We start from the raw sequence: 72,089 nt of genomic DNA, 5'->3' as shown, positions 1-72,089 counted from the left end.
ATACGGCCTTGACACATTCCCGTGTGCCTTACTTGTGTGGCTCCAAATCAATGAACAGTGAGTTACACGGCCACCCACATGGCTTGGCACACGGTCATGTGGCTCATATGGCCTGCGCACACGCCCATGTAGCTAGCCATGTGGCATTGACTGCCACATTTTTTGGCGTCCGAAAATCACAGAATTTAAGGTTTTCGATACGCACCTGAAGAGATTTTGAAGTAATACGAATATAGAGAGTCCCTGATGCCTAAAACAACCATCCAATCGTTTAATCAACCGAAATTAACGCCAATCAAGCACAATTAAACACAAAAACTTATGTCGACACAAAACCTTCAACAAAATTGTCACCTACCGAAAGATTACTTGCGACTACTCGATTTATCCTGCCGAGATTCACTATTTCCAACACCTATTCCTAAAATAAGGAACCAATATCGTTTAACAATGCGAAATCATTCTTTAACGCAAACAACCAACAATATGACACTGGCGTTCTTAGAACTCTTAACGAATTACTACAATTGATATCACAAAAGATGTACTTACCTAACTCGTACAACAGATCAGAATGAGAGTCTAACTATCATCAACAGAGCTCTAATGATATATAAAAAAACAAAAGCAAAAGAAGAGGAAAAAGAAAATAAAAGGGAAGGAAGAAAAACGTAAGAGGAAAAGAAAAAGAAAAAGAACGTTTGAAACATATTGTCTTAACCACCAGTAAGTTTTTCGACAACAAGCAAAATATTTCCTAATGCATACGATGGGATTCGAACTCGGGACCATATAGAATACAGATGCTTAACTAGTGAACCAACAGGCTCATTCCTGACATAGATTCACACAGAATTGCACTTAACTTGTAACGCATGGATAGGGGTTGTTTTCAAAATAATAAAACTTTTAACGATGCGACTCGAACTCCAGACCTTAAACACGATAGCAGAACACATAGCCACAGATATAGAAATTAATTACTGCAGATTCTCACAATTAAATTCTCAAAATTTTAGGGCATTACAGAATGAATAGTGAAAGGTTTTGTTGGAGATAGTAAATAGTGAAGAAGAATTCACTATGTTTCTAAAAAGAGGGAAAAACAATCAATATTATAAAAAGGTATCCCCTTGGAAGAGGATTATATGATTTGGCCAAAAAGGAAAGCTAAGCCCAAGATTTGTGGGACCTTATGAAATTCTGGAAAGATGTGATCCGGTGGCATATAAATTGTTTTTGCCTCCTAAACTATCTAAGATTCATAACGCCTTCCACGTATCAGTGTTGCAAAGGTATAGATCCAACCCTGAGGACGTGGTACAAATTGAATAGCTTGAGATTGAACCAAACCTATCTTATGAGGAAGAGCCAATCCGTATTTTATCCAAGGAAATAAAAATGCTGAGGAATAAGAGAATTCCCTTAGTAAAGGTACTATGGAGGAATCATAACACTAAGGAATTCACTTGGGAAAGGGAGAGCATAATGAAAGAACAATATCTATAATTCTTTTCAGGTATGAATTTCGAGTACGAAATTTCCTAAGCGGGGGAGAGTTGTAACATCTCGCCCGACGAAGTGTAGTACCTGAGTAATGTTAATTGAACTTATGCTTATAATGTGGCCCCCGAGTAAGAAAATGATTACAAATTTATTAGGTACTTAAGGTCTACGAATAGGCCCTTGGACGAAGCCTTGATTAAGGAGAGCGTTGAGGTTTGCTAGACTCTTCGATAAAGTATACATTGCCCCAGCGAATAGATGAAAATAGTCAGTCCTATTGTTAAATCCCTAATCTAGTAGGAACGATAAATATATTGTTATTTTATTATTTGCTTAAACTATTTAGGTGGCCTAATGAGTACTAGTCAGGATTGGACAAAGTTTCTAAAAATGAAAGGACATGCATTTAAGATGAGAGAGAAAACTATTAGTCACGGGTACCAAAAGAAAGTTAGCGGAGGCAAATAAGCTTGTCCACTAAGTTTTCCTTTCTTGTGCACCTATATAAGCCAACCTTAGCTTCCTAAGCAATTTCTATACTTTCTCTGGCAATTCATACTTCCTTTCAAAATTTTCTCTGCATTTTTTGGGAAAGCGTTAGAGCCAAGGCCTGTTTGAAGGATTAGAACTCATTGTAATCAACTAACTTAAACATCATAAAACCTGGTAAATAATGATGAAAATATAGCTATTTTTGTTATTATTTATAAGATCCTAGGGTTTCGTACATTACAGACAGACTAAAGACTAAAGGAAGGAAACTTCTAGATTCGGGTTTCTTAATTAAGTGTTCTTGAAAGTTTGTTTAGTTCTTCAGAAAACATGGTCTAATAAGTTAACTATTTATGTTATAGCTCAAGAAACTCCCGAAGGCTCTCAAGAAAAGGGCAAGGGACCTATTGTTTAGTCTCTACTACACCTTCTGGCGAGTTCCTTCATACCCAATGTGTGTGTTGTACATGCCTCGTTCAAGGTAAGTTTACATGTCTGGTGAAAAGTCTGGATTTGCATGTCTATGTAAAAAATGAAAGGGCCTTACTTCGTTCTGAGTCATTACCCACCTTACTCTGAAAAAAGAACCATATGGCCAAAACAAAAGAAGTGAATTCATGGTATTACCTTCATTGCAAAGAGCATTGAACCGACAGATCGAAATACATGAATGATGTTATGTAGCCTCTGGTAGGGAGAGTGTAATGCAAACCAAATTGGCAAAGCATAACAGAGGAAAAAGCAAGGAACAAACGATACGATCTCTAAACATAGACTAAGGTTTTTGGCTAGCACGATGGAGGTTCTCTGCATGAATACATGGACGCAATGTATGCACCAAAATGAGTCCTATTCTATTAAAGTCTGTGTAAGTTCAGTATTCACCAATAGGCGAGCTACATGAAGTCAATTTGTGTGGTGAATTCGCCAATGGGTGAACTGTATGATCCACTGAGTTGGAAAGAGTCCTTCTGTCTCTGTGACATATAGATATCCTAATGGTCACTCTAGAACTCACTAAGTTCTATGAACTTAATTCGTTTATCTTCCCTTCTCATGACCACCGAAGAAATAAAAGGAACCTTCAAGGACTACACCAGAGGATACATTTTGCATATGACAAATGAGGGTGGTGTCAATGCTTAAAATTTGAAGAATAATATTTTGTAACTAAAATTTGTATTCGCCAAACTGTTCTCTTTCTTTAAATATTTACAATGAAGTTTTATGTTTTAAAAGTGTTTGGGTCCTTAAGCTTAAATGTTTTATATATTACTGCCATAGCATATACCTAACTATTTTTGTAAAACCTAAGGTTCCGCCAAATACATTTCTGTAAGGAAAAGACTTTAAGGCTATAACACACTATTCCTAGATCCTCCTTAAGGGTTAGGAATAGGGCGCTACAGAAAATAAAGTAAAAAAATTGTATATATAATTTATAAATTTCTTAATTATTCTATAAAAACACAAAAATTAAAATTAATCTAGTAGTTTTGCCTCCCTGACAACGACGCCAACAACTTGACCGCCTCTGGATGTACTAACGTCTAGAGTGTGAATATTGCAACTATAGATATAATATTGAGGTGGGGTCCGTAAGTATACGGGTCAGGTTGTAATAGATTTTTTACAACAAAGTAGGTGAGTACTCTAAGGATCGTACCCAAGGGAGACGAGTACTAAATTAAAGTTAACCTAAACACAAATAGAATTAATTAGTACTTTACATAAATTATATTGCAAGAGAACATAAAGAAGAGATTTTAAGGTTTTTAAAAATAAATAAATAAAAATGGCATAAATAAAGTGAACTTCGAATAACTGAAACCTAAACTTAATCAAATCTATGCATGGGTAATTAGCTCATTTCAGTGATCTTAACTAATTCCTATTTTAGGTTTCTATCCAATCAACTAGTCATTACCCTAACAGGATCTCTCGATCTTCCACTAAACAAACGAGTTGGCAAAGACTACTTATCTCTCGACCTCACAGTCTAGACCGATTCGGGGCTAAGGTGTTCACAGATAGGTCATACCAATTTTGAGTTAATTCCCACCTAATTGACTTCTTAGAGTCGTCAAGCCTAGGGTTTAATTTCTTCCTCTCCTAAAAAACTAATCCGCTAAAAGAACCCTACATAGTAATTAGTTAATCACACCTCCACTCACTAACGTCCCATAAGAGGATTAGTTCCTCATGGAATCCATAAACACAATAAACTTGATAAATAAGATATGTATAAAGAATAAACCAAGAATAAAGGTTAAGAGAATCCTGATTGTATTTGACTGATGAAAGCACAAAAATCCACAATAGTTTGATTGGGTCTACAAATCAAGTTATCTGAAGAACACGAACGTAAATAAATAAAAAGAAATCTAAAGCCGAAAGAAAAGAAAACTAAAACTAAAATTACAAAGATAATTCTAAACTGTAAAAATTGTCCCTAAACAAGTGTTAACTGAGCCTATTTATAGAGTTAGGATCTGTCATCGTCATTAATCCTAGGTTGGCTGACGTTTTTGTGTTAATTTTCATTGTGCGGACTAAAATGCCCCTCGCTCTTAATTCTTCTCATGCAAAGTCGGTGTTATGACACTCAGTGCCTGTGCCGTGACATTGAAGGCAGTGTACTCTAGTTCAAGTTTGGATTCAGGGGCGTGTCGTGACATCCTATGGCTGTGTTGTGACACCAAAGGCAGTCTTGTAATTCTTGTATTCTGCTCCCTATGTTGCAACATTGAATTTCCCATGTTGCAACACAGTGACCAACCTTAAGTTCCTATTCCTTTTAATGGTGTCCTACACACTCACTAAGTACGTTAGCTCACCTTTAGGTCTCATTCAACCCCAAAGGTCATAAAAAGACTCATTTTACACTTTTTATTAAATTCAAACTACAATAAGAAAACTAACTAAAACATAATGAAAATTTTCATATTTAAGCTCCTTAAGTATTAAAACTAGTTTAATCTACTACACCAAATTACAACAGATCAATCCTACACACTCAATTTAACATATTACCCTACCTAAGGCCCGTGTCAGCCTAATAGGTCACAACACTCACAAAATGTGTCTAAAACACTTATTTTACTAATATTTAATCCTAAGTGCTCAATACCGAAAACATATGAAATACTAAATTGCCTAAGAAACAAGCTCCTTAAGTGCAAAAATAACCGAATTAACTACTACATTTGGCTACAGGTCACTCATCAACTGTATACCCACACTCACACTACATATTTTATCTCATTTTGAAAAAATCTTTGGGTCTCCACCCAACTACACTAAACTTTGGGTGTTCGGTTGCTTATGTTATCTGTGGCTTCATCCTTATTCTCAACATAAACTTAACTCTCGTTCCATACCTTGTGTTTTTCTTGGTTACTCTTCCACACAAAGTGTCTATATCTGTCTTAACCTGCCCACTTCTAAAACATATATTTCTCATCATGTCAAATTTCTTGAAAACTCCTTTCCCTTTACTACTCACCAGTCCCATCTATCTTGTAACACTCCAGAGATTATTTCCAAATGGCTTCCCTTAATCCAAATTCTCCCCATTTCACGTAGCTCACTCAATACATCTCCACAAAAGGATTCCTCATGTCAACTTCATCACTACATGCCCAAACGGTTTCCCAACCCCCTTACCAATCGATTGCTCACCCCAGTCCTCAAATCTCTCTTACTTGGACATAGTTTAATTAAAAGTTTATAGCTTGAACCACACAATTCTAAAACTAACTCTACTTCAACCACAACTCAACTCACCCATCAAAAATACTTATCACGTGACCATTAGAGCAAAAAACAACATCCACAAGCCCCTAACTAATATGACTCTCACTGCTATCCTTCCTCAATGATCAAACGTTGAGCCTCATACTGTTAACCAAGCCTTAAAAGATCTCAAACACAAGCTATGATTGATGACTTTAATGCTCTTGTTCAGAATGGAACCAGAAAACTTGCTTCATCCTTTTCTCTATAGAATCTTAAAAAGATCAACTTGTTGATGCTCTTACCAAACCTCTTGCACAAAAACGCTTCCAAGAATTAAAGGTCAAGATTGGTGTCTCCTCCGGAGCTATGTCATGAGGGGGCATATTAGAGAATTAATTCCCAAAGATTTTCTCTATATTGTAATTAGTTGCAATCCCCTAAATTTAGAATAGTTCCTATATATGTTGCCCAATTTGTGTATATATATTCCTTCTTAATCAATGGAAAATCAAGCCATTTTTTTAATATTCTACTCTATAGTCTCGACAGGAAGATATCAGAGTAATCCAGGTATTGGCCACTAGAGAGATACAAAAAATTTTTAAGATGTTTTAAAGGGACAAAGGACTACATACTTACGTACAAACAATAAGACAATTTGGAGGTGATTGTCTACTCCAATTTAGAGTTTTCTAGTTGTGTTGATTCATGTAAATAAACATCAGGTTATATATTTATGTTTGCTGGCGGAGCTATGTAAGAAAATTTCATATCATATGTAGTATTAATATGTCAATAACAATGATAATGCAATACAATGCAGTTGCAGTAACACAACAAAATACCTGTAATCGGACAAAGTTAAAAATTAGAAGAAGAAATTTGTCGAGGCCTGTATAAATAGTTTTCTTAAGACAAATTCATCCTCTCCTCAGTGCTTTGAGTAACGTTGGATGTATGTCTCCCAGGATGCAACAACAAACGATCACAATAGTAGCCCAATAATAGTGATTAATTGAACACAATATTGCCTTTCCCTATTACCAGGAGAAATGAATTTAGAAGGAAATTTTAATATTGATAGTTTTGATGATATGTTTTTGAAATCTCCTAACTTGGCTTTATATAGAGGAGAGGAAATGAATGAAGAGATTTGTTGAAAAATTAATATACATGAGTGAATAGAGACAATGAATGAAAAAATTCAATATTAAACCAAGAGATACATTTTTTCAAATGATACAACTATATGGAAAAATGCAATAAGAAACCAAGAGATGCAATTATCATTATCACTCAATAATTTTCATTCATCACTCAATAATTATTTTCCAACAATCCCCCACATAAATGAAGTTGATGGATCAACAAGACTCAAAGAGGTAATAGATTCTACGTTCGATATTTGCATAGGATAGGTAAGCATCAACCTTTGAACCTTCCCTTGTAAAAGTATATTTACTTTACCAGCTAACCAGTAGACGCGATGTCCTTGAACTGTTTTGCCGTTTGTGTAAACGATAATGTTCTTCACACAAATACCTCCCTGGCAAGATTTTTGGTTCTCATGGGTATGTTCATATAGCCGTGAACATCCTCCTGGTTCTACAAGAGCTTAGAGAATTATGCCCCAATAGTCTCCTTAAAGCGAATTCACTTCACTCTCACATAGGTGACTTATGTTGTATGTTTCACTGAAACAAACAATGGTCATTAAAAGCATTGGTTAACCTTTTCCATATTTTAATCATTATTTTCATCATAGGAATGAACTCAAGATAAGAACCCCCACAGTGACCTCACAAGGTCTATGCAAGTAGGTTGTCCTATTGAACCTAGATCTTGGGATCTCCAGTCAACTAGGTTAGGTTTTCCTTCACATAGCGCCTTAAATATTCATAGGCTTTAGTCTCATTCCTTTCGATGTTTTATCAACTTGATCTCAGTTTACCCCTTTGGTTAACAAATCAGCAGTGTTATCTTTTGATCTTACAAAATCAATAGAGATAACTCTAGTTGAGATTAATTGTCTAATGGTATTGTGTCGACGACGCATGTGTCTCGACTTACCATTATACATTACATTCTGTGCTCTACCAATTGTTGCTTGGTTATCACAATATATGCATATTGTGGGCACAAGCCTTGGCCATTTAGAAATATCCTCTAAAAATTTTCGTAGTCATTTTGCCTCTTCTCTAGATTTGTCTAGAGCTACAAACTCAAATTCCATTATGGATCTTGTTATAATCGTTTGCCTTGAGGATTTCCATGACACAGCTCCTCCTTCTAATGTGAAAATATAACCACTTGTGCCTTTGGCATCTTGAATATTAGATATCCAACTGGCACTGGAGAATCCTTCTAACACAGCAGGATCTCTGGAATAATGTAATCTGTAGTTCTAAGTATATCTAAGATATATCAATACCTTCACAATCGCTTTCCAGTGGTTCTCTCCTAGATTGCTTGTGAATCTACTTAAGTTGCTTACAGTGAAAGCAATATCAAGTCTAGTGCAACTTATAAGGTACATTAGACTGTCTTTGACTCTTGCATATTCTACTTGGTCAATAATTTCACCTTTGTTTTGGGATAGATGTTGATTTATATCTATCGGAGTCTGGCAACACCAAAATCATCCTTGCCAAATTTATCAAGAATCTTGTCTATGTAGTGTGATTGAGTCAATACGAGATCTTCAGATGACCTTTTGACTTGGGTACCCAATATCACGTCAGCAAGTCCTATATCTTTTATATCAAATCTTGAATTTAACAAGTTTTTGGTACGTTTTACCATTTTATTGTTACTTCCAACAATGAGTATGTCATCAACATATAAACATAGAATTACATATCCATCAACAGTGGTTTTGACATACACATTTGTTACACTCATTAATTTTAAATCCATTTGATATCATGACACTGTCAAACTTTTCATGCCACTGCTTTGGTGCTTGCTTAAGTCCATACAAAGATTTTACCAATCTACAGACTTTTCTTTCTTCTCCTAGAGCTACAAGACTCTTAGGTTGTTTCATGTAAATCTCCTCATCGAGATCTCCATTTAGAAAAGTTGTCTTAACATCCATTTGATGAACTTCTAGATTCCGCAAAGTGGCAATATCAAATATCACCCTTATAGAAGTTATTCTTGATACAGGAGAAAATGTATCAAAGTAATCAATGCCTTCCTTTTGTCTATAACCTTTTATAACCAATTTGGCCTTGTACTTATCAATTGTTCCATATGCTTTCATTTTTCATTTGAAAACCCATTTAGAATTTAGTGGTTTAATTCCCTAAAGTAGATCCACTAATTCCCACGTATGATTTTTCATGACGGAATCAATTTCACTATTGATAGCATCTTCCCAAAAAATGTTTTTAGATGAGCATATAGCTTCACTATAAGTTTGAGGTTCAGTTTCTAGCATATAGGTTAGAAAATCTGATCCCAATGACTTTTCCACCCTTTCCTTTTTACTTATTCTTGGTTCTACCTTGACTTCAACTTCTTGTTGAAAGTCTTAACTATCAATAGTTTCTGAAGTTCGTTTTGTTGAACTTGACCCATCTTCCCTAGTTTTTACAAGGGAATATATTGTCAAAGAATGAGGTATTTTTAGATTCTAATATCTTTTTCTTGTAAATTTTAGGATTCTTCGATTCATGTACAAGAAACTGATATGCATTGTGGTGGTGTGTATAACCAATGAAAATATAATCTACCATTTTAGGACCTATTTTCATTTACTTCGGCAAATGAACCATTACCTTTGCAAGACACCCCTACACTTTCAAGTAGTTGTAGGAAGGTTTCTTGCCCTTCCATAATTCATATGGTGTTTTCTTCTTTTTCTTACAAGGCACATTATTTAAAAGGTAGTTCGCTTATAAAAAGCTTTCCCCCACATGTTTTGTGACAGCCCAGAACTTCCTAGCATTACGTTCATCATTTCCTTTAGGGTTCATTTTTACGATCTGCTACTCCATTGGATCAGAGAGAGTATGGTGGTGTCACTTCATGAATAATACCATGTTCTGCACAAAATTTACCAAATGGTTCAACATATTCACCACTACGGTCACTTCTCACCCTCTTAATTCTTTTATTAAGTTGGGTTTTAACTTCTTGCTTATAGAGAACAAATTTCTCTATAGCTTCATCTTTTCTTTTAAGCAAATATACATTTCCCTCCTCTAGTTTGAATAAACTTCTAAGTCACAAATATCACTATGTATTAGATCAAGTGATTCAGTATGTCTTTCAACAGATTGAAATGAAGACCTTGTTAGTTTTGCCTCAACACACTTTTCACATTTATGATTATAATTAATGTGAAATGAAGGAAAATGCTCTAAGTTAATTAATCTACATAAAGTATTATAATTAAGATGTCCAAGCTGACCATGCCATAAATCAAATAACTCAAGCATATAAATAGAAGAAGAAGCATTATTCTTATTCATAGTATTAGCTTTTACAGAGGTAGCATTGAGTTTCCACATATCATTTAATACATATCCCCTTCCCACAAATGTTCCCCCTTTTGACAAAACTAACTTCTAGGATTCAAATATCATCCTAAAGCCATGTATACTTAGAAGGGTCCCAGAGATAAGATTCTTGCGTATGTCAGGCACATACAACACATTTTGAAGTTTCAACTTTTTGCCAGAAGTCAACTTCAAAATCACAATACCTTTACCTTTAATCTTGGAAGTTGCAGCATTGCCCATATAGAGCTTCTCCCCTTTCTCACAAGGAACCAACTCAACAAAGGAGTCATTGTTACAGCAAATATGACATGTGGCACCAATATCAAGCCACCATTCTCTTGGACTTGAATCAACCAAGTTGACTTTAGAAATTGCAGCGCAGAGGTCAAGATCAAATACTTCCTTAGAAATATTTTCCACAGCGTTGGCCTCGTTTATTCTGACCCTCTTTGGAAGCCTACAATCGGATGACTTGTGTCTCATCTTATTGCAATTAAAGCATTTTCCTTGTAATTTTGGCTCTTGAAAACACTGCATTTTGGTCCTAGTTTAGACCTAGTCTGAGAATGTTTTCTTTTCTTGGAGTCCTTCTTGACTTCTACTACGTTTGCCTTGGCAAGGTTAGGATTGGTTGCTTTGTTTAGCCTTTTAGTCGCACCTCGATTATCATTTTAGATTAGAAGTCTGACAATCAAATCTTCCACCATCATTTCCTTTCTCTTATACTTAAGATAGTTCTTAAAGCCATTCCATACAAGGGGAAGTTTTTCAATAACGACTGCCACTTGAAAGGTTCACTTATCTCCATCCCTTCTGCCAGAATACCATGAATGATTAGTTGGAATTCCTGCACCTAATTTACAACAACTGTAGAATCAACCATTACAAAGTTTAAAAACTTGAAAACTAAGAATTTCTAAGCATTAGCATCTTCAATTTTGTATATATGGTCCAGCGATTCCCATAATTCCTTAGACGTTTTCTTAATACTGTATACTTCATAAAGTTCATCAGATAAATTCTTTAAAATGTAGTTACGACATAGGAAATCAAAGTTGTTCCATGCTTCGAAAATGTTGAAGACGGTAATAGCATATTCCTCATCCTCTCTAAAAATAAGAGTGTCATCCTTCAAAATTTTTTCCATATTCAACATGGTCAAATAGAACAACATTTTCTGTTGCCATGTTTTAAAATTCTCTCCAGTTAATTTTGCAGTCTTTTCATTGTGACTCATAGTCACAGGTAACGTTTGGCTTGTAGCCTGAGCCTGAGTAGTGACAATCGCCTCAGCCTTTGAATTGGATGAGTTGTTTGATGTATGAGACATTTCCGTAATCGGAATAAAAAACCAGAATCTTTAAATAAATTAAAATTTGAAACAGAAGTATAAACCAATCTTAAATAAGTTATGATGGCAATCTGTACGCCTTAGATTAAAACTACAACAATTAATATGTCTTAAGAATGTAAAAATTTTGATATCATATGTAGTATTAATATGTCAATAACAATGATAATGCAATACAATGCAGTAGTAGTAACACAACAGAATACTTGTAATCGGACAAAGTTAAAATTTAGAAGAAGAATTTTGTCAAGTCCTGTATAAACAATTTCCTTAAGACAAATTCGTCCTCTCCTCAGTGCTTTGAGTAATGTTGGACGTCTGTAACCCAGGATACAACAACAAACGATCACAGTAGTAGCACAACAACAGTGATTAATTGAACACAATCTTGCATTTCTCTATTACCAGGAGAAATGAATTTAGAAGAACTTTTTGATATTGATAGTTTTGATTATATGTTTTTGAAATCTCCTAACTTGGCTTTATATAGAGGAGAGAAAATGAATGAAAAGATTTGTTGAAAAATCAATAGACATGAGTGAATAGAGACAATGAATGAAAAAATTCAATATTAAACCAAGAGATACATTTTTTTCAAAAGATACAACTGTATGGAAAAATGCAATATTAAACCAAGAGATACAATTATCATTCATCACTCAATAATTATTTTCCAACAGAAGATATCTTGGAAGAGCGTCAAGTAGGCATTAACTGCTACTTCCACTATAGAGGCTGAGTTCATTTCATGTTTTGAGGCTACCTCACATAGAGTATAGTTGAAGAGTTTCATTTTTGGGCTTAGACTTGTGAATTCGATTTCTAGGCCATTTATGGTATATTGTGACAATTCAACTGCTGTCTTTATGGCTAAGAACGACAAAAGTGAAAGTCAAAGTAAACATATCGACATTAAGTATCTAGGAATAGGGGAACATGTTAAAGAAAAGAAAGTTGTAATTAAGCACATTAACACTGAGCAGATGTTAGCTGGTCCTTTGACTAAAGGCATGCCACCACCCAAAATTTAAGGATCATTTTGTCATTGTGGGACTTGTTCCCACCTTGTAAAATTTTATTATAAGAACGATTATAAAAAAAACTCTGTTAAATTAACTCTAAGTCATTATAAATTTGTTAACTAAAAAATAGGTAAAATTAATAGAAAATAAAAATAAAACAAAAACGTTGATAATAAGTTAAAAATTAATAATCATTATAAATTTTTATTTAAAAAATAAACTACAAAAAAAAAAATAAAACACGTGGCGCTATTTTGTTTTGGGGGCATGAATGGGGCATTGTTTAGGGGCAGGGGATTTTTATTCACTGCTCCAATGCCTATATAAACCTCAATACCATGCTTTGTTTTCCTCACTAACAACTATTCAGATAAAGAACTTTGTTTCATTTGCTTCATTTGTTTCGAAATCTCTGAACAAAAATGGCCTTTTTCAATTGCTTTGCTTTAGCATTATTGATGGCTTTGTCATTTGCAAGCATTGATGTTGGGGTAGCAACTCGTCACCTTCTACAGCAGCCTCAAACGCAAAGTTTGTCATCTTTCCCTAATCTCCCAACGCCATCCCGACCATCATTCCCATGGCCTGGGGCGCTTCCTCCACTTCCTACCACATTGCCAACAGGACTGTCCCTTCTGCCAAACTTTCCCTCAGTCCCCATAATCCCAACTACAATTCCCCCTATTCCTTTCTCTTCTCCACCATTGCCATCTTTCCCTAATCTCCCAAACCCTGGGGCGCTTCCTCCACTTCCTACCACATTGCCAAGAGGACTGCCCCCTCTACCAAGCATTCCTTAAGTCCCTACAATCCCAACTGCAATTCCCCCTATTCCTTTCTTTTCTCCACCATGTTCTCGTTCTACTCCTCGAAATACCCCCTTTTTTTATCTGCTGCATACTGGATCTGGTTTAATAAGGTTTTTAGTCATCTTTGTGTCTTTATTATGAGTATTGATTTTGCCTACTTATATTTGTTTGTATAAATGGGAGTTCTCCAATTCCCATTATTTGGTGTACTTTGATACGTTGTTGCTTATTATATATGAGGTATTTATATATTGATGTTCTGTCCATGAAATAATTAATTACTGTTATACCATTTTTAACATGAGTTTGGCTAATTAAGAAAAGAATCAATTGATAAATGCAGTCAAGACAGTGAGCAGCCATACATCGAGAAGATGACACTGCTGATATAATGATTCCTGCTTCATTATCTGTTCCAAGTTATCCATTTACATACGATTACTTTCCCTCTTTCAATATATTTCCAAGATAATATTTTATATGAATGTCAAATTATGTACTAAATTAGGGTGGTCGGTTTCGATTATACTAATTTGTGTGCACTGTTTTAATTTTATACCAAAATATTAATATTTTTTAAAATTAAATTAATAATCAAATCAATCAAATCATTAATTCTCGATCTAATAGATTCAACCACAAATACAATTAATTTACTATTCAACAATATAAAATAATATTAATTATTAAAAACCCTAAACCTTAAAACCCACCTTGATAGAATGTTATAAGTCCATCTTAGGTTTTTTACCAGAAAAAAAAAACTTATTTTAGTAGAAAAAGTAAGAAAAGAAATGGTAGTTATTTTTTTATGTTGTGTTATATTCCATTGAATGCTAAGATAAAGTGTAACAAAAGCTCAAGGGATTTGAAGTGAAATTTCTATTTTTCCAGTCTAGAAATGTAAAAATACAACTTAATTGGCTAACGATTTGCAACCAGTTTACTCTAGTTCTCGGGTTCATTGGTTCTCGGTCTGTTTGGTCTGATTTCAATAACATTGCAAAACACTCAACACCCTTTTTCTACACTGGTGAAAATTTCGGTCCGTACCAGTTGCACCAACTCATTCCGGTCAATTCCAGTCACACCTACCAGAACATAGTGCACTGTCCTATGCATGAATAATATTAAAAATATAAAACTTTTAATTATTTACTATTATGCTAAGAACTTAATTGAAACGTGACTAATTAAAAATGCTACATCGGAATGTAAAGTTTTTTAAAAAATGGAATATACTTTCACATTCAAAATATAATTAAGAAAAAATCATTCACCCAATTATCAAAAAAAAATTGTTCACCTTCCGGCTTCTTTTATTAAGTAAATGAGCTAAATCCTTAATTTTTCATATTCAAGGATGGATTTTTGTTATTAATTTTGAATTTATTTGAATGATAAATTTTTATTTGTTAAGTTTATTAATGAATATTTTATATTTGAAATGTATTTAGTTTCATTCATTTTATATTTGTAATATATTTATATACATATCTTAAATAATTTTAAAAAATATTGATAAATCTGAAAAGATATCTATCAATTTCAAGGAAAATAAAATCAAATAAAAAATCAAACGTCCACAAATACAAAGAAAAGAAATCTCTATTCTTAAAATTTCAATCCCTTTATATTTAAAGTTGAAGACAGTAGAAGAAAAATAGAAATAGGTATTAACAATGAAATTAGATTTGAATAATGTTGTCGCTAGGCATAATTTATTGACAATTTTTATAGGACGTTACATATATTTAATATGACATAAAAGAATTATGTAAAATTTTGGGATGGAACGGCTTAAGGGTATATTTTATTTTTTGGGTTGAGATTAAAAAATTAACATACTTATCTCTCAAATCAACTCTGTGGTATTATTGTTTTTAAAATAAAATTGTCTTAACATATTTATTTCAGAGGTAGCTATTTAAATTTCTGACTTAAGCACAAAAGCACACTAAATAAATTTCAATCCAAATTTCATTCAACTTAATTTATTATAAAAAAATTAACTACGTAATTAAATCAAATTCGAATTGACCCTAATTTATCTAAACTTGAAATGATTTGATCACAAAATAACTCGAACTTAAAATGATCAAAATTTAAAATGATTCAGATCAATAATGATTAGACATGAAAAACTTAGCCTCAAATTCGAATGATTTAAACCTAAAATAAGACAAATCCGAAAATGACCTAAACCATATTGGAAGTTTTCATATATTTTAAAGAATTACACATTACACATATTTTAGATATACCTATTAAATGATGTTTATATAGATTTGGTTTACTATAAACTTGTAAGACTCAAAATAAGAGAATATGTATGCGCACATGAGGCTTGAGCTTAATAGCTCAATTCCATTTAAATGGGTAAATTTTGCCATTTATTTCTTTGCACATGATACCAACTAAATTCTGAGAGGTAGTAAATCCGCGAATATCCTTAGGAATAGGTATATTCACGCCTCAAGCAACAATTTTAATTTTCTAAACTTTTGACTTTTTAACAAACCTAAAATGATGTTAAAATTTTAAGACATAAATTGAGACCATGAAATCTTGAAGACCAAAGTTTAAGTCAGATTGTGGATAAATTATATGTAAGCCATGCTTTAGATTTATTCTAATTATTTAGTTCGCTTCTAATTTACATAAACTTTGCCAACATGGAGGATTGTTCAAGTATTCTATTTGACATATTACTTTAATTAAGGGAATAAATCTCAAAATTTTAAGCATGAATATTGCCTCAATTTATAATGTCAAACATAAATTTTAATTTTATATGCACTATGACACTTAAATTATGTTAATTTTGTGCAATTGTATATAATAAATTATGATTTTGATTTAATTTAATTTGGGTTTGAGGCTCGAGTTTTTTGGCTGAGTCATTATGGGTTTTGATTATTTCATATCTTAATTACTTCAAATTTAGGTCATTTTGAGTTATTTATTTGTCATTTCAAAGTACTTGATTGAATCATTTCAACTTCAAGTCAAAATTAATAAATCTATATGAAGGTATGTTAAAGCCCACTCAACTCAGCATTGGAAATACTAGTATCATACCTGACATGTTAAGTAAACAAATCCTAATTCTGTTAGATATCTGGCCAACTAGCAATAACTTTGCTAACCTGGAGGATTGTTTAAGTATACTGTTTAATTAAGTGGCTGGATGAAGCTTCTATGCCAACCACAACAGCATTTCACCTGTTTTAAACTCCAATACCCATGGGAAGTTGACCTACCAAATCCTTTAATATCGACTATGTTTTCTCCATTCCAACCATACATGATCAAACATTACCAACTCCACTGATCCATGACCTATATAAACCCCAACACCATGCTTTCTCTCCCTCACTCCACAACTATCAAAACCAGAGCTTTCTTTCGTCTGCTTAATTGGACTCACATCTCTAGAAAAATGGCATCTTTCAATTGCTTTGCTTTAGCATTCGTGATGGCTTTGTCATTTGCAAGCACTGATGTTGGGTTAGCAGCTCGTCACCTTCTGCAGCTGCCTCAATTGCCTCCAATGCCAACTTTGCCTACAACCACACTCCCCCCACTTCCATCTATCCCTAATCTCCCACAGCCATCCAAACCAGCATTGCCAAGGCCTGGGGCGCTTCCTCCACTTCCTACAATGCCAGGGTTGCCCACATTGCCAAGTGTACCAAGGGCCATACTGCCTCCTCTGCCAAGCATGCCCTCAATCCCAACTGCAATCCCCTCTATTCCTTTCCTTTCTCCACCACCTTCTCCTTCTACTCCTTGAAATACCCTTTGGTTTATCTGCCGCATACTGGATTTGTTTGAATGTGTTTTTAGTCGTCTTTGTCTCTTGATTTTGAGTATTGTATGTTCTTTTTTTTCACCACATATATTTGTCTGTATGAATGGGAGTTTCCCAAATCCCATTATTTCTTGTACTTTCTTTTTGTTTGTAATTTGTTGTACTTTGATACGCTATCACTTATATGGGATATATATTCGGGTAATTTAGATAGATAGTCACTCAAATATTAAAAAAGTTTCATTTTAAACACTAAAAATAAAAATGTTTGCAATTTAAACATTCACATTAAATAATTTATTCATTTTGATCAATCTCGTTAACAACTCTAACAAAAATCTTACATGACATTTTCTTTTGACACGCGGATCAATCATTAGATGTCTACATGGCACAATTTACCATTGCATACCACTTTAAACTTGAATGGACTAAAATATAATTTACTCAATACTAATTTATTCATTTGGTTAATAATTAGTATTGGGGAAATTATATTTTAGTCCTTTCAAGTTTAAAGTGGTATGCAATGGTAAATTGTACCATGTGGCATCCAATGATTGATCCACTTGTCAAAAAAAATGCCATGTTAGATTTTTGTTAGAACTTTTAATGAGAGTGACCAAAATGAATGAAGCATGTAACGTGGGTGCTTAAATTGTAATATTTTGGATGCCTAAAATGAGGATTTTTTTTATAATCTATGTAGTTTACCCTATACATTTATGTTGTTTTGACAAAGTAAGAATTATTGTATGTGATAAATTTCAACATTACACAAATTTTGGTTTAATGTGCAATATTATATAAGAGCTTTGACTTTGAGCAAATTTATGCATAAAATTTTGATTTGATTCAATTCTTGTAAACTATTAATACAATTATCCATATAACATCATCTTATATTTATATTTTGCATGCACAATTAATTATAGGACAAACTACACTAGTAGCCACTTAACTAATAGTACATTTCTTTTTAGATCATCTAACTATGAAAAGTTACAAAATGATCACCCAATTATTCAATTATTTCTTTTGGTCACCAGCTGGCTAATGTAAGAATAGAAACACCCAAAAATCTAAGATAATTAGGTGATAAAATAATCTTACATATCTTTCTGGTGCTCTCCAGTGCCATTAATATGTCATTTGAATATTTCTTTTTGAGATCCTTTGAACTTATTAATGCTAACCATTTTCTTTCTTTATACTAATAATTTTTCTTAAATGCTACTAATAAATGTTATTTATAGATTTAAACTTAGATTTTAAATTGTATAAAACTCTTACACTAATTAAGTGGTAATAAAAGGAAAAAAACAATATTGATGATGTTTAATAATATATATTGAAAATGATATCGGTCAAGATGGCTTCTTCTCTGGAAACTGCTCCGGTCACTGAATCCCGGTCGACTGATGACCGAATGCACTGAAGATTTTGAATTCCTAGAAGGCGATGTTAAAAAAACTATTTTCAATAGTATTCCGGCTATAGAATTTTCAGATTGTATCCAACAGATCTTGTTCAAGGATATGGAAACTATGGTGGTTCTGAAGTTGTTGGGCCGTAATATTGGTTATGACGCCTTGTACAATTGGACCAACAGTTTATGGCGCCCATCAAAACCGTTCCATCTGATGGATAATGTGAACGGATACTTTCTGGCTAAACTTCAGTGTGTCGAGGATTACAACACAGCCCTTACGCAAGAACCATGGACCATTTATGGCCAATACCTTACTGTTCGCCCATGGAAAAAATCTTTTAATCCCTAGAAACCTTACCCGAGTATGGTGTTGGCGTGAATCAGGCTATCGGGGCTCCCAGGATTCATGTATAAAAGAAGAATTTTAGAAGTAATTGGAGAGTTGGTGGGAAAAGTGGTCAAACTCGACTTCAATACGGATAGCAAAACCAGGGGTCGGTTTGCGAGAATGGCTGTGTTTGTTGATCTTGACAAACCCTTGGTTTCTCAAGTGCTGGTAAATGGAGAACTACAACGGGTCGAATACGAGGCTCTACCTACCATTTGCTTTTCCTGTGATAAATATGGCCATCTGAAGAAGTTGTGTGCTTCACCGGCGACTGGTAAAGGAAATGAGACCGGGAAAATAAGTGGTTTTTCGGAGGTAACGGAATCGACGACTGGTGGTGAGGGACTGGCATTCGGACCTTGGATGGTGGTGGAGCAAAAATTCAAGCGAGGACTGAGGAATCTGCAAAATCAGAGGGAGGGTGACACAGAAAAGGAAATTTTGGGATCAATATTTTCGGCATTGAAGGGATTGGAAAATCAGGAATTGAGGACAGATGATAGGGTTGAGATGATTTCGGTGGTTAAAGGTGGAAATTCAAAAGGAAAGGAAAATCTGTCTGCGCAAATTTCGTGGAAAATAATGAAAGTCTAGAGAATGGTATAGCTGATAATATGGGGCATTGGAATTTTAGATGTGGGCTCCAGGTATGCAGTGGTCATTGAAAAAAGTAAGGAACACTCGTGCAAAAACAAGGTTGGTGAAGGCCCTTGTCCACTCACAAATGGTGCAAGCCGTAAGCCCAAGTTGGGGGAGGTTCGGTCTACAGGGTTAACGGACATGTGCTGGATTCAAATGATGGAACAGATTTGGGCTTGAGGTCTGTTGGGCAGGTAGCTAAGGCGTTGGCCCAGAGGCAGAACAAAAGTAGTGGGCCATTTAAAATTATGGCTGGACCTTTCTTTTCCTCTGCTGGGTTGCAATCGATAAAAAACCCAAAGGAAAATTCTGTAGGTAATTTACTTGGGCCAAAATTGCAGCTTGATGCAACGGAACTGGCAGTAGCTGATTTGGGTGATAACAAACATTTGTAAAATTCCCTTACAACACGTTAGAGGGATGGAATACGATTGTAATGGAATAGAGCTGTACTTAGTAATTCAGTTGTTTGGTTGAATAGAATGAAATAGAGCTGTAATAATATTATTATGTTTAGATGAATGGAATAAATGTTTTAATAGTATAAAGGAAAATATTTAAATGATCAAAGTACCATTAACAGAATTTTTTTTAAGTAGATGATTGTTGTTATTATTATTAAATTTTAATAAGAATATCATTAAATATAATTTAATAATAATAAATAATTTAATCATATTTTAACATAATTTTATTAAATACAATTTAATAAAATAATATATAATTTAATAACATTCTTAATATAATTATTATTAAAATATGAATTAATAAATAACTTACTTTATAATTTTTAAATTACAATGCATATTTAATGTATTAAAATATCATTAGCGAAATAAATAATTTAATTATCTTCTAAACTAAAAAGAAAAAATATTAGAATTAATAAATAGCTCGAGAATTATATTTTACATCCAAACATAATATTCATATATTAGCAAAAAGTTACATGATGTCATTAGCTTATATATTATAATCTGTATGTTAAATTTTACAACACCAAAAAGTTACAACAGTTTGTAGCATTCTACTAATTGCTTCTTGCCATCCAAATATTACATATACAAAAAGTTACCAAAACATCACCAACACAATCATGATTTTTAATGGTCAGAAAGAAATTTTCTCACCCATTCCAATTGCACTAAAGGTAGACTGAAAAAAATGGGCATTTGCGTTGGATGGTCAGGAATTTTGCTCAACGCACGATAACGCTCATCCTCAGTTAATCCTTCTACTTCGCATAAGGCGAGATATAATTTTTGAGCACTTTCTTGAATCACTTTCTCGGAGGCAATGCTCCTACTTAATTCAAGGCCAACAGTCCATATGTTTTCCCCCAATAACATGGCATCATCAGTAATTGAAGTAGAAATTTATTCACTTCCATCAAAAATCTTTTTTTGCTTTTTTGAATATGTAGAACCATCTTGGTTTGGCTTCGACGGTTGCGATTGTGTAGCCAAGACATCCATCTCATCCAAGAAAACATCATCTTCGCATCCACGATAATTGTTTCATTCTTCAAGATTATTTGCAGTAGCTACATCCTCAGCATCTATTTGTTCAACAATATCAACAACTGTTTGAGCATCTTTCTCAATGGCTCGATCTTTTGCATATATGGAAATAAGTTGGTCATAATAAAAGGAACCCACATTAGATATAAGCTTGGTCAAAATAAGATAATAAAGACTGTAATAGCCCATTTTGCCTGGCCCACTCAAAATAAGACCAACCCAAAAACCACTAACTTAACCCAAATACTGATTACACCAATCCAAAATTAACCCAAATAACTAAGGCCCAATATCCAATTTTACCCAAACCCATATCAGCCTAGAACCAAAAAAAAAAACAAAAAGAAACCCTAGCTTCCCTTCCTCAGCGCAGCAGCAAACTGGCGCCGCAGCAGCTCCCGCACGTCGCGCACGTCGCTCCGCGCTCCAGCGCGTTCTCCCTGCAGCGAACCACGAACTGCGAACAGTGAGAATAATCGAAAACATAGCAAAATTGTAAAAGAAAATATTATTATTATTTTTTCTTTCTTTCTCTGTAAGGATTCGGCTATATAAAGCCAAATGAAATTTGTAAAAGGGGACGGATATGATACCAAAAACTATTAAAAAGAATCAGAGAACAGTTTGAAGGGGGTTTGTTCTTTTCTTTTCACTTCGATTTTTTCTTCTATTGTTTTTTTTTTCATCTTTGTTTCATACCTTTTTAAAATAATAATAATAATAATAAAAGAAAAGGCGCTTTACCTGGTGTCGAGCGCCGCTCGTGGTGGCTTCACGATGGGCATGACGGCGGCGGCATGGAGGTGCTAGGGTCAAAACCTTAGCAGAGAATTTTCCCCCTCCCCTCTGTTTTTTAAAGAAAACTAAATAGAAATGTTTTTTAAAGGAAAATTTTGATTTTAGTATTAAATGAGGATGGCGCTGTTTTGGGTTAGTGCCCTCGGTGGCAAAACGACGCCGTATAGGGCCACCCGCATGCAACCCGACTCGCTTTCTCAGGATCCGCGTGTTTTCATTTGGGGGGATATTTGCACGAATGGTCCCCCGTGTTTTCTCTGTTGTGCAATGTGGTTCCCCTGTGATTTTTTCAATAAGGCCACATAATTTCTTGCATGTCGCACTTCGATCCTTATCGGAACGCAGCGTTTTAGGGGGCAGGGATTAATTTCCCTTTTGATCCTTCTCTGTTCTGTGCATGTTCAATGGGGTTCGCATATTTGTGTTTATTCCAAATTGGCTCTTAAATTTCTACCTGGATTTCAAACTAGTCCTTCTGTCATTTATGTACTCTTATTATTATTATTATTATTATTATTAATATTGCCACGTATTTATGTTTTTTAAATTCCAGATTTCATAATATATATATACATACATGTTTATCTTTTGCATGTTATATTTTTAAAATACAAATATACATACGTTCTCTATATTATATACACATACATTTTTTAAATTATTATGAATATACTTTTTTTTGCATATTTTGCATTTTTTATATACATATATGTACTTATATATATACACGTATTTTAATACATACATATACATACTTTCATAATTTACTTATATATGTCATACTTATACATTTTTTATTTTTATTTTATAAATATATATACATATATCTTAACATATATACGTGCATACATTTTCCGGTTTTTCATCTTTATATGTTTTTTTTACATATTTTATAATTTCAAAATATAAATACATGCATACATTTTTTATAATATATGTATATACAAATATTTTCTTTGATTGTCATAAATATTTATACATATACACACGCTTTTATCTATTCTTTTATACTTCATGATTCTTATATACATATATACACATAGGTACATATTTTAATTTACATACATATATATATGTATATATACATTCTTACATATATTTTTATATTTCATAATATATATATGCACATATTCTTCTTATTTTTATAATTTTGTGTATATACATATGGATATATTTTATTGTTCCATTGTTTCGTGTAATGTCTGCCTTTATGCCCATTTAATTTCAAAAGCATTTTAATTCAACTCGTTTGTTTACCGTTTCTCTTTAATTTGTTTTTTTACTCGCACTTTGTTGTTCATGTTGGTCATCGTATATTGTTGCTTGTCTTGCATGCCAACTATATAATCCATTTTCGCATTTTTTTTGACACTGTATTTCATTTTACTCTATATATCAAAATTTGTTTTAAATGAATAGTATTTTGTAATTTGAGATTCGGAAAAGTCGTACCCTAACTTACGGGGTTTCGATTTTCTCGATAAATCCAAATACACGAATCTTTTCAAACATTTTTAAAATAATTTCGGGAATTAATAAAAGATTGTGTTCTAACTTACGGAACATGGTCTTTTCTAAAACTCGAGATAATTGAATATCTTTTTTTTAAATAAATTTTTTTGGCATTCATTCTTGTATCGAGAATTTTGGGCATTGCATCCTAACTTACGGGACGTAATTCTCTTTCTCGATTAATGAGAAAAATATGTATTTGTCTAAAAAAATTTCGATCTTGGGCGTTACGAGGGTGCTAATCCTTCCTCGTACGTAACTGACTCCCGAACCCGTTTTTTGATTTTCGTAGACCAAAACTGTTGTTTTGATAAAATCAAATTGTTTATTAAAAACGACCATTTTTCAAGGTGGTCCGATCACACCTCATCAAAGAAAGATTGGTGGCGACTCCCATACTCGTTTTATTTTTCAAAATCCAAGTCGATCCCGTTTTCAAAAAAATTATTTCGACAAAGATAAGAAATAATTCTTACACTTATATATGAGTTCCACATAACATCTTCAATAACAACCATTTGTCTATCCTCGTCCCAACCAAAGACGCTATTGTCTTTTCCACTAAGCATGTCGTAAACGATTACTCAATTCCTTTTCAATGTCCTAATCCTCAATTCAAAATTAGGCTTAGCCTTCAACATAGCATGAGGTAAAACTTTTTCTAGCATTCTTTCCAAATCATTTAAATAGCCAACCTTGAATCTCGTATATGTGTTATAGGTTCCAACATTGTACAAGTCGACCAAACAAGAAACCAACGTAACATCTTCTTCTGGAACCAATTTCCTTTTGATTCCTCGAGAATTTTGAGAAGAAACACTTGATTATGAAAAACCTGACATAATAATCTTAAGAAAAAATGCAAATTAATATTACGCTCGATATTATGAATCAAAAGGTTAACACTTTATAAAATTATAATACATGACGAATCAAAAGAAAATAAATTAAAGTTGTAATTCAACAAGTTTAGTACAATACATAAAGAAAATTCAAACAACACCAAAGTTTCGTAAACTAGATACATGAAATAACATAAACAGATTAGCCTTCTACTATGTTTTAATAAACCTAACTAATTTTTATATACTTTTCATTCATAGAACATTTGATTGGCTAGTTCCATCCTCGAAGTAGCCCATGTATCTGATGGATGAATATTTACGATATTCGATTCAACGTCATCTATCACATTACTAGCCAATCCTTCTCCCAACTCCGCTTCAATAAGATCAAGACTCATAAGTTCGAATAAAATTATGGAGCAAACAACATGCAATAATGATTCTATTATGCACCCTCACAAGATAGAGTAATGGACTTCTAAGTATTCCCCATCTAAGTTTTAATAACCCAAAGCATTTTTCAATAACATTGCACACTGAAGCATGTTTCATATTGAAAAATTCTTCTGGAGTACTTGGTTGGTAACCCTGACGCCATTCATTTAAATGATATCTTTTTCCTCTAATAGGCGTGAGAAATCCTTCATAGTTTGTGCAACCAACATCAACTAGATAATAGCAACCTATAAAAAAGAAAACTATTTATCATGGTTAACTTTCCCAAAAAAGTTTGATCCTAAAAAATTAATTCAAATTCCTCCAATTTTGCACTTTACCATGAGGAACTTTTAGTCTGTGTCTCCTACTAATGCCATCTTGAAGAACCCGTACATCAACAACAAAACCTTCCCAACCAGGAAAAACATAAACAAAATGCATATCATGTTTACAAACACCTAACATATTTGCTGATATATCACATTTTCGCATTCGATATCTAGGTTTATCAACTGTTGAAACCCTAATCTTGATGTGGGTTCCATCTAAAGCACCTAAGCAATTCTATATCACACACATAAAAACTCGAGTTAGGTTACTATATTTAAATCTAAATCAACTAAATTATGTATGAGCTATGTAGAGGCCCAATTTAGCCCGGACCCGATTTACAAACAACAAATTATTATTTACAAACCCAAATACAAAATAGGCCCATTGGCCTAAAAACATAAACAAACTAAAAGAAAACCCTAAACCCTAGCACCTAGTTGTGCCGCCGCTCCTCGAGCGCAACGCCCGCGCTTCGTCCCGAGGCCTGCCTGACACCCTAGCTACCTCCATTTGCACCAAAATAGCAAGCCTCTCCTCCGCCTTCGCCAAAGACCTGCAAACAAACATGAAAAAAGAAACAAAAGCAGCGCAAAAAGAATAGCAATAAACAGTAGCATGTTTTTTATTTTCGGCTATAAAAGCCAGATCAAACAAATGTATTAAAGGAGGAGGAACAAAAAAAAAGAAACAAAAAAAATCAATCAAAAATAGAAAAAATTTTCAAAAGGTTTACTGTTATTCTCGTTTTAATTTTTGTTTTATTTTTATTCTACCTTTTTTTTTCATTTTTAGATACGAAAATAAAAAGAAAGGGAAAAGAGTTCAAAAAAAAAAACTTACCGAAAGCCCTTTCGGCCCTTTTTTTAAGTTTTTTGAAAGATTCTCGGGAAATATTCCCTTAGATTCGGACTCCAGAGGTCAAAACGTTCGAAGCAACGTCTTTTAGGTTTTTCGGCCACCGTAGACGGTGGCGTCGTCGCCGGTGACCGATGGCCGGCACGGTGGCGAACTGCCAGAGCCAAGGCCGGACTTGAGGGCTTTGAGAGAGGGGGGAGAGTTTTTTAGATTTTTTTTTTGTTTTGAGGGAGAAATGAGTTTTTTTAATAAAAAAATTTAGTTTAAATAGCCTAAATGAAACGATGCTGTTCTGGTCGGCATCCTTAAGCCCCAAAACGACGCCGTTTTGACTTGAATTGGACCGACCCGACCCGACCCACTCTAGGATCCGCGTGTTTCCGCAGCTAATGGGATATTTGCGCTCCTAGCCCTTCCGCCTTTTTGGGTTGTTTCAATTCAATCCTAATTTCACTATTTTTATTTTTAAAGATTTTACCCTTTAATTTCATCCTGCATTCATTTTAGTCCTCGGTTCACTGACTTCCGGGAGAAGGGATGCGTGTCTGAAAATCAAAATAATTGCTTATTTGGTCCTCGTTTGTTGTCACACTTTTCATTTAAATTTTTTTATTTGTTTACTTTATTTTAATTTATCCTTTAAATTTGGTTCGAATTATGATTAAGTCCCTAAATCAATTTAGCTTATTTATTTATTCAATTTTCTTATTTGGCTTGTTTTATTTTTTATTTTGCCCCTATTATTGTTATTATTTATTTATTATTATTTTATATACTTTCAAAACTTAGATGATGATTATTATTATTATTATATTTCTATTTACTTATCTAAATTTTAAACATATGTCTTATTATATATTATTATGTAATTACTTATATCTTTTGTATTTTTTAAACTTTAGATTATTTGCTATTCTATTATTAATATTATTATTATTCTATTATTAATATTATTATTTACTTATTTATATCTTTTTTTAGTTTCAAGCTTTGTTATATATATACATAGATATTTTTTTATTTTTGTTATTGTTATTTTTGTTTTACTTGATATTTATTTATTTATTTATGTGTCCATTATCATTTTAAAAAACATTTTAGTTCTATTTGTTTATTTACTTATTATTTTATATATAATTAATTTGTCCTTATTTATTTATTTATTTTATTTTTGTTGTTGTCGCTTGTATTATTTATGCTTACATCATCACATTCATCGTTGTTTTATTACGTATATTAACACCGTATTTTATTTCTGCCATTTTGTGTTAAATTAATTTTATTTGATGCATAAAACATGACTTTAAAACAAGTAAAACTACATATTTTGAGATTCGAAAAAGTCGTGCCCCAACTTACGATGTTTCAATTTTCTCAATAAATCTAAATATATGAATCTTTTCAAACATAAGTTTTAAGTGATCTCAAGACTTAATAAAAGATCGTGTTCTAACTTACGGGACATGATTTCTTTTCCAAATGCGGGATAATCAAATCGAATATCTTTCAAATAAATAAATCTTTCGACATTTATTCTCAAAAATGGAATTTAAAAATATTGTGTCCTAACTTACGGGATATAATTTTTTCTCGATTAACGTGAAATATGTCATTTTCTTAAAATTTTTTAGCATTTTAACAAAAGATCGTATTTTGAATCTCTTCAAAGTTTCCCATTCTTGACACTAAGACACTAATTAATCAACTAGGTACCAATTTCTGGGCGCTACGAGGGTGCTAACCCTTCCTCGTACGTAACCGACTCCCGAACCTATCTTTCTGAATTTCGTAGATCAAAAAGCGTTGTTTTAATAAATCAAACCGTTTATTAAAAATAATCATTTTCTGAGGTGACCCGATCTCCTCTTCAAAAAAGGATTGGTGGTGACTTCTATGTTCATTTTCGTTTTCAAAATCCAAGTCGATCCCTTTTATCAAGAAAATGGTTTCGACAAGCTATATATGGAAGTCATTCCAATACCTTGAACTATTTCCACCTTGGGTCTGTAAAATTAGCTGTAATTGGCTCTGCCTTTTGAAATAGCACATCTTGCAAGTGTATGACAACATTTAAAACATTATGAAATAATCTGCTAACGGTTTCCTTAGACCTATTAAAGTGATGCTTGATAACTCGATTTTTAAGGTGATAAGAAATGATATGTAAAAACATGGTCACTTGCTCATCAACAAGCATGTCCCTTAACGACTTCAATCCTCCTAAAGTTTGTAACATCTCACATAGTTTAAAAAAAATAATTCTATTCATCCTAACTTGTTCAATATAGGTCTTGTCACTAGCATATACAAGTTTTTTCACATAATCTGTTTTGCATAAAAATCTAAAATATATGATCTAATCCTTGGTCTATAAGTACATAGGCTATGGACGGCATTCAATGTAACTAAGAACTAACTCGCAACTGTACACATTTGCAACCATACTGTCAATGCAAGATCAATTCTTTTACGTCTCTCACTTTGTACTATTAAAGGCAGACGAGTCATTACAGCAATACTAATATCAATAACAGAAAAACAAAATCAAAGAATTTAATTGCAAAAGAACTTACAGTGATTCAGTGAATACAAGAAGCTCAGCTATTGGTGGAGTAAGCAATCAATCAAGCCAAAAAAGAAGAGGAAACAATAACACACTACCAAAGAAAAATGAACAATACATATTAAAAATCTTTGTAGGACACAAGATAGAAATTACAAATATCTTTACAAGAGTAAAACCTAAAATTAATTTCTTTATTAAATTTCATTCAACAAAACCGACTCTTTGTTTAGCAAATAACAATATCTTGAACAAAATTTTACATGTTGTATTTACGTGTTGCAATTTAAAATTTAACAGACTGTAGGCTCTTTAATTGTTAACTTCCATTTATTTGTTGTAGTTACATGTATGGATTCTTTTCAGTTCGGTATTTGTATTATTAGATCAAAGTGACTCTATCGTCAAATTTGAGGTAGTATATGGACTGAAATTATAATTTGTTAATAATACACACCTATATTTATATATGTAAATTATTTTTTTATTCAGATAAACTAGTTAGGAAAGGTCGAGCATATTTTCAGATACTACAAATCCAAGAGTGGGTAAAAACTCCAATCATGGATCAATAGCTCCTACATGACTAAATTATCAAGAGATAAAACAAGTTGACTGTTTAACAAAATGAAAACTAGAGATATCTTCCTAGCTAAAGGACCTACCGCAGATGGTCCATTGTCATTTCTCATGCACATAGTATGATATAATTTTATTTTTGCATAAGAAGGTGCTATTAAAGCACAATTGCCCAAAGCTAAAACATTGTTTAGAATGTGCCGTAAACATCAAAGGTTCTTCCATGAGAAAGTACCTGCTAGCTCTAGTTAAAGCCTGAAATTGTCAACTATTTGAAAACAGCCAAATTACTCTCGCCAGCATCAGGACTTCTTAGTGAAAAGCACATTAAAGAATAAAGTCAGAGACTCCATTTCCCAATAATTCAAATCCCCCTGTGAACTTTGGATATATATAAAGGGATAAATTTATTGGATATTTTCTTTCTTTCTTTAATCTTTCTTTTCAAAAAAGTATGTACAGTGAGACAAGATATGTTTCAACACTTTGCATTTTAGAAAAAAACCAGCTTTTCTCGTTCATTCACCAAACACAGTTTCCGGTACCCATATAACAACAATTCAAATCTGGCCCCAACGAAGATGTGCATTCCAATCAAAGAATATATTAGAAACTGGGTGAAATTTTTAAAGGCACATCGATGCTTACCAACTTAAACTTAGACTCCGCCGAATGCTTTTCGTGAACTAGAAACAAGTTAGGATACGATTCCCATACTTTCTTTCTATAAGCTTTTTTAATCTAAAATTTCAAATCAAAATCCATAAAAGAAATTAATAAAATATACAACTTCATAAACAAAGAAGAAAAAATTGAGAATTTTGTTAGTCTGACAAATTTGAAGAAAGCAATCAAGATCACAATCTCCAAAAGGAAAACAAATCGAATTTATTAATTTCAATCCAAGTCAACAACCAAAAACAATGAGATTTAAAAAAAAAACCTAAAACAATCAAAGTTAAGACCAAAATGAAATAATAAACAAAACAAAAAAAAACTGAATAAAATTTGAAAAAGAAAGAAAAAACCTGAGAAGAAGTAGGGCGAGAATGAAAGGATAACTGGATTTCAAGTATTCCTTTGAGCAGATATGTTTGTTTCAGCGACAAAATAGCTTAATGGGAGAACAATTCGAAGACCTAATTTTTGGATTTAGAAAAACAAAACAGCAGATTTGATGGTATCGACTGAGGAAGGTGGGTGAGAGAGGCTGTCAAGTTGAGGGGGGAGGGGGCTGTTTCAGAAACGTTAGGGGCAAAAAATGAAAATAGGGAAAAAATTTACTCCTCATGATTCAGTGCTGAAGAAAGGGAATAACTATGCTGGCTTTTCCCGGAATAACGCCCTATTCCACTCGGACTGTAATAGATATTACAGTCAACCAAACTAATGTTCAGTCGTTGGCCCACCTAATTGGGCTAGAATCAATTCATAAGCCCCCCAATCAAACATGTTAGTGATCCTCCAAAGTTTTCTAATGTATCAAGTAACCTCAACATGACGATTACTCACTTTAATCCCACCTCTGAAGAATTGAAAGGAGTGGTGGTGGTTTTAGATAAGAATGTTTTAGATCATGGGAAGCATTCGGCCGTATTTTTTAAGGAATATCATACTTCCAAGAAGGTCAATTAATGGGGGACGTAAAAGATGGTGGGGTTAAAAATGAAAAGCTTATTTCCAAATCTTGGGGTTTAAGCGACAAAGGTGAAACAAATCGTAGCGGTAGAAAGCTTAATCGAATCATTTGTAACCGCATATATAATTTTAAATTAGCTGGTTCTACTTGTGTTCTGTTGTCTGAATCTATAAGCTCCTTGGTTGAGTTAATTATTACCCACTTTGATACGGAAAATAACAAAAGATTAGATGCTTCGAAAGGAATGCAAAATCTAGAGCTTAGGGGCTCTAAGCTAGTTTCTTCTTTTATCTATTTTATTTATGAATTTGACAGTTTTTTCTTAGAATTGCCAGGATTGTGTCAATCCGAAATTTCCTAGAATATTCCGTGAATACAATAGAGAGCATAATCTTGATATTGTGAGTTTGTTGGAGACGAGGGTAAGCGGTTTCAAAACCGATAAAATTATATCAAGCTTGGGTTTTCAATTTTCTCACAGGGTGGAGGCTATTGGATTCTCTAGAGGCATTTGGGTTGGTTGGAAAGACTCGATTTCTGTTGAAATTCTCCGTAGTAACCCCAATTCATTTGCATTCATGTTCTTAAGACTGATTTTGTTTTGCCTGTTCATATTGCTATTGTGTATGGAAGCTTGAATAAACAAAAAGAGAAGGAAGCTTTGGGAAGACTTTTTATTTGTTATCCCGATAGGCAACACCCTTTAGATGACTATCGACGATTTTAATGCTTTGCTTTCATCTAATGAGAATAAAGGAGGGCGTACAGTTGGGAAAGGTTGTACTCTTTTTAATGATTTTCTTGGGATGTCTAATTTGTAGGATTTTGGGTTCAAGGGCCCCCATTTACTTGAAATCAAAGAGGTCTTTTTGAAAGACTCGATAGGGAAATTGGAGACAACGTTTGGTTGCGAGCATTCTCAAACTATTTTGTCACTCACCTACCGAGAATTAAGTTAAATCATAGACCTCTATTGCTTTCTCTTATGTCGGATGCTACCTTGCCTCAAGGCCGGCCTTTTCGATTCCTTGCAGGTTGGGTTGAGCACCCTAAATTTTCGGTATTTTTCAAAGAGAAGTGGTGTTTTAAAGGTAATATGGTTTAATCTTTAAATTTATTCACTACTGACATTAAAGATTGGAATTGTTCTATGTATGGCTTTATTGGGTTACGCAAGAGGAATTTGATGCATAGATTGTCTAATGTTCAAAAAGCCTTAGAGAAACTTGATTCTGAGCATTTAAACAATATGGAAAACTAGATACAAGAGGAATTGGAGTGTGCTCTCGATCATGGAAAGCTTCTTCGAAAACAAAAAGCTAGATGTGATTGGTTGTAATTTGGGAATCGAAACACTAAATTCTTCCACTCGCGCACGATTCAGAAGAGAAATCGTAATAAAAATTCTACTTTGAAGAATGAAGAGAGTGATTGGATTTTCGAGGATGAGAGGCTCTAATCTGAAGCAGTTAGCTTTTTTAAGAAACTGTATAGTGAGGTACCGATTTCCACGATAACTATACCCGTCAGTTCATTCCCTAAACTTGATCAGAATGATGAGGTGCTCTTAAGAAAAGCAATTTCGAATGAAGAGATAAAGGCCGCCATGTTTGATATGACTACATTGAAAGCACCTAATAGTGATGGTTATCACGCTCTCTTTTTCAGAGCCAATGAGAGTTAATTGGTAGCGCTATCTATGACTGGGTAAGAAAACCTTTTGATGGACAGGTCATTGATAGAGAGCTTAATAATACTTTTCTTATACTGCTTCCTAAGGTTCGTAATCTAGAAAATTTTTCTCAGTTTCGTCCTATAAGCCTTTGTTTGGTTCTTTACAAATTGGTAATCAAGATGATTGCAAATAGATTTAAGGTGGTTTTTCTTATGATTATATAATTTGAACAGGCTGGCTTTATTGCTGGAAGGAATCACAGACAACATCATAGTGGCTCAAGAAGTTATCCATTCAATGTGAAGCAAACATAAAAATTGGATGGCTATTAAGATTGATTTAGAGAAAGCTTATGATAAGGTTAGTTGGAAATTTATTGACGCCTCCCTTCAAGCCGCATCCATTTCATATTTCCCCAGGAATGTTATTATCTCTGCCATCACAAATTCTACTATGCAGATCCTTTAGAACGGGGTGCCGACTCAAAAATTCAGTCTTGTAAGGGGCATTCGATAATGATGTCCTCTATCACCCCATCATTTTGTTCTCTACCTGAAATGGTTGGGTTAGAGTATTAATTCATTTATAAGTTTTGGTATCTGGTCTTCTATTCACCTACCCCATCATTTCTCATTTGTTATTTGCTGACGATCTTGTTATCTTTGGAAAAGTAGATGAACACTAGGCCAGATTAATTAAGGACATGTTGGATACTTTTTGTGGCTTTTCTAATGCTCACAAGATGAACATTTTCTTTTCCAAAGGTATGATGATGTTTTGGCAAGGAGTCTGTGCGACATGCTTGGGTTCCGTAAGGTGCATAATTTGGGTTCATACTTGGGAGTTCCTCTCTTTCACGAAAATGTAATCAATAGTTCTTTGAAGTTCGTGATGGAAAAAGTTAAGTCTAGGTTACAAAGGTAGGATGTTAGGCAATTGTCTCTAGCTGGCAAAGTTACCTTAGCTCAGTCGATCCTTCTCACAATACCTAGTTACTTCATGTAGTCAATGAGAATAACGCAAGATATTTGTGATGAAATTGATAGTATTGTTTGACAATTCATTTGGGGGTCCACTGTAGGGAATAAAAAAATAACCCTTGTTAGTTGGAACTCAATTTGTCAACCCAAAACTTGTAAAAGGGCTTACGTTTCGATAGCTAAAATATCATAACACCATCTTTCTAATTAAAGTTGGGGTTTAACATTCTGTCGAGATTGAAGGCTTTGTAGGTAGTTGCTATTTTTTTTGGAGAGCTTTATCTAAGGTATAACCACTGCTTAGAGAAAATATTTTCTGGTCAGTTGGAGACGACAACTCCATTAAGTGTTAGAGGGATAGTTGGATTTCGAAAGTTGGCCCACTAATTAACCTTATCCCAGCAAGTGCCAATATCGCCACAGATTGTTGTTTAAGGGAGATGATTACAAAGGAAGGAACATAGAACTTTTTCGAGTTTGGCTTTTTGAAGATTTAATTGGGCACATTACGAGAATTCTTCCCCTACATCCTGCAGCAGGGCCTAACATACTTTATTGGTTGGGAACCTCCTCTAGGTGCTTCTCTATCAAGAGTGTTTATTGTAAGATTAGGGAGAGTTCGTGGAATCCTAGGGAGGAAGCTTGGAATTTTTCATGGAAGGTTAAGGGACCTCAAAGAGTGCATGTTTTTCTTTGGCTGGCTTTAAAACAGAGGTTACTTACTCAAGTAGAATGACTAAGGCGTGGTGTGGGTAGTGACTCCAGGTGTCTAATTTGTGGACATGAAGTAGAGGACGTATTACATGTTATAAAGGATTGCGACACAGATTTGAACGAATGGAGCCGAATCATCCCCCCATAAACTAACCATTTTCTTTACAGGTAATTTGCAAGAATGGATTGAGTCTAATTTGGAAAATTGTCTAAACATAGCTTGGAAGAATGTCGATTGGTTGTGCTTTTTTGGCCTAGTTGCTTGGAAAATTTGGAAAACAAGAATATTAGCACCTTTAATAGGGTATCGTGGAGTGCAGAGGAGATTGTCAAAGTTTTGCACAATTGGGCTAATCAATATATTATAGCTTGTAAGGGAGACATTGCTGTGACACTTACATCAAAAGCGGAGATAGCAGAAATAGAAAGGTGGATCTACATAAGATCTGATGGAGTTGTTAAAACTAACACAGGTTGTGCTGCGGCAGGTAGCGTATTGAGAAATCATAATTAGAGATTGGATATTTGGCTACAATCGAAGATTGGAGAAATGTTCAATTTTTGAAGCTGACCTATGGAGCACACTTGATGGCGTGACACTGGCACAAGGTAGACAACATGATAGAATTTTGGTGCAAACAAATGATATGGAAGTCATTGGAACTACCAAGGAGTCTTTATCGAATGGATCAAATTCTATGCTACTCAGATTTATCTTGCAACTTTTGCAAAATGAGGAAGTTTGGTCAATCGAACATGTTCCTAGAGACGAAAACATGGAAGTTGATAGCATCACCAAGCTAGCTTTTGGTAGGGAGAAGGGTTTACAGTTATTTGAAACTTTTCCTCTAGTGCCTTTCTAGTTTTTTATAATGTTCTACTTTATTTTCACTAAAAAAGTATTAAATGATAAAAATAATCTTTTTTTTATATACTTAGACTTCTATTCAAGTTATTACTTTATTTTATTACACTAATAAATATGAAAATAAAAAAATTACTTGTAAAAACTAAAAATAATTTGGATTTTTTAAATTTAATATTTTAACCTTAATTTATTAGTTATTTCCAATGAGCATGCTTAGACTTTTATTCAAGTTATGATTCTATTTTAGAGTGAATAAAATTATCACAACTTCTTCTTAATAAATAAAGTTATAACTAATAATTCTAAATTAAATTATAAATATTTTTAAAAATCAATTTAGTAATATGGTAGAAAATAAAGGGTATTCTTGTCAATTCAAAAATTTTTCCAAACTCATACTTATATATATTATACATGTTGTGGAGGCAAGATAAGTCGATTGATGCTAAATGGCACTCGGTAGTGCTCACTGCAAACTACTACTGAGATAGTTTAATTACTTGCATTATTTGGATTGGCAATTTAATGAAAAATATATTTGGATTTGTTAATGTGCTATTATATTGAAGATATTGTGGTCTATCTTTGGAAATCAATCATTGACTTTTGAAGATTGAATTGAATTCAAGTGAATCAATTAAGTCCTTAGAATGTGGAGATTTGATCGACATTACATTGTTGACTTTGGAGACCATATATTCGATTGATTGTGCGTTGAATGTTGATATGGTAATAACTATTTTTAAGGACTTTGTTACGCCTCGATTTTTTTAATGTTATCTTATGTGTGCTTGTTAGCATAAAATGAGTTGCTAGCCTAATAGTTAAGTGTTAGTAAAATTATCCTTGAGATCTGAGTTCGTTTCCCTCCCATTGCATATCTTTATTTTCAGCTTAATTTTATTTCCCAAACCCTAGATTATGTCGTCCATAAACCTAATAAAACCCTAGTATATAGTTTCTTTTTCTTATTCAGCCTTTTTTTTCTTCCTCATTTGTTCATTCCTATTGTCGCCCCCTCTTCCATCTTTCTCCCATCTTCCTCAAATTTCTCCTCTTTTCTCTATTCTTCTGTCCTCTAAACCCTAGTTTTACTTCTGTTGTGCCACCCCTTCTTTTCACCATTGCTACCGATTTTTTTGCATTCAACTCATCTCTTTTCTCTCCATTTTCTTTCTTCTACTTTACTCCATTTGTGGTCAAATCTCTGCTGACTTTTTCTCACCATTGCTGCATCATTTTTTCTCTTATCTTCATTCATTATTACTATTTTTGAAATAACAAGTTTCATTTTGGCCGAAGCTGATTTGGCCTTTTTGTCGATGGACATTTGAATTCTTTGATCAATTGTCTTCTCAAATCAAAAATTCGGTGGAAGAGTAAGTTGATATTAAAATCAGATCCAATCTCGTATCTCATTTCTTTTTCCTTATGTTGGTCGAATCTTATAGTGGTATTTGACTGAATCTTATCTTTTTTGTTCTGTGTGTATTTCTATCTAAGTTTCTGATTTGGAAGGAACTGACCTAGATTCAAATTGTAGTGGTGCTTTGGAAAATTGATAGTGCTTTATGGACATGCATTGAAGTGTGTGCCCTAAACATTTGTGATTAGAGTGTGTGTGTAACCCTTATACCATGGTCGAATATGTTGTATCTTTTTTGCAAGTTGGTTGAATATGTATATCTTCTTGTGCTATGGCTGAATGTCAGGTAAGTCTATGTGGGTAGCCGATTGTATGGTGAATGTTATAAGACTTAATCGATTGTATATGTTACCAAGTTAAGATTAACCAAATGCCATGAACCCTAAATTGTGGAAATCGAATGTCGTGAGCCTTGACTGTGTAAAATAAACGCATATGTGCCCCTATCCCTAACAACCAAATGTGACTTGTGCTTACTTCTATGATTATTCGAACGTGCCTAAGGGTTATCTGCTATGATTAAATAAGTATAAACTGCTGATTTAGGGTATCATATTGTTATTACTTGTTTTACTGAATGCATAAGAGCATGTCTACTATTTTGTATTTACTAATTGCATGTAAAGCATGCCACTGTTACCGCGTTACTGATCACACGTTAATACATTCCACTATTCTTTACTATACCTGATTCTATCATGCATGTTATGCCATTCTGTTGTATGGGGTTGGGAAGATTGGTGATAGAGGAGTTCTAGTGGTTTATTCGTAAATATGGGAGTCTTGGAGATTTATCAGCAAACATTGGAGTTCTAATGATATAACCGCAACACTAGAATATTTTTTTTCGAGTTCTAGCGGTTCGTCCATAATTTTTTAGTGGCAATTTAAATGCAAATTACTGGAAGTTTATTTGTAAATATTTACTGTTACAGGTGGTTTATCCACAATGAGTTACGACTCTTACTGTTACGGTGTGTATGGATGGATGAGTTCTAGAGAGCTCATGGTGTGTAGTAGATGGATGGGTAGGAAATTGCACTGACATTCAGGGACATGTTTATACATTATGAATACTCTATGATTCTGTATATACTGAAACACTGTGATCTGTGACATTGTTAGGACTGTTATCTCTATTTACTTGCATGCTTTTGTGATCTTTGGTACACTGATTTCTTATGATTAAGACTCGTACTAAGCTTTCTAGCTTATTCCCTTAGTTTACTATCTTATAAGTAACCAGAGAGTTTAAGACCCGAAATCGACATTCGAAGGTCTCATCTCGATTTTTCAATTTAATACTATAAATTTTATCACTATTCTGGATTGTAATAATTTTTATACAAATTGTGGTATGTGTTCGATATTCTAGGTTATTTTGGTATTTTGCATGCAATATCGTTAAAACTGGTTAAGTTAAATAATTGGACGAACCTACAAATTGGTGATTATAAGCATGTAAGAATGTATTTTTTAATAATAAAAAAAGAATAATAAAACTAAGAGAAGTCCACTATAGTTTTTTCGAAATAAAATAGGCAAATGATTTAAAAAGAAGGTTTCTGAGAATCTCTAAGACATATGTCCAACCTAGAGATGAACGACACTGTTGATGCACCTACCACTGAAGGCGAAAATCAAGGGACTGGGGATGAGGCTGTGACCCAAGCCATGTTAAGGGTTTTACAAATAGTTGCTAGAGCTTAGATTGAGACTAAAAATTGTGGGCTCGTTACTAAGAGGCTTCGATCTAATAGGGCCAAGTTATTTACTGGTGTTGCTAGAACAACTCCTATAGTGGTAGAATATTGGATAGAGACCACTGAAAGGATTTTGGAGGATATGGATTACACTCAGGAACAGAACCTTAAGGGTACTATGCCCTTGCTGAGGGACGAAACCTATAGTTGGTGGCAATCTGTGGTTAGAGGTACATAGGTTGAGCGTATAACTTAGACCTACTATTAGGAGGCCTTCCAAAAGAAATATGTAGGTACTTCGTATGTCGAGGCCTATCGGTTGGAATTTATATAACTTAAGCAAGGAGACATGTTAGTAGTTGAATATGAGGCTGAGTTTTTTAGATTGAGCTGTTATGCTGAGGGTATGATAACAACTAAGCAGGACAAAAACTTGCGATTTGAAGATAGACTCATATATGACTTGAAAATCCAAGTGGCCCCTCATCAGGAAAAAGTGTTTGAGGCATTGGTTGAGAAGACCAAGGGAAAATAATAAGTTCAGCATGAGAGGGCTAGAGAATGGAAGCCACAACAAATTAATGCAGGAGCTAATGCTGGAGGTTCTATTGGATCAGTGAGGATTAAGGTTTGTAGATATTGTGATAAGCGACATCCGGTTGAGTGTTATAAAAATATGGGTGTATGTTTCAGATGTGGGTTTGTCGAGTATCAAATAAAGGATTGTCCACATCATCCTCCTGGTCAGGTACAAGTTCAGAATCAGAGAGCTAGACAATTATCTCCGAGGGGTCTGACCAAAATCGATGTTAGATAGACAACATTAGTTTATATAGCTAGCATCCATTCAAAATTTTTATTTTGCATTGATTAATATTGGTTTTGCTCAATCGTTTGATGTTAATATTTTTTCTGTTAAAACTAGGAAATTGGGGTGGAGGAATCTGTTAGTAATGTTTCTATAATTAGTTCTTTAAGATATGTCTATTAGAAGTTTAGGGTGAATTTTTTTCTAGAATTGCACTAGAATCAAAGTTGTGTAGCGAAAAAGTGGTGGTCTGAGTTGAAAAGAGGGGTAACAGACTTTGTGGTTAAATGACTGGTATATCAACAGGAAATTACGAGGAAGAAATTTCTTTTAAGGAGGGGAGAGTTGTCACACCCCGATTTTTTAGGGTTATCTTATGTGTGTTTGTTAGGATAAAATGAGTTACTAGTCTAATGATTAAGTGTTAGTAAAATTATCCTTGAGACCTGATTTTGATTCCCTCCCCTCACATATCTTTATTTTCAGCCTATTTTTGCTTCCCAAACCCTAGAGTGTGTCGTCCATAAGTCTAATAAAACCCTAGTATATATATTTTTCCTGTTCAGCCTCTCTTTTCTTCATCATCTGCTCATTCCTGTTACCACCCCTCCTCCCTTTTTCTCTCATCTTCTTCAATTTTCTTCTCTTTTCTTTATTTTGTTATCCCCTAAATCCTAGTTTTACTTTTGTTGTGTCGCCTATTCTTTTCACCATTGCTGTGGAAATTTTTTTGCTCTTTGCTCATCTCTTTTTTCTCCATTTTCTTTCTACTTTTTCGATGAACATTTGAATTCTTTGATCAATTGTCATCTCAGATTTAAAATCTGGTGGAAGAGTAAGTTGATATTAAAATTAGATCCAATTTCGTATCGCATTTCTTTTTTCTTGTGTTGGTCGAATCTTATATTGGCATTTGATTGAATCTTATCTTTTTTTTTGTGTACTTTGTATCCAATTTTTAGATCTGGAAGGAACCGACCAAGATCCGAATTGTAGTGGTGCTTCGAACAATTGATAGTGCTTTATAGACGTGCATTGAGGTGTGTGTCTTAAACATTTGTGATTAGTGTTTGTGTGTAACCCTTATACCATGGTCGAATGTGTTGTATGTGTTTTGTAAGTTGGCTGAAATGTATGCATGTGTTTTGCAAGTTGGTCGAATTTGTATGTCTTCTTGGGTTATGGCTGAATGTCAGGTAAGTGATGTGGGTGGCCGATTACGTGGTGAATGTTATAAGACTTAACCGATTGTGTATGTTACCAAGTTGAGATTAATCAAATGCCGTGAGCCTTGAATGTGTAAATTAAATGCATATGTGCCCTTATTCGTAATAGTCGAATGTGACTTGTGCTTACTTCTATGATTGTATAAATGTGCCTAAGGGTTGTCTACTACGATTGAATAAGTATAAACTACTAATGTATGATACTATATTGTTATTACTTGTTCTATTGAATGCATGAGAGCATGTTTACTGTTATGTATTTACTAATTGCATGTAAAGCATGCCACTGTTACCAAGTTACTGATCGCATGTTAATACATGCCACTATTCTCTATTGTACATGATTTCGTGATGCATGTTATGCCATTCTGTTGCATAGGGTTGGAAAGATTGGTGACAGAGGAGTTCTAGTGGTTTATCCGTAAATATGGGAGTCTTGGTTGTTTAGCCGCAAATATTGGAGTTCTAGCGGTATAGCTGCAACACTAGAGTACTGTTTGGAGTTCTAGCAGTTCGTCCACAAATTTTTAGTAGCAGTTTAATCGTAAATTACTGGAAGTTTATCTATAAATAGTTACTGTTACTGGTGGTTTATCCACAATGAGCTACGACTCTTATTATTATGGTGTGTACGAATGGATGAGTTCCAGAGAAATCATGGTGTGTAGCGAATGGACGGGTAGGAAATAACACCAACATTTAGGGTCATGTTCATACATTATGAATACTTTGTGATTCTAAACATTCTGAAACACTGTGATTTGTGACACAGTTAGGACTGTTATATCTATTTACTTGCATGCTTTTGTGATCTTTGGTACACTAATTTCTCATTATTAAGACTCACACTGAGTTTTATCGCTCATTCTCTTATCTTATTATCTTACAGGTAACCTGAGAGGTTAGGACCCAGACTCGGTGTTCAGAGGTTTCGTCTAGATTTTTCAGTTTAATATTATAATTTTTATCACTAATTTTTATACAGATTGTGGCATGGGTTCTATATTTTGGGTTATTTTGGTATTTTGCATGCAATATCGTTAAAACTGGTTAAGTTAAATAATTGGACGAACCTACAAATTGGTGATTGTAAGCATGTATAATATTTTTTTAATAAACAAAATAGAATAATAAAACTACGAGAAGCCCACTACAATTTTTCCGAAATAAAATAGGCAAATTATTTTAAAAGGGAAATCTCTGAGAATCTGATCATTTTTTTACTAAGTCATTTCAGTGGCCAATGTAAGCTTCAAAATCCAACAGTAACTTCTGGGTCAGGTTAAGGAGGTTATAGAGTTATTTTGTATTCACTTAGATTCTATGTTAGGTAGCCGAAATTGATATATGTTTGGAGGTTTTTATAGGTTTTATATGAGAGCGTATTAAGAGCATTCTAATTTGTTCATTGAGGAAATATTTTATGAGAGAGTGCAAACTATTATTGTAAACATTGTTGAGAGTTTACTGCCTAAATTCTCAGGGAAGTGAGTGCGCTTGTCTTTAGGTACAAAGGTAAGACCTCTATACTTGGGGAGTGATAGGGTGTAAATCACTTATTGTATTGTGGATCAAAGATATTGGAATCCTTGGTGTTATATAGTTTTGTTTGTATAGTTTTCTGCAATGCTAAGCCATAGTGCTTGTCGAAACCATTTTTAAATTTAAAAAATGGGGACCGACTTCAAAAATAAAATGGGAGTTGCCACCGATCTTTTAATGAGGTGTGATCGGATCATCGTGAAAACGATTTTAGGTCTACGAATTTTGAGAAAATAGGTTTGGGAGTCGGTTACGCACGAGGAAGGGTTAGCACCCTCGTGACACCCAAAATTGGTACCGAATCAATTGTTTAATGCCTTAGTGTCGAGAATTTAAAAAGGTTTTAAAATATGATCCTTTGAAAAGAAAATTTTAATAAAATGAATTGGATGATAAGACTCACTTATTTCAAAGAGATAAATTGTCAAACACAGTAAGTTAGAGTGCAACAGTTCAATCTTAGAAATTAGGTTTGTCCTTTTATTAAATTTTAAAAATTCATGCATTTTGAGAAGGATATTTGGCTATTTGGGTCAATCGAGAAATCATAATCCAGTTAGTTAGGGTTCAATTTCTCGACATTCCTAAACATCGAATATTGCCTTTATTTTAAAATCCTTAACTCTAGATAACAAAATGTCACATCCAGTAAGTTAGAATCTAACATTTCGAAATCCCGAAAAGCTTTATTTAGAAATCATAAGGTTTTATTATAAAAAAGATACTCGGATATCTAAATTCATCAGAAAAATTGAAGCCCAGTAAGTTAGGGCACAATTCTCTCGAGAATCATGAATAGCGTGTATTTTGACAAATTGCAAAATAAGATGATTCTAATGCTTTTATTGAAACACGGTAAAAAAAAACGCAGTGATTAAATGAACAATGAATCATTCAAAATTTGAATAGTAATATACATCAATGAGTGATGAACAATAAATCAATAAATACAATAACAATAGTTTCAATCATGCATTATGCCAATATCAACATCAACATTCAAAAATTATTAATTTAAAAGGAAGATAAAATGTAAAAAATAAAAGTGAGAATAAATAAATTTAGGATTTAAAAATATAAACAAGATTATACCAAAAAAGTAATTAATATGAAGATTTGGAACGATTTGATAATAGAACTAAAAAACAAATAAAATGTTTAAATGAATTTTAACGGAAGAATTGTAAGGAAAAAATGAATAAATCTTAAAATTAATATATATACACTTTGATTTATATAAGTAAAAAATCTTAATGTAAATAATAGTATATATAGTCATAATATATAATAAAGTTAAAATAAGTAAAATAGAATAGCAAATTTGAAAGGAATAGAATATTTGTGCATAAAATAATTCAATATATATATGTATGGAAAAAACACAAGATATTATTATGAAAAATTTTGGAGCTAAACGTATATATATACATATATGAATTTTAAAATATATATATAAGTTATACTAAGATAATATAAAATGTATATAGTAAAATATTTGTGAAAATAAGTAATAATACGTAAAAACATAAAATAATATCATATAATAAATAAAAGGATCTATATAATAAGATAAAGTAAAAAAACTAATAATAATAATAATAATAATAATAATAATAATAATGGAGATATTAAACTAATTAAAAAGAAACAAATAACACAAAAAAGGATTAAATTACAACTAAAACAAAATTAATCGGGAAAAACATAAATAAACAAAATAAGGGCCAATGTACAATGCGTGAATAACATGGAGGGTTAATTCAAAAATATTCCTAGCCCTCCAAAACGCTACGTTGCGGCATGGACTAAAATAAAATGAAAAGCAAATTAAAGGGCGAAATTTAAAAAAAAAAGAAAAGAACCGATTTGAACCCAGAACAAAATATAGAGGACCGGGAGCGCAATTATCCCTCCCCCTACCAAAACGCGCGGATCTAGCCACGGTTGGATTGGGTCATCGGGTATGGTCGCTAAACGGCGTCGTTTGGGCGCTAGGAGCCCTAGCTCAAAACGACGCCGTATTATATTATTATTTAAATAAAATTTTCTAAAAAAAACATTAGCAGCCTAGTTTAAAAAAAAATTTGCTTCTTGTTTTCTCAGTTAAGGTTTTGACCCTAGCCTTCACCGCCGTCAGTACACCACATCTCCGCTGCGATTACACTCAACAGTGGTGGGAGCTGCACCCCTAGGGGCTTTTTAGCTCCTCCTCGCGCGGATCTGAAGGCGTTACCAGGTAACCTTCTCCTTTATTTCCCTTTATTTTCTCTTTTGCAAACAAGAAATCTAAAACTAACATTGAAGAAGCAAAAAAGAAAGAAGAAATCAAAATAAAATAAATTTCCAATCACCTTTCTTTTTAAAAAACTTTCATACAATATTCGTGGGTCTCCTCCTTTACAGATTTTTTTAAATCGGCCTTTATAGTGCCGAAAAATCCAAAAGAAATAATCAAAATCTAAATTTTTTACAACTGTTATCTGTCCTTTTTTTGTTTGGTGTTGCGTTGTTCGTCTTTCGCTTGTTGCAGGAATGGCCGTACGATGATGTGGCACGACGCAGCGCATGGAGGCGTGGGGAGAACATCGCTGGAAGCTGTTGCGGCGCTCGTGCTAGGGCTGAATGTCTAGGGTTTCTTTTAGTGATCGGGCTAAAAAACCCGAATTTGGCCCATTGTAATTGGATTGTTTTATTTGTAAATGGTCTTTTAATATTTTTTGCTTTTATATTGGTTTTATTTTTTTTAGTCGGCCAGGGTCAAAATTGGGCATTACAGTGATCACTACAGTTAAACACTTCAAATTGATAGTTCTAACTTGCAGGTTCTTGCGTGTAGGTAACTTAATGCCATACAACAGGTTTAACTTGGAGGAAAGCTTATTAATTTTAATATTGACAAATCTAATTGACTAATTTGAATTCAAATTCCAAAAGATGTGAATTTAATCATAAAAAAATAATAAATTGAACTAAAAAATATTTGGGATTAGAAAAACCAAAACTTAAAATAATTTGAATTTGAAATGATTTAAACTCTAAATGATCAATACAAGTAATTCTAAATGACTTGAACATTAGATTATCTAATTACTTCACCCTAATGTTCTAAAGCCAAAATGACTTGAAACCGAAATAATCCAAACCTAAATTGGCCTAAAAGTTTTAGAATCGAATAAACTTCATCTAATTAATTGACTTACTCCAAAACTAACCAAACTCAACTAATTGACAAATCTATTTGGATTAGGTGTTCATAGGATAGGTTCGAGCTGATGCCTTGAATGATTGATGAGATGAGCTTCGATAAGATTAAAAACAACAATGGCGATGACATTAATTATTATGGCGATGAAATTACAATCAATGGTGATATATTTATTTAGATTCAAATGCTGTTGTAACTGTGAAGTGACAATGATAATAACTCTTAAAAACATTAATTTAAAATGTAATAAATAATTACTTAAAACAATTTTATATTAAAAATTAAATCATGTTTTTACTAAAAATAATTAAAAATATTAAAACCATAGGTACATTAAAAATAAAATATTTAAAATAATTTTATACTAAATAAGAATTAAAATTATATTTATGATGATAAAATTTATATATTTATTAAATTGTTATATAAAAACAATAACAAAATTTATAATGTATTCACTTTCTATAGTTATTACATATATAATTTGCTATCATATCCAGATGATGATTTTCGTGTATTCACTTTGTATACAAATATAGTTAAACTATGTTTTATTTTGATAAAAAAACATTAAGGAAACAAATTACCTAATCATTATCTACCTTTAAATCCAACAAAATAAAGGAAAGATTGAGAAAGAAAAATAAATGGGGCTATATTTGTAAAAACATCTTTACATTGGAGTGAGTTCCTACTCACTAAAGCTAAAGGAGCTTGTCATGGCTTGAGAGATTGAGGTGCTTGGATCGAGCAACAAGGGAGCAATTCAACAAGGAAGCATGTAAGGGAAACACTGAACACGCAGCTTGGGGGCCTTTCGATAAATAAGGTTTTGGACATTCTCAAGGCATAAGCAAGTTATCGGAGTCAAGGGATTACTCTTGGAAGCCAAGGGGCCAATTAAACAACATGCACGGTCGTCCAAACTAGCTAGGTGTGAATATGCTCGAGACAAGGTAACAGTTAGGCAAGCCTATTGCAGGGCCACTAGACGAGGTGCCAACAACATCTTGTCACCCCTAATGGGCCTTCCAAATGTGCCAGGTAGATGGGTACCTACCTGGATGCGTGAATTGAGTGTGTGGGGCTTAAACCACCTCACATAGGTGATTGCTTACCTGGGGCACTATTTACTGTACCTATAGGTGCTAGAGCAACTCCGCTTGTGCTAAACCGCCTCTTTTCGATCAATAGGGTTTGGTCGGTTTAGATAGCCAAGAAGGCTTAGGAATATGGTCCAATGGGTGTAAGAGGATTTGGGTATAAATAGGTGTAGAGGATTCTTTTGATAGAGAGAGGAAGAGTTGCAAATAAGTGAAGGAGAAATACTAGAAGAAGGCGGAGAGGAAGATTGGAGTAGATCTAGTAGCACTGATCGCAGCGGTAGGTGGTGACCGATAAAGTAGAAAAAGGAAAATATGACTGCCGATCAAGCTTAACAAAGAAGTAAGTTAAGAGAATTTCTAAGAGAATCCTTTAAGAGTTCAAAATGCTAAAAATGCCAAAAGTACCAAAAGTCCTTTCAGTTGTTGTGAAATACTCATGTTTATAGTGTTTCAAGAATAAGAGTTATAAAACTGATAATTAATATGAATAATGTAATTAATTCTCAGTAACAATTTCATTAATGATTAAGAACGAATAGTGAAAGATTTTGTTGGTGATTGTAAATAGTGAAGAAGAATCCACTATGTTTTTGAAAAGAGGGAAAAACACTCAGTATTATAGGAAAAGGTTAATAGGAGAACTCCTAACTACCTCCATATTTGATCCACCAAGCCAAGTTCTCAAGAACATCCTAAGAGTGAAGAACCCAAGAATCGTGCCATATTTCAAGGTTATTTCCACTTCTTCTACTTCAGTGAAGTGGTACCATGTGAAAAATTTTTCGTTGAACATCTCTTGAAATGCAAGACGACGGTTGTTCTTGGATGAGTTGTTCTTGAATAATTGATTATTTTGACTTGTTCCAAACCTAAGTTGTTCTCAACATGGTTGTTCTCAATGTAGAGACTATTCTGAATAAGAGTTGTTCCATGGTGATGTTTTTTTTTGGTAAAGCTTGTTTTGAATAATAGCTCTTCTAGAAAAACAAAATTGTTTAAAATACAAGTTATTCCAAATAATGGTTGTTCTAATCATTGTTATTCTTAAAGCATCATTATTCTAAACAAGAGTTATTCCGAACTTTAGCTATTCTCAACAAAAGTTGTTTTCAAATAACAACTACATTAGATGAAAATTGTTCTAACTAAAGCCTTGTTTTGAACATAGCTATTCTGGACAGTTATTCTTCGAACAACAGTTGTTCTTAACAACAATTATTCTAAATAAGAATTGTTCCTCCGAAAGAGATACACTTCGTAATAAAATTCCTAAAATATATATTTTTTATTTTAAACAAAAGATAAAATGTTAATAATCAAAATTGAGTATCTGCGATAAGTTAACCCCACCCTCATTAGCATTGTGTGTTGACTTATACGTGGATTTTCCCCATTGTATTGTTAACTTTGCCTTGTATAATAAAGCATTGTTGTATTTAAGCCACAAGCATTCTCCTATGTTCCAATAACCTTTCCTCCTTAATCATCGGTTGTTCCAAAATTGAGCCTAAGATTGTATGTGACTTGAGCTAAACTCTTTAACTATATTTGTAAAACTCATATTTTCTAAAAAAGGATATTAGATAGTATTAAAAAATAATAAAAAAGGCACATTCCTCTGAGATGTGATCTCACCATAGTTGTCATGAAATCCAAAAGAGATCATAGTTATCCAAATTCAACTTTGCTCGAAATATAAATATTAAAATTTGTCTAAGCTTATTTATATGTATAAATGATTGTTCCAAACCTGTTTAAATTTGTCCATGTTTTTTTAAATTTTAAAATATAATTATTTACTATTTCATAATTATATATTTTTACTATCACCTATATATTTATTAAATTTATACACAAAAACAATTTAACATAACTTTTAATATTTATGTTATAGTCTAATATATTTAGGTTAATTTGATATAAATCATATAATATATAAAGAAAAGAAAAATATCATATTAAAAACTTGAAAATAAGTTTAACTCAGATTTCGATATTGAAAGTTTGAATTCGATACATATTTTAAATGGATCTATTTTTTCTTTTAATGAGATTATTTTTCACTTATAATATTTTTATCTAGATTCTTGGATAAAGCTTAAATTTTAAGCAGGTAATCCACCCCTTAAATAGTAATTCGACTTGTTGCTTAACGCCCAACAACTCAAGTTTACTGATATAATCAACTTTGAAAATACTAGTATGGTACCTAACATGTTAAGTAAAACAATTCCAGTAGTGTTCTTAGATAACAGCCACTTAGCAGAAACTTTGCTAACCTGGAGGATTGGTGTAGTATATTTGTTTAATTAAGTGGGCTGACTTCATTATTACATGAGGTAGCTTCTATGCCAACCACACCTGCATTTCACCTGTTTTAAACCCCAATATGCAAGAGAAGATGACCTACCAAAACCTTTAATATTGACCAAGTTTCCTCCTTTCCGACCATATATCATCAAATATTACCAACTGCTCCAAGGCCTATATATACCCCAACACCATCCTTTGTCTTCCTCACCCGTAACTATCAAGATTAAAAAAATCTTTGTTTCATCTGCTTATAATTAGTTTCAAAATCTCTGGACAAAATGGGTTATTTCAATTGCTTTGCTTTGGGATTCTTCATGGCTTTGTCGTTTGCAAGCATTGATGTTGGGGTTGCAGCTTGTCACCTTCAGCAACTACCTCCAATGCCAACATTGCCTACAACCACACTCCCACTATTCCCATCTATCCCTAATCTCCCACAGCCATCCATACCATCTTTCCCAAGGCCTGGGGCGCTTCCTCCACTTCCTACAACATTGCCAAGTGTTCCAAGGGCCACACTGCCTCCTCTGCCAAGCATGCCTTCAGTCCCTACAATCCCAACTACAATTCCCTCTATTCCTTTCTTTTCTCCACCACCTTCTCCTTCTTCTAGTCCATAAAAATCCTCTTTTACTGTATAATATTGACAGATAAAATCTGCTGCTACATACTGGATTTGTTTTAAATGTGTTCTTTTACGTAGCATATAGCTTGTTTACTTTCTCTCTGAAGATCTTATAGGCTTTGAGCCATCTTTGTCTATCGATTTTGAGAATCAGTTGTTGTTGTTGTTGTTTTATGTATGGGAGTTTTCCAAATCCCATTATTTGTTCTTACTTTGATTTTGATACATTATTACTTATACGGAATATATATTTACGTTCTTTTGATGAAGTAATGATTACTGTAACCTCCATTTTTTTACTCATTATTTTCGGCATCTGCTAAATATATACGGGAATGCAAAATGAGAAATATTTTTTAAAAATATTTTCTGTAATAGAATATTTTTCATTTGAGAAAATTCTTTTAAACGGTTGTAGAATATTTTATGTCGAGGGAAATTTTATATTATGTTTGGAAACTGATATTGTTATTTTACCATTTTGCCTATTCTGAAAATAATATAAATAGCAAGTTATTCTACTCATTTTTCACAACACAGAAAAATAAGTAAACTCAATTCTCTTTTTTCTCTCTCGTTCTTGCTCTCTAAAAATTCTGGTGTTTCACTAAATTACATTAGTGCGATATTCTGTCTAGCAGATTGGGTTTTAAATGGGACCATCTGTATCCCCTCCAATCTTTCCTGGGAATTGAACCTAGTGTGATTACTCGAGTTTCTTCCAATTTTTTTCTTGACTTTTACGGGAAGAGTAATCCTTTTGAGATTCATCTTCCTTATTCAGGTGTATGATTTTGGAAGTATTGTGTTAACCTTGGGGGACGACTTCCATTTCTGATTACACCGATCAAGGCAAAATCGCTTCTAAGGCAGTGGTTCTTCCACAGCACTTAGTCTGGTTTCCTGTCAATGCTAACGGTTTTGTTTGTAGTAGTATATTTCAAACAATTTAGAAGTGATTTCTTTGCTACTATTTAAATGTGAGACTAGTTTTCATTTCTCGCTGCTGGAACCAATGAAGGCTCCCATAGGCAATTTAGAAATTGAGCTTGTAAACTGAGTGGGGGGCTTCAAGGTGCTGGAACGCGGGTTTGGCTTTGTTGATTCAGATCTCGGGTGGTTTAACTCTGGCTTGCCCGTTCCAAGTTGAGAGTTGAGCCTATGAGACTTAACTATAAATTATAGGTATCGTGAAATCCAAAAGGGTCTTAGGGTTCAAATCTCAAAACAGAGAAAAAGAAATAGACAATGAAGGGAAAACTGGATTTATAAATATGTTAGTGTGATATTGAAGCAATCAATTTGAAGGTACCTGAGTAGTGCAAGAGTGTGCCTAAGTAGCATTGGAGCAGTTGCAAGCTCCATTTATGTTGGCTAGTGGGCCATTGTAGTCAAGATGGGCTTGGATGGCCTAGCGAGCTTAAGTTTGAGTTGATCGAAGGACTATGAGCGGATCGTTGGATCCTTGTGTTTGGAATAAGGTTTATGATGTCTTTATCCATTATGAGCTATTAATACATGAGATTTGTGAAGTTAGTCCAAGTGTCATAGAATTTTTAACCAAAGTAGACTAGAGGATTATTGAGTTCGAGAGCTTGAATAAGAGAACTAGTGGGCGATGTCTTGTTCAGGCAACTTATGAGATTGTGCGGAGAAAGAAATAGCGTGATAGAGTTTGCGTGAATGAGCATTAAAATCCAAAATTGATATTGAGATCAACCTAGTTCAGTGGTGTTGCATGTGTTGTAGTTGGCCAAGATGGCCACGCCCAATGGGGTGACTGAGAGGGGCTAAGTTAGGGATGGCCAATGTGTCTGAATTTCCCATGTTGAAAACTTTAGTGTTGAGGCTGCAAGAGCGCGCTTGGTGCCACATTTAGAGGGATGCATTTTTAAGTATCAAAGACATGGTAATATTTAGTCATCAAAGGTTCATACCATTAAGGGTTCCTCAAGGTTGTAACCTAAAGACTATATGTTGTGGCATTGATTCCAAGTGTTCGGTGGAGGAATGGGCATAGACAAGACTACACCAACGATTGAGATGAGACCAAGTTCAAGTCTATGTCTAATGTGCATTGAATGGATCATAACCTTCGGCCTTGAAGACTGAAGATGGACTTGAGACTGAAATGTCAACTCGATGCAACAAGGTTGCTAAAAGTGTGGCTTCATGTTGATAAGGGCATCGGCATAGTAAGTGGGAGAAAGTGTCATGGTTTGTAAGTTACTATGCTATCAAAGTTAAACTTTCCCCAAATGATTTTGAGTGAAATTAAAGTATAATAACTTGGAAGTTAGAATTTTTCGGATACCCTATAGTCCTAGAGAGATATTGCTATGCAAACTAGGTGACTGGTAAAGTTAGCTCTGCAAGTGGGTATGTCTTTATTTTAGATGGAGCAATTATCTCTTGGAAGTCTACTAAACAAACGTGTATTACTCACTCCACGATGGAATCAGAGTTTATAACTCTTGATTGAGTCGGACAAAAGGCCGAGTGGCTTAGGAATATGCGTGTAGAGATTCCTTTATGAGGGTAACCTACACCTCCTGTGTCCTTATTATATGATTCAAAAACCACCATTTTTGTTACTCAAAATCGGGCTTACAATGATAAGAAAAGACATATACGAATAAGACATGAATATGTGAGACTCTTAATAAAGAATGGAGTAGTCATCATAGAGTACGTAAAATCTGAAAGGAACCTAGCTGATCCAGTAACCAAAAGGTTATGTAGGAAAATAGTTCTTAATTTGTTGAGAGGGATGGGTCTTAAGCCCACTGGTTCAGGAATTCATGGTGGATACCCAACTTAGTCTTCTAAGTTCAATGTGGTCAAACGGAACCATGGAAAGACTCATAGTGTACATCTTTACTTATCCCTATGGCGCACAATGTACATGCATAAGGACGAGCTCCTTGCCCTTAATGAGTTCATAGCCCAAAGTTTGGCTGGTCCTAGTGAGACGAACTTGATGAATTCACCAACGTGTGTGGTTGAATTTCTTACTCTTAATGAATTCATATCTTAAAGTTTGGGTGGTTCTATTGAGACAGACTTGATGAATTCACTGAATTATAAAACTGAGAGGTTGAGCTTATTAAATGTTCTTAATGATTTCATAGTTTTGGTCCGAGTGGTCTATATTAAGATAGACTTGATGAAATCACCTACATAAGTGTGAAGGATTAACCACCTTCTATGAAAGACGTTGGACCATTTTTCTAGAGCACTTACTAGCATCCCGAGGTATATTGGCTAAATTGTTGATCTATCGCGAAACTCAATTGGACCTGAGATTAGTCGTATGTCATGAGTTAACTCTTATCTTAACAAGTTCAAGATTTGTTCACTTGTTAAAGAGAAGAATCACTCATTTCACTACGTACTAGTTCAAATCCACAAGATACTAGTGCTTAAGCGGTTAATATCGTTATTATTCTTTTCACGTTTTACCTTTTCTCATGTTTACAAAATTTTTTAATTTTTCTGCATTAGTGGGGGAATGTTGGTAATGCAAAATCAAAAATATTTTTTCAAAATATTTTCTGTTGTAGAATATTTTTCGGTTGAGGAAAGTCCTATGATTGTTGCAGAATATTTTCCGTTGAGGAAAATCCTCTACTATTTCTAGAAATTGACATTGATATTTTACCATTTTACCCATTTTGATAACAATATAAATAGCAGGCTATTCTACTCTTTTTTCACAACACAGAAAAATAAGAAAACTCAATTCTCTCTTTTCTCTCTCGTTCTTGCTCTCTAAAAATTATGGTGTTTTACTAAATTACATCAGTGCGATATTCTATCTAGGGGATTGAGTTTTAAGCGAGACCGTTTGTGACCCTTCTAATCTTTCCTGAAAATTGAACCTAGTGTGATTTACCCGAGTTTCTTTCAATTTATTTCTTGATTTTTACAAGAAGAGCAATCCTTTTAAGCGACGTCCATTTCTAATTATACCGATCAGGGCGAAATCACTTCTAAGACAGCTATTCTTTCACGGAACAATGATTACTTTATTTATTTACTGTCAACAGTACAATATTTCCAACATATTCTACTTTAATTACATTTAGAATCTTATCCTACCTTTAAACGAGGTCAACCAAAACCAAAGAATTAAGTCATGAATTCAGAAAAACGAAAACAAATCTTCAGAGAAAACCATAAGGGGTATTCCCTTCAGTTTTTTACAAAAATTCTATCCAATCATTCCATTCGCCTTTTGAGTTTAAAACCAAAATAGTAGATTTGTTAAAAAAGTTTTCATTATTTTGGCTAAAAAAAATCTAATATTATGATTTTTGATAAAGTGAATTAAATGGTTAAATTAATATTTTCACAAACTATTTTAAAGGAACATTTTAAATTTAATCATTAAATTGATAAATATTCAAAGTTGTTAAAAAATAAAAATTAATACATAAATCATTTATATACATAATGATATACCACGTCATCTCTTAATTAATTTAATTATTATTTGCTAGCTTTAATTAGTTATAAATGTGCCATTATAATAATATAAATGATTAAATTTATAATTGTCCAACGTATAAAACTTGTGAATAATAATTTTTTTATAAATAAAATATTATGAAATTCTATAAACTATTTTTTTAAAAATTAGAATTATGTTTATAATTATAGTTATTATATAATTTGGTTTCTTAATAACATAATAATAATTTGGTTAAATTAATTAATTTATATAAATATTGAAACGGTCCTTTTATTATTTTATTAAGATTATTTCTTTAAATATTTTTTTATTTGGTTTGATTTGGATAAAATGGATTTCAGGTAGAAAAATTTGAACCTAAATTGAATGATGAGATTTGAATGGTAACATCAATTCAAAACCGAACTGAATAAAACAAAGTCTCAACTGAACTAAACGGTGAGGTTTCGGTTTCTCTACTCAGCCCTTTAGAAAACTGTATATTTCAAAGAGTGGTTTATCAAGTACAACAGGTTGTATATTTATACCCCTTGTTGGCTGCAATAACTGCATTCAAAATACTAACAATCTCAACTAGTTACTGTTAACAAACTACACATGCTTTGAAGCTGAAATGGTGGAGGGGATGACATGGAGAAGAAGGTGATGATTGGCTTGGTGGATGAACTGTTCATGGCGTACAGCAATCAAAGGCATGAAAGAAGGAAAGAAGGAAGATGAAGAAGAAGATATAAATTAAAGATAAAAAACTAAAAACAAATTAAAAATTAAAAACTTCTTTCAATACAAATTGAAATTAAAACCATAATTTGACATGGGTAAACTGCGCCAATGGTCATTTTTATTTACCTTAAGTTACATTTTAGTCACTTATGTTTGAAATGTTACTTTTTAGTTACTTACGTTATTGTGTTGTAACATTTTAGTCACTGAGCCTTTAATTGCAGTTAACGGTGTAATGGGAAGCTGACGTGACACGTTAAATCAACATTTCAAACAAAAAATTTAGGTTAATTTATACAACATATCCCATATCTTTTTCGTTTTGAGCAATTTAATTTTTTTTCTTTTATGTTATTTAAACTTTCCTTTTCTTTTTGTTTTCTTTATTTTCTATTCTCTTCTGTTTCTCCCTCTCTTTTCTTACCTTCTTCATTTCTTTTAACGTATTAGGAAGTCGAATTGGTAGTGAAGAAAGAAGCAAGAAGTCAAAAGTCATCATTGCTTATAACTAACTAAAACCCATAAACCCATACCATGCTTTTTTCTTCTCTGCCAATTCGACTTTCTGATATGTTAAAAGAAGTGGAGAAGATAGGAAAACAGACGGAGAAACAAAAAAGAACGAAAAATAAAGAGAAAAAAAAAGAAAGTTAAAAGAACATAAAAGAAAAAAATCAAATTGCTCAAAACAAAAAAAAATTATGGGGACCAATTGTATAATTTAACCTAAAATTTTTGTTTGAAATGATAATTTAATGTGTCACGTTAGTTTACCATTAACGTTAATTAACGACTCAGTGACAACATGATAATGTAAGTGGCTAAAATATAAAATTTTAAACATAAGTGACTAAAATATAATCTAAGATAAACAAAAATTACACTCTACAAATAATAATGAACAAATTAACGATGGTTTGAGGTTTGGGTGAAAACATGCAAAATTATCACTCTTCCCAAAAGAAAATTGGCAAATCAAACAACGGCGGCAATAAATAAATCTGGATGACAAGTTCACCTTTTAAAATAGAAAATTAACAAATATGATTATCAATTCAATTTATTAAAATAAAAATCAATTTTTTCATGGATTCAACTCTTACAATATTGCGTTTTAGAATAGAAAAAATAGTGAAGGCACCGTTTCATTATTTCCATGGCAACCGTTGATTTATTTATTTTCATCTTAATTTTCAAAATTTTATTTCATGAAATTGAATTTCTCCATCTTCTAGGCGGTTTTCTAACATGTTCAATTGTAGTTGAGATCTGAGGTCCAATGTCATGGTTTTCCACGGTTGTCATCTTAGTAAGTTTACCAAGTTTCTTCCACCCACTGCTCCACGCAGACGTCGGTTTCGGCTTTGACATCTTTTCGAATTGTCGTTGCAAGTTCTCCATCTCCTTTTGGAGCTCGACGTGCTTTGACTTCACGCCATCCAGCTCAAACTTGAGCGTGTTGATGTCTTTCTTTGCTGTGACCCAACCTTCTTGGAACGATTGCGGCGTTCCTTCAAGCAAGGTCTTGCGGTTGGTTATCAATGGCTGGTACCGAGTTTCTGCAGGGTCTTTGAGCGTGATGGCGTTGGCCAACGTGTTGCTGATTTTCACTTGCTCCGAGAAGAGTACCTGAACCACCACCCGCAGCGGGAGCCTTTCATTTTGAGCTGCGTGGATGCAGGCATCAACGGAGAGCTTTTGGCAGTCCATTACACAGCAGAGTCGCTTCCTTTCGTGCTCCGAAAGTGTCGGATGGGCCTGCATGTTAATTGGTATTGCACATTAACGCACCTAGAAATAGGATGGCATCAAGGTGGGATGGGTCGATTTTTTTACTAACTCTAGTGTGAGTATATGATATGAGTATCTATTTGATAAGCGTATAGTTAGACTTTTTTTTTAAAAGATTTTTCTTGAGATTATATTCTCACATCTATATGTCAAATAGATTACCTTAAGATAGGAATCAATTGCTCGATAAAGCCCATCATCACAGGTCCTTGCAGACTCGGGCAAAGCTTCAGCCAGTACCTGAAATTTTGTCATCAACAGGTTTCTATCTCTAGAAACCTCTGTGAGATAACTATCAACTAGCCTTGCCACTCGGCTTTTTGGGTTCAGATTATTTCCCCTATGTGTTCCTTCGTACATCTGTTTGTCCGAAAAAGACCGTCGACTCGGACTCGAACTGTCCGTCTGTTCCTGGACAAGGAAATGCTCCAACAGCCTCTGGACGAGGTCCACATCGTACGATGTCTCACTTTTGTTGTAATTAGGAATGAGAAGATCAGCCAATGTTGCCTGTTCTAATTGCATCCCGACTCGCTTTTCCAACTCGGTCACCAAAGCCGGTGCCACTTTCAACATGTTTGCCGCCCGCAAAAGCCGGAGAAGGAAGCCGCACGACACACTGTCTTTTTGCGGTGGTACGATACTGATGAGGCTTTCAACAATGGTCCGTTGATCCTTGGCTTGAATCGAGAGATTGTCATCTTTAGTTCCGGGAATGATCATATGGAATCCACCTTTCCAGCTATTACTATGGCTGCTTATGCTCATTTCATCTGCTTGGAGCTCACCATCTTGAATCAAACATGGAAGCCATTTGGCAGCATAGTGCATAATTGCTGCCCCAATCAACTCAAATCTCATCCCTTTCACTTTGATTGCAGTAATCACTCGCACGAAATGATCGATCCTGAGGATCGAAACATCTTCGAACCACCAATCAGGAGGAACATGCTGGTTCCTACTGGGGCTTGAATCCTTCAAATCATTCCATTTGGGGCTTGAAACATTACTTGGTTTCCCAGTGTATGCCCACTTGATGCCTTTCGGATTGGCACAAGCCTTCCAAGCTATCGACTCGCTGCACCTTCTTGCGATTTGAAGGTTCTCAGCCCATGGTGAGAGCTTCTCGCAGCTTTTCAGCACAACAATGGAGTCTCTCCATGAAGATAACACTACATAGCTAAGAAACGCTTCGGTTTTGAATACGAGATTGCCTTCTTCCAAATCCTCAGTCATTTCAAGATACTCGGCAGCACATCTGAGACCAGATACATTCCCTGCTGTTAAATCCACTGCAAGTCCATAGCAGAATTTGGCTGCTAGCTCAAAAGCCTCGGACCCTCCTGGAAGATCTTCGAAAACAATTCTTTTGAGGTCTGGGTCTTTTGAATCGTAGATAAGCCTATTCATTTTCCCACTTCGAGAAAGCAGAGGATACTACTTTCCCACCATGTTTGAGAAAATAATGAAATACAGTGAGTTACATGATTCTAAACCAATAGAAAAAAAAGAAGAAGCTTTTAGGAGTAATTTGATCGAACATATTGTAAACAGCGCAATAAGCTACCTTATGCAAGTGGAAATTAATATCTCCGACTTGAATTAGAAGGTCATTTGGAATATCAGTGGCAACGTACCTGCATAAAAAAAATCAAAATATTTCAGAAAAGCTAACTTTTCTCTAACTTTTTCTCTTTTTTATTCTCAGGAAACAAACAAGATACTTTCAATATATACCAGGACTGGCCCTTAAGCTGAAATCCATCAGTGTTGAAGCCATGTTTGGTGGAGCTAAAGAATCCATTCCCGAATTCTTTCCCTCTAACAGACTCAGTCTCGGATTCCCACATAGTTTCGAAATACAAAAAAGAAATCCCAAGAGGAATTTGAAACCTGGGTTTTGATTTTTCAACTGGAAATTGGCTCTTACACTAAAAAAGATCCTAAGAACCAGAACAACGACGACAGAGAGGTAGCTAATGTGGGGAAAAAAAAATGGAAGAATCCCACATGGGATGCTTGGAATTATGTTGAATTGTCGGTTTTCTCACGGAGTTTTCATACAAACTGTGTGGCTGTAGTGAAGAAATTTTTACTGTTTTAGTTTTAGGATCATTTTTTTTCATTAATTTCTCTATTGTTACTGATCTAGCTCGTTTGTCTTTGTTTTTCTTTTTTATAATTTTTTCGATTTTTGAATTTCTTTTTTGTAGCATTAAATTTTCCGAAAATAGAAAAAAAAGGGGAATATACTTAAAAGGTCCCTTTATTATTGTGATCAGATTAAATTAGTCTATTTTTTATTAAATAGATCAATTTAGTCCCTATACTATTAAAAAGAATCAAATAAGTTTAAATTTCAATAGGGTTAGCATTTATTGTTTTAAAAAATAACATTTACGATTAGAAAAGTTAACATTTTAAAAGCTTTTTATAGTTTTACAAATGAAATCTTTTGTTTTGAGTTAAATGCAAATGAAAAAGATGATTTTCATGTCATTTTTTAATTGTAAATGTTAATTTTACTACAATTTACCTTTATTTGTTTTTTAATAGTTTAAGATCAAATTAATCTATTTAATAATATAAGGGCTAATTTAAAAGATAATTCTATCTCTTATAAGGGCTAATTCAAAAGGTAATGTTAGCCAACGCGGATCTTTACTATCATGTGAACCACCTTACACTCTTTGTAAAAGGTGCCCCATGATAATAGACAAAATTCTAGAGTTAAAATCAAGCATAAATACTTCATAAAAATAATTTCAGATATGTTGAGGGTTTTATCATTTTCCGATAAACGATACTTCAAAGATTTCTCTTAATCAAGTTAGAAATCTGCCAGCAAAAAGAAAGCAATGGTGAGACTATTACAATGATCCACGACAATGTTGTTGCTAAAGATAGCAACACTAGGATATTTTTCACCTATCATAAAAGGCAAGCAACCCTTATAAAAATTGTGATTGTGCAGACTCAACATCGACCAAATCGCAAAAGGACACCAAAGTGTCACCACATTTTGAAGAACTTCCCACAATTGGCATCCTTCAACCATGGTCAAATTCCTGAACTAGCAACATTCCCATCCCTATCTTTTACGGTGACTTGTTTGCCTTCACCCTCTGGAAAAAAGATAGTAACAAGGGCAAGATGCTACATAAGCCGTACCCGCTCTCGAGTGGCAATGCCTTTGAGAGGAGAGGGCAGCTGTTCGAGAGGTAGGTCACATGGGAAACATCTCCAAAACCCCCCACTTCTAAGAAAACTATCATATCCCTGTTTGCCAAGATTGTCAAAAATAAGGGTTTTCTTTTTCTTAATTAGGATAATAACTGTTGAAGGCAATTTTTGAACGGGGCCTAAACAAATGTCAACAGATAATAATATTATTTGCTTAAAATACTTGTGTTATATCCTAGATCAGTTTGAACACAGTTGAAACCTCTATTGGGTCATCCAGCACAATGGCATAATTAGGTAAAAACCCTCACTTACCTATAAACATAGGAAGATATTAACATTGTAGAGGAACTCCTCTCTACTCTAAAAACCCTAACACACTAAACTCTCAACCACCTTTGCCTGAATCCATCTAAAATGGATGAACTAGCTTTCCTCGACATCACCTCTCTCCTACTTCCCTATCTTCGTTTAACACTGTTCTACAATAGTACGGTGAATGTAGACCGAACACACATCAATCGTTTATGTGATAAGCTAATTTTTGTTCATCACGATAATGCTGAAATCAACTCTTACTCGGATTTTTTCCACTTTTCCAATTAAACCTGATTATTGGAAATTATTATTAATTGATCTTAGATTGAACACATCTTTGTTCAAAGAAGAAGAAGGTAATTTTATTCCATTTCTTTTAACTTGACTTTTAGTTTATTCGTTGCCCTTTCTTGAAAAAAGAACTTAATTAATTTAATTCTGCTTTCTAAAGTTATTCCTTGATAATGGTTTATTAACTTTTATTTTTAGAAAATCTTAGAAATAAATTGAGTAATTCTAAATTGATTTATTTGATTTAGTAATGATTTTTTTGGGTAATATTCTGTATTAAACTTGATAATGAATCAGGAAAAAACACCTTTATAATGAATTTAAAAGTTGGGCAACTCTGAAATTTGCAGTATGAACCATCAATTTTTAATCCACAGATTTCTAGACCATTAGAGCAATCACCATTTCAATTTAACTATTGTATACATCACCATGTTTTATTTGAATAATTTATCTACTAATCATATAATTTTTCTAACATTAAAAGTTCTCTTGCACTAATCAGTTTCTCATGAAGACTTTATTTCAAATAGATTTTATTTAATGTTAATATTTATGAGATTTTAAAATTTTCTCTGAAATTTAATCTATCATGTTCGACTCAAGTTTCATTGGTTTTGATTTCATCTATTTTGAAAATAAGTTTTTTTTTAAAGATTGTGTTAGATATTATTAATATATTAATATTTAGATAAACAATTAATTTAAGAAAAATTAATTTTCTGAGATGGAATTGAATCCGAACCTAATTTTAACATTTAATATTCGATTTGCAGCCTAACTAACATTATAATACCAATCTATTCAACACAGTTCATATGGATTCTTTCCAGTCCTAATTTTGATGTTAAATTTTATCCTGGCAAAAGTTTGAATGCCCCTGAATTGCTTTGCCATCTTTTGATTTATTATATACATTATCACGTTTTTTTTTGTTTTTTTTAGGTGAAATGCATTATTATTACTATTGCATTATGAAACTATAATATTTAGGAGAATGTCATATGTAGGTTGATGCAGCATATGTACTTGGATATTGCATTTGGTAGTTGTTTAGGATATTGTGTCACGGGGTTAGAATTTTCGTTTCATAACTCATATAATTTTAAGAGATTTCTTGATTTTAAACTCCCCTAAGTCAACCTAACTCTCACAAAAGTGAGAATTCTCATCGAATTTCTCTAAGGCACCAAAACAAAGCGAAAACAAACTCGAAAGACAAAAGAAGCTACAAATGAACAAAAAGCCACAGAAAAATAATACACAAGTGTTTGAGTAAATGGTCTAAAAAATATTCTATTACTTTGAAGGTTTACAGCTGTGTATGAGGAAGAATGCCTCTATTTATAGTTGAGCTCCCCCAAAACCAACGGTACAGATTGAGTTACATCGACGATCGAGATTAAAGCCTATCTACAATTGAGATTCTTAAGGGATTGACTCAATCCTTTAAGATTACAAAATCAAATCTTATCATATTAGAAATCTTCTAAGATTACTTTTCATATTTACCAAGGTAACCCTAATTTTTCATAAGTGCTTCACTGGGCCACCAAGGCCAAGTAGATGAGCTTCTACACATGTTCCACAAATCGGACCAGTTCAACTGGGTTGAATTAGCCCCATTTCATCAATTAACCTCTATGGGGTGCTCTTTGCGCATTCGTCACGGGCTTTGATCTGCAGCCCATGACATTCTCCTCCACTCATTCTCGCAACGCCCTCATTGCATCCTCATAAATAGAAACACCATCAGCCCACACATTATTAAGGGTACGAATGAATTTCAATAGCCTTGCAAGGAATCATACATTCCTGGGGTTATCTGAACAATAAATTTTACCCTCCGCCCCGCTACTTTATTTGCAGCAGCTACCACCGGCAAAGTTAATTTACAAATGGTCTTGAGGCAGGGTCACTTTATAACCTACCTTTCGACTAGGAGGACTACTATTATATCCCTACTTCAATTTGGACCTAGTTAGACCCTCCATTAGGCTACCTGGGGCCCACTAAGTGGCATAGTTGGGTAGGAACTCTTACTTACCTATAAATACTCAAAGGTATCAACATTGTAAGAGGACTCCTCTCCACTCTCAAAACCCTAACATACTAAACTTTCAAATTCTTGTACCTGAGTCCCTCTACTTTTTTTACTCTTGGTCCTAGAATGGGTGAACTAAATTTCCTAGACACCTTCCCCTCTCTTCCTTCCACATCTCCGTTGATATTATGCATCAACAGCTTGCCATGTTTGAGTTGGCAAATTTTGGCAACAAAAATCATTGGGTTGTGATTCTTGTAATTACTCTGGACTACTCTCAGTCCATCCTTGATATCTAAACTACAAATAGAAACATATCTTAAAAATTGGTTTAAATTTGGAACGAAGCAATCAAAGTCCCAAGCTTGGTGGATCAAATTAAATCGAGCTAAACTAAAAAGTATATTCTAAATATTCAATACTTATCTTGAGTTGCTTAAAGATTTGACTATGGATTCCCCTATTAGATTTGAATCTAACCCGGTAGATTTTTGTTGTCCTATTTCTCGAATTGCATGCAACTCCACTCAATTACGCTAGATCTACTCTTAAACCGGGTCTATTCCTCCTCTGATTTAAGCACATCAAACATGGATAAAAATTCCAAAAATATCAAACCAAGAATTAAACACACATAATTGAGAACAAGATCTAAGTCTCTATTACGTAAAATAAAAATCAAACGATGAAATTCACCATAGGGTTCATCTCCCTAGGTATTTAGAAAATTAGTTCATGCTTGCAAATAAAAACATCCAAAAGACAGTATAACCGAAAGAAATAAAGAAACTCATGATAATCTCCTAAGAAATCAATTGTGAGTCTTCAATCTTGACAAAAATCTACTTTAGAATCAACTTCAATGGTGTTTTTTGACTTGTTTTCATGAATATTCTATGACGGCTTTCTCCTATCTTCTTATTTTGGTCATATATAGGTTTTAGAATGCCCGAAAAACCCTGAAAATCATGTTTTTCCGCTGTTTGGAGTGCAATTCACGAAATTGACACAGCTTGCTACATGGTCATATGGCAGCCCGTGTGGCTCACACAACTATGTCCAGGCCCTATGGCTCTTGTAACTCACTCCAATTTTTCGATTTTCGCTCGTTTTTATCTCATTTTGGTCTCAAATGATCTCCTAAGTATAAAAACATGAATTTAAAGTATTATGAGCATAAAATTTCATATTAACATTGAATAATCACCCAAAAACGCATTAAGAATGAGGCTAAAACATGTTACTTTTGGCACCTGTCAAATATCTCCACACTTAAGCGTTTGCTTGTCCTCAAGAAAAATCCTCAACCCACAATCAAGTTAACTTCTCTCAATTTATTATTTCCACTGATAATGTCTTAGGATAATCTAGAGGTAATCTTGCATTGGAAATTCACGTTAAAATGACACTAAATAACACAAGCAATCCAAGCAGAGAATTTTAAGCTTTAAAAACATTAGGCATCTCCCCTATCTCAATAATTACCTGAAATTCAAACTCAACAAGAAATAACATCCTCACTAAATATTCACTCAAAGCACTTAAAGTGTTTAAGGTTCAAATAATAAGCACTCAACGGTCAAACGAGAAATGTTATTACCATAGGCTTACTTGAAATTCAAATCTCCACCACTATAAATGAGATGACACACCAATCAATAGGTCTTTACAATGTTGTAATGGGGCTTAGGTTAAGGACATGGAAAAGGTCAAAAAAATTTTATAATCGAGAGTCTACTTGATAAGTTACCAAACTAGAAAAAAATCAGTTGCTGAATTAAAAGAATTTACATCAACAAGAAATTAACAAAAATGAAAACAAGCTTTTCAACAAAATATAAAACTAATGATTTAAGCTCAATTTTTTTCTTTTTTTTTCATCATTTTTTTCTCTCAATTTTTTAAGAACAAAATAAAATTCAGCAATTCAAATAATGAAACATAGTTAGGCAACTAAACAAATCAAATCTCGACAAAAAGAGAGTTAATAAAAAGGATAATTTTACAACATTCATATGGGTTATGGGTTAACATAAATGGGTGAAAAAATGTGTTAGAATCAATGGGGTTTACTAAGGGTTAATACAATAGGTAAGCTGATTAAAGTTTAAATGGGTTAAATCCTAAGTGCCTCTATCATCTCAATTTATCAAATCAATAATCTGGTCTCGACATGCATAATCAAAGCAAGTTCTAGAATAACAAATCAAGTTGACATACTCATAATCAAAAATAAATTGAGTACGAATAAATATATGCTCTATAGGCTAAAAAGCTCACAAAAAATTATGGTTTTGATGTTAAACTTGCAAATTTAAAATTTCAAAATAATATTTCAATTCAGGGAGACAACCTAAAATAATAATTTCTACAAAAAAAATTATCATACTTGACTCTCTTGCGTCTTAAAGTATAAATCATACAATTCACAAAAATCCACAAATTATTCCAAAACAGAATCAATACAAACTTTAAATTAAAATATATTACTACAATGCTAAGTATGAGAAAACTACTCAAACACAAACAACAGTTCAGAGATTTTATCGCATAAATATAAACAACCTCCTCACACTTAAGATATACATTGTCCTCAATGTACAAACAATTATAATCACAGAATAAGCACAATATCATAAGGCAGGGAGAGAACTAAAACTGCCCTGAATTTGGATGATTTCGCCAGAATAGTGAAAACCGGAATCATAGGCAAATCTAAATGAAGTATATGTTTCCAAGAAAACTAATAGGAAAATGGACAAAAATAAATAAGATAAAGAGATAGTAAAATTAAAAGAAAACAACCGATAAAATAATAAAATATAAAATTTAGAAGAAAAATAAAATAAAACAAAGAAATCTCATAAATAAAAACAACTACCAATCGTGAGGCACAACATCGTGTTTCAACCTGATTTGCTAATATAGAAACGACATCAATATTAAAAACATTGATTGTTTTAATTGGTTTCATTTTCATGACTTCCCACTAATAGTTATTCAGTGTCATCTCCTAAATAAACTCTTGAGCTGCCTCAGGTGTCTTATTATTCAATGTTCCACCAGTTGTTGCATTAATTAGTTGCCTAGTCGAGAGATTTAAACTATATTGTTAAAGGTTTGAACTTGTAACCTCAAAGGTAACCCATGATGATGACACATTCTCAAAAGATCCTTAAATATCTCTCATGCATCATATAATGTCTCCATATCAAATTGAGAAAAAGAAGAGATGTTGTTTCTCAACTTAGCTATTTTAGTTGGTGGGAAGTACTTCAACAGTAACTTCTCAGTCATTTAATCCCAAGTCTTGATAGAATCCCATGGAAGTGAATTCAACCACTATTTTACCTTGCTCCTCAAAGAGAATGAAAACAACTGTAAGTAGGGGTGTTCATTCGGTTAACCGGCCGGTTAATCGACCCGAAATAACATTAACCGACCTTTTAAAATCTTTAACTGTTAACCGAACTGAAATTTTTTTCAAAAAAATTAACCGAACCGAAATTTTTTCGGTTAATTCGGTCGGATAACCGAATTAACCAAAAATTATATGTTTTTTTATTTTTGGTTAAAAATTAACCAAATTAACCGAATTAACCGAATTACCCGAATTAACCGAATTAACCGAATTACCCGAATTAACCGAATTAACCGAATTAACCAAATTGAATCACTACATAATTAAATTATTTTTAGACTTTAGTTTTAGTCTTAGTTTTAAAATTTTATTTTTATTTATTAAATTATTTGTAATTTAATTTTATGATTGGGTTGGGTTTGGTGATTGGGTTGGGTTGAATACTTGGGTTTAGATTGGCTTTAGGTGAATAGTGGGCCAATTTATATATTATAATTTTATTTATTAATTTTTTTGGTTAACCGAAAAAATTCGGTTAACCGACCAGTTTCGAACTGAATTAACCGTTAACCGAAAAATCAAAAAATAATTAACCGACCCCCGACCGAAAAAATTTGGTTAACCGACCGATTAACCGAATTCGGTCGGTTAACCGAATTTTTTCGGTTTTACCCGAATTTTGCACACCCCTAACCATAAGTGTATGACATCATCAGTAATGCCATTAATCTTGAATGTGTTGCGAATCACTAGAAAGTTAGCCAAATGAGCATTTGGATCTTCATCTTGTAACCCATCAAACTAGACATATTGTTGTACCATCTGAATTGTGTTTGGCTTCAGCTCAAAATTGTTTGCAGAAATAGTTGGCTTGACGATACTTGATTCAGCCCCAATCAGAGTAGGCTTAGCATAATCAAACATAGTACAAGGAGTAGAAGATATAAGAGGCTACTGATTATTTTGATTATTTTCCATCTCCATAGTAATGTCCTTTTCCTCTTAATTGTCTATTAAAATCTGTTGACCTTGCTTTGCTTCTCTAACCTCTCTACGATTTTTGCAAGCAGTCTTTTCAATTTTTCTATCAAACACTAACGGTTCCAACGAGTTTCCTTTAGTCATAAAGTAAAAGAACCTGTCAGAATCGAACAAACAAAAAATTAGAATGTAAAAATTAAATAAAATAAAAATATTAAAATAAAAATAAAAAATGACTAAATTAATAGAAATAAAGTTTTTCTAATATTTTAGTCCCCGACAACAGCGCCAAAAACTTGATGTAGTCGTAAACCAACTAAAAATCTAACTAAGGTAAGTGCACCTATCAATTAATAGTATAGCTACTATGAGAAGATATATTGTTCCCACGAAGACTAAAAGTACTAGTAATTACCGTATTTCTATTATTTAACCGATAAATTCGAGTGATTGATTAAAACTAAAATTAACTAAATTAATTAACTACGAACGCGACAAAGAACAATTTAAGAAAATAATCGAGTAAACAAACAAGAAGCAAAACAATACCCATGAAAGAATTCACCTAGATTTCATCTGTCATTATCAATCTAAATTTATCCAATTTCTTCACTTAGTATTTTGATATGGAGAAATCCCTAAATTATGCTAATATCCCTATTTAACGAATAATAGCAACTGACTCCGACTTGATTAATTGAAATTTCTTTCTAATAAAAACCCCTATTATCGCATTAACTCGATCTATGGATTTTCCTATTAGATTTGACTCTAATCCGATATATTTATGTCATCCTATTTTTAGGATTGCATGCAACTCCATTCAATTATGCTAGATCTACTCTTAAACAGGGTCATTCCTCCTCTGATTTAAGTACATCAAACATGGATAAATAATCTAGGAATATCAAACCAAGAATTAAACACACATAATTGAGAATAAGATCTAAGTCTTTATTGCGAAAAATAAAAATCAAACGACAAAATTCATCTTAGGGTTCATCTCCTTAGGTATTTAGAAAATTAGTTTATGTTTGCAAATAAAAACATCCAAAAGACAATATAATCAAAGAAATAAAAAAACTCATAATAATATCCTAAAGTCTTCAATCTTGACGGAAATTTGCTTCAGAATCGGCTTCAATTGTAACAGCCCGATTTAGACCCTAGTCGGACAGTGGTTTCGGGACCATAAATCTGAGTCAGAATAAAATTTTAATATTACTTTCCATGCTTATAGTATGTGAATTGACATGTGTGAAATTTCTGTGATGTAATTTATCTGTTTATGTGCTTAATTTGTGAAAAAGGCTAAATCGCATAAAAAAATAAAAATGGCATTCTCATTGTTAATATGCTAATTTGTTATGATTTGATTTATGGGAAGTCCTTAAAAGGTTAATATGCCATTATAAGGTTAGTGGACATTTATGTCCATGATTCAAGTAATTTATATTAAGCTTTCATTAAGGTTAAAATAGTAAAAAGTAAATAACATGATATTAGATAAAATAAAATGCAAAATGGCCATGCATTTAGCTTTCATTAAGGATAAATATATGTTGTTAGATTATTATGTTTAATTAAGTAATTTTTGATAAAAATGTGTATTAAGGATTAAATTGTGAAATTTGTAAACTTAGGAGTCAAAACGTGAAATAAATGAAATAAATGGGCTACTAGGGACCTAAGGAGAATTCGGCCTAACATGGGTGTAGTGAAATTTTGAGTATTTTGTGTTTTGTGAAATATGGACTAAATTGTGAAAAATGTGAAATGTTAGGGGATAAAATGCAATTTGCCCATTTGTATTTTTGAATAAATTTGAATAAAATGTGTTATTAAATAGCCAAATTTGAATTTATATAGATCAAGAACAAAAGAAAACGGAATTAGATCGGAAAAAGTCGAAAGTGGTCGAGTAGTCGATTCCATCCATTTGTTTCCGTACGAGGTAAGTTCGTAAGTGAATAAATAATGTTAAATTGAATGTATTTATTTCATACATAGCCGGACTGAATTATGTGTATGATACTACAATGTCGAATTGAATTTAGCATAGGATGATTAATTACGAGCTTAATTCGATTGATTTATGGCATCCGAAAGCCATACGAACCACAGGAATTTCGATACGTGATATCGTATAAGATCATGTTTGGGACGTTGGCATCGATTTAAGATTTACGTGTAAGACCATGTTTGGGACATTAGCATCGTATATGATTTCGTGTAAGACCCTATCTGGGACAGTGGCATCGTTATTTGAATACATGTAAAACCACGTCTGGGACATTGGCATTGCACGAGCTTTTTGAGCCGTCTAAGTATCCTTTTTTATTCCGAATGGTTCTAGGGGCAAAGACATGGTAAGACCGAATGTGAGTTCGATTTAAACGATTAAGGTAAGTATTAACTTTATACGAACTTTGAAAGAAAAGGCAAGTGTTGATAATTATCGTGATCGTGTGAACTTTATGAGAAATTGGATTATATATATGGAGTTAGTTAGGTTTGTTTGTTTCGAAATGAATTATGAATGTTCTTGTGTTAATTTATTTGCTTATGGCTTACTAAGCTTTCCAAGCTTACTTCGTATGTTTATTCGTTTTGTTTTATAGATTTTGAAAGCTAGCTTGAGCTCAGGAACGTTGAGGAACATCATCACACTATCGATATCTATTTTTGTACCTTGAAAGAAAACTTGTATTTATGACTTATGGCATGTATAGTCTAGCTTGATATGGTTGATTTTGGAATTGTGTTTATATATAGCCAAGTCATGCGAAAATGGCTTGCTCATGTTGTTAATGGTACAGTTATGTGATATATATATGTGTAATGTATTTGTTTTATGATTCGGTTATGTGATGTTAATGTGTTGATGGTTGTGATTTAGACCATGATAAGTTTATATGAGCTAAGTTATATTTATATGATTGCTTGTATATTGGATTTTTTTGTACGGTTATAAATGGTACAGTTAGCTTTGATTCAAGTTATGAAATTGGTTGGATTGTCGGAAGGTAAGTTTTATGAATGAATGTATCGATAAAAGGTCGATTGTGCATATGTATTTTGGAAATGGTAAAAGGGTGTGTATTTATTTTTGGCTAATAATAGGTAAAATATACTTATCCATGCCTATGATATGTTTTGTTAGTGATTTTGGTAATTAATGGTTAAGTTGTTAAGTTAAATGCTTGAGTTTAAAATGTGTCATATATGTGATTTATGAATTTAGTAAATGATAGATAGGTATTTTGGATATTTATTAGTCAAGGGGTATTGTAATTATTGTATGATTTGATTCGGCTCTTATATATATAAAATTGGTAGTTATTATTTTGGTAAAATGTGCATAATATGGTAAAACCAAATTTTATATTTGACCATTATGTGGAGTTGTTAATGTCGTGTGTGTATATATATATTAATGTTTAATAAATCATGTGGTTTGGCTTGACTTAGTAAAATGTGAAGAAGTGCACATTTATAAATAGTGTTTTTGGAAAGTAGTTAATGAAATAGATTTATATGAATAGATGTCTTAATATATGATTGGTATACGAAATAAATCGTACTTAGTTATAAGTTAAGTATTCGATTGCCATGATTCATTGGTTATAATGTTTGAATATTAATTTGGGTAGTGTACGAATTATAGAATCGAAGCATGTTAGTTTGGTTTAAAATTTTACTAGATGAATAGAATTGAAATGATTATATTATTTGGTACTTGAATTGAAATGAATGTCTGTTCTGAGTTGTACTTTGATAGGTAATGCCTCGCAACCCTAATCTGGCGACAGACACGGGTTTGGGGTGTTACATCAATGGTGTTTTTCGAGTTGTTTTATTGAATATTCTATAACGGCTCTCTCTTATCTTCTTATTTTTTTTTCATATATAGGTCTTAGAATGCTTGAAAAACATTGAAAATCACGTTTTTCACTGTTTGGAGTGCAATTCGCGAAATCGACACGGCTTGCCACATGGCCTTGTGGTAGCCCGTGTGTCTCATACGACTGTGTGGAATGGTTCAACCTGTGTGGTTCTTGTAACTCGCTCAAAATTTCCGGTTATTGCTCGTTTTTCGCTTATTTTGTCCCCAAATGCTCTCCTAAGTATAAAAACATGAATTTAAAGGATTAGAAGCATAAAATTTAATATTAACATCGAATAATCACCCAAAAATGCATTAAGAATGAGGTTAAAACATGTTATTTTTAGTACCTATCAATTAATTTAACTAATTTGTGTATTAATATAATATTTACAAAAATATTTTTGTCATATTGAAAGATAATATATTTAATAAAAATAATTAAGTGTATACCGTCTCTATTATTTGACATAACATTATCTTATCTGTCAAGCCAAAAAAAGTTTATTTTACAAAAAAATTAATACGTCCCCATAAAGGTTTTTGTACTCAATTATCAAATCTTTGTCCCCTGTCTGGTCAATGATGGATCCTTGCCACCAAACCAGAAATATATATATTATTTTTGAAAGTTTAAAAGTGTAAAAAACAGTATAATTATAGGTAGGATATAACTAATTGAAATCCACACATGATAAAGTGTTAGAATATTTTTAAATATTTATAGTGTTTTAATAACTATAAATGAAATGGTATACTTTTGATTATTGATCAAAAATTAAATCTTTTGATTATTGATCGAGAGTCATATCACTTGATTTTTAACAAAAACTATTCAAATAATAATATTAAATAAATAATTATATGTCTTTTTAAAGACATTATTATTCAGAAAAAACAATTATTGAATTCTTATAAATAGGAATGTGATTTCATTTGGAAAACACACCAACAAGTTCTAAAATTCTTTCTTTCCTTCCTCCATTTTCTAATATTATTAGATTATTCTATAATGTATTACTACAGAAATCTTTTGTAGAAATTGAGTTTCTTGTTATACATTGCTCAGTGCTTAGTGGACGATTCTCGTCAGTGCAAAACGTAAATAGTCATCAGCTTCATTGTATCATCGAGATTAATTTGCTTGAAACTCTTTTGCACCCTGAAGATAGGTGGGGGCGAATATAACCTTAAAGATAGTGGCTTGATATACGCCTTGGAGCCTTATCTTGTTTCTTCATTTTCCATTTGAATTTTGTTCGTGTGTTCGAGATTTTCCTCATCAGAGATTTGTACTAACATAAAGTAGAATTGGAGACCTGCATATATCAATTTTGTATAATGAGATTCGAATCTCAATACTCAATAATTTAAAATCTCAAATTTTATCAACAATATTAAAACCTCGTTAATTATTTTTAAAAGAAGACTATATAGATACCGAAAATGTTAAAATTTATTTATTCCTATTATATATAAAAAATTTAAATAAAAAGCATATAACTTTGTATTGCTGGATGTAACACGATCTTTATCGATAAATAACAATTTTACTACTACCAATCACTCTTATTTAATACCAAATTTTGGTTTATTATTGCCATTCATTATTGTAGAAAATGGGGCCATCCAGATGTCTCTCTCTAATACTATTTTATGGGTATTTGTTTGTTTGTTTATAATTTTTATTTTAGGACCACAGACGATAAAATTGGAGGCTGGACATTGGGCACTGCAAAATGAATAATATATATACCCTGTTGAGAGTTGGTTCATTTTAAACATTTTCATGATGTGTTGGAAATTGTTTTAAGAATTTGCATTTTTTCTTAAAATATCATAGATTAGTAAATACGAGCTTAAATAGTGAGGACTTTAAGCTCTTAATTCAAGTTTCGCTATTTAAAATTTGACTTCAACTCAATGGAATATTAATATAGCTTCACTCGAAATAGAATCCAACGACTTGATTAAAAGATTTTATATATTCGCTTTCTTCATAATTTAATATTAAAATATATTCAAAATTTTATTACATCAGTGAAAATTATAATATACAATAAAT

The 72,089-nt window shown here is 33.0% G+C and overlaps 4 protein-coding genes, 2 long non-coding RNA genes and 1 other non-coding gene across 7 annotated transcripts; 5 read left to right on the top strand and 2 right to left on the bottom strand.

The window, feature by feature from the left end:
• The first annotated feature begins 16,807 nt into the window (after window positions 1–16,807).
• On the top strand, window positions 16,808–17,432 carry LOC107919021 (RNA-binding protein 12). Its single transcript, XM_016848562.2, has one exon. It carries the CDS (start codon window positions 16,869–16,871, stop codon window positions 17,220–17,222), a length of 354 nt encoding a protein of 117 aa, XP_016704051.1. The 5' UTR covers window positions 16,808–16,868; the 3' UTR covers window positions 17,223–17,432.
• A 1,748-nt stretch (window positions 17,433–19,180) lies between these two features.
• LOC107919426 (uncharacterized) lies at window positions 19,181–20,094 on the top strand. The gene is made up of 3 exons (XM_016848889.1): window positions 19,181–19,617; window positions 19,708–19,796; window positions 19,868–20,094. The coding sequence occupies exons 1-3, from the start codon at window positions 19,181–19,183 to the stop codon at window positions 20,092–20,094; spliced, it is 753 nt and encodes a 250-aa protein (XP_016704378.1).
• Window positions 20,095–25,407: 5,313 nt separating this feature from the next.
• Window positions 25,408–30,938, bottom strand: LOC107918585 (uncharacterized). Its single transcript, XR_001690163.2, has 2 exons — window positions 30,171–30,938; window positions 25,408–29,883 (listed from the first exon to the last, which is right to left on the bottom strand). It is a non-coding gene; the product is annotated as an uncharacterized lncRNA (long non-coding RNA).
• Window positions 30,939–35,855: 4,917 nt separating this feature from the next.
• Window positions 35,856–41,783, top strand: LOC107918869 (uncharacterized). The gene is made up of 3 exons (XR_001690280.2): window positions 35,856–36,397; window positions 39,918–39,995; window positions 41,071–41,783. It is a non-coding gene; the product is annotated as an uncharacterized lncRNA (long non-coding RNA).
• Window positions 41,784–48,625: 6,842 nt separating this feature from the next.
• Window positions 48,626–48,967, top strand: LOC107919619 (protein PELPK1). Its single transcript, XM_016849045.2, has one exon. It carries the CDS (start codon window positions 48,626–48,628, stop codon window positions 48,965–48,967), a length of 342 nt encoding a protein of 113 aa, XP_016704534.1.
• Window positions 48,968–55,213: 6,246 nt separating this feature from the next.
• LOC107918420 (root phototropism protein 3) lies at window positions 55,214–58,144 on the bottom strand. The gene is made up of 4 exons (XM_016847981.2): window positions 57,698–58,144; window positions 57,528–57,597; window positions 56,123–57,397; window positions 55,214–55,927 (listed from the first exon to the last, which is right to left on the bottom strand). Exons 1-4 carry the CDS (start codon window positions 57,808–57,810, stop codon window positions 55,376–55,378), a joined length of 2,010 nt encoding a protein of 669 aa, XP_016703470.1. The 5' UTR covers window positions 57,811–58,144; the 3' UTR covers window positions 55,214–55,375.
• A 6,794-nt stretch (window positions 58,145–64,938) lies between these two features.
• On the top strand, window positions 64,939–65,045 carry LOC121225840 (small nucleolar RNA R71). The gene has a single exon (XR_005923743.1). It is a non-coding gene; the product is annotated as a small nucleolar RNA R71 (small nucleolar RNA).
• The last annotated feature ends 7,044 nt before the right edge of the window (window positions 65,046–72,089 follow it).

Source organism: Gossypium hirsutum, chromosome D13, assembly GCF_007990345.1.
Source record: "Gossypium hirsutum isolate 1008001.06 chromosome D13, Gossypium_hirsutum_v2.1, whole genome shotgun sequence".
Classification (NCBI taxonomy): Eukaryota; Viridiplantae; Streptophyta; class Magnoliopsida; order Malvales; family Malvaceae; genus Gossypium; species Gossypium hirsutum.
The sequence above is the reverse complement of the archived record's forward strand: the minus strand, read 5'-3'. Positions and strand labels throughout refer to the sequence as shown.

What these genes read in the sequence shown, in the direction of transcription:
- LOC107919021 (XM_016848562.2), top strand. Translation starts at nt 16,869, where the DNA reads ATGGCATCTTTCAATTGCTTTGCTTTAGCATTCGTGATGGCTTTGTCA.
- LOC107919619 (XM_016849045.2), top strand. Translation starts at nt 48,626, where the DNA reads ATGGGTTATTTCAATTGCTTTGCTTTGGGATTCTTCATGGCTTTGTCG.
- LOC107918420 (XM_016847981.2), bottom strand. Translation starts at nt 57,810, where the DNA reads ATGTGGGAATCCGAGACTGAGTCTGTTAGAGGGAAAGAATTCGGGAAT. An exon ending in CAGCTTAAGGGCCAGTCCTG is followed by an intron (nt 57,598 to 57,697) that starts GTATATATTGAA and finishes TTTTTTATGCAG; the next exon opens with GTACGTTGCCACTGATATTC. An exon ending in CAATTGATTCCTATCTTAAG is followed by an intron (nt 55,928 to 56,122) that starts GTAATCTATTTG and finishes ATTAACATGCAG; the next exon opens with GCCCATCCGACACTTTCGGA.
- LOC107919426 (XM_016848889.1), top strand. Translation starts at nt 19,181, where the DNA reads ATGGCTGTGTTTGTTGATCTTGACAAACCCTTGGTTTCTCAAGTGCTG. An exon ending in TCAAAAGGAAAGGAAAATCT is followed by an intron (nt 19,618 to 19,707) that starts GTCTGCGCAAAT and finishes TGTGGGCTCCAG; the next exon opens with GTATGCAGTGGTCATTGAAA. An exon ending in ACTCACAAATGGTGCAAGCC is followed by an intron (nt 19,797 to 19,867) that starts GTAAGCCCAAGT and finishes ATGATGGAACAG; the next exon opens with ATTTGGGCTTGAGGTCTGTT.